The sequence below is a fragment of the Lolium perenne genome, chromosome 1, assembly GCF_019359855.2.
Source record: "Lolium perenne isolate Kyuss_39 chromosome 1, Kyuss_2.0, whole genome shotgun sequence".
Classification (NCBI taxonomy): domain Eukaryota; kingdom Viridiplantae; phylum Streptophyta; class Magnoliopsida; order Poales; family Poaceae; genus Lolium; species Lolium perenne.
Genome location: NC_067244.2, coordinates 229,596,977 through 229,669,065, shown reverse-complemented (window position 1 = coordinate 229,669,065; position 72,089 = coordinate 229,596,977). Strand labels below are relative to the sequence as shown.

The 72,089-nt window shown below is 43.5% G+C and overlaps 1 protein-coding gene and 1 pseudogene across 2 annotated transcripts; one reads left to right on the top strand and one right to left on the bottom strand.

Annotated features, from left to right (window-relative positions):
- Positions 1-13,240: 13,240 nt before the first annotated feature.
- LOC127338129 (probable LRR receptor-like serine/threonine-protein kinase At4g29180) lies at positions 13,241-35,250 on the top strand (annotated as a pseudogene).
- LOC127326750 (uncharacterized) lies at positions 31,149-34,255 on the bottom strand. 2 transcript variants are annotated; one of them, XM_071824885.1, is made up of 8 exons: positions 32,758-34,255; positions 32,569-32,673; positions 32,371-32,503; positions 31,958-32,299; positions 31,804-31,887; positions 31,623-31,724; positions 31,443-31,554; positions 31,149-31,361 (listed from the first exon to the last, which is right to left on the bottom strand). In XM_071824885.1, exons 1-8 carry the CDS (start codon positions 32,982-32,984, stop codon positions 31,231-31,233), a joined length of 1,236 nt encoding a protein of 411 aa, XP_071680986.1. In that variant the 5' UTR covers positions 32,985-34,255; the 3' UTR covers positions 31,149-31,230. The 2 variants fall into 2 exon arrangements, with proteins under 2 accessions (XP_071680986.1, XP_051209500.2); XM_051353540.2 differs by having other exon boundaries at positions 31,149-31,554.
- Positions 35,251-72,089: the final 36,839 nt, after the last annotated feature.

Below are 72,089 nucleotides of genomic sequence, written 5' to 3'. Positions count from 1 at the left end.
TTGACAACGAGGAAAAGTTAGAAATTCAGTAGTCCAGCGACAGGGTAGGTTAACTTAACATTGTTGTTTCGGACGGCCAGACGTCGTTGAAGTATATTTGAGCGAACTGTTGCAGGTAGTGCGAGCCGTGCATCAGAATTCGGAACAACAAGATGCCCAATAGCAGGATGAACTGATTTTGTTCGCCTAGGTTGAAAAGACAGGACTCGGAAGGGTACTGGAGGCTCCTCGTTCTGATTTTTTTCTACATGTAGAAAAGAGGCTACCATATACATATATGTATATAGGAGGTTAAATATGGCAAATCTTTGGCAAAAATTATTGGGTATGTATTGCATACCCTTGAATTAGTCTAGCTTTGCCCATGACCCAAAGTTTACGAAACCACATACGTTAAGGGATCGGCAGGATCAAAGTTGATGAATGCCGGATGACTTGGCCGGCAGTTTCATTGGTGTCGTGGAGGGCTTGCATGTTAAGAGAAATCATGTAGTATGATCTCCTATTTAGATATAGACATTAGTAGGGAAAACCCTATAGTGGAGACGTTCATTGGCAGCAGCGTACTCGGCTAAATGCATGCGACTGCTATTAGTAGCCGCATGCCAAAAACATGCACACAACTGGTGTTGTACTGGTAGCGTAGGGGAGAATAGTGCATGCGGCTACTAGGTGAGCTCTGGATGCAATCAGATCCAAGAAATACCCGCTGCGAGCGTCAATGGAGGCACACGACTGGTATGTCCATACCAGTCGCGTGTCCATTCCCTATTGGAAGCATAGGGAAGAATACTGCACGCGAGTACTAGGTGAGCCCTGGATGCAATTGGGTCCAGGAAGTACCCGCTACGAGCGCCAACGGAGGCACATGACGGGTATGTCCATACCGGTCGCGTGTCCATTTACTAGCCCGCTTCCATTATATTTGGCTGACTGGCGCGGTTGAGCCGTAATATTGATAGCCTACCCTATTTTGGCATGCTACTTCCATTTAGGCACCCTACTACTAACCCTTACTAGTACCGACTTGCAGGATTTGCCCCCCCCCCCCATCGATATCACCTTTTTAGTTTGAAAAAATAAAATAAAATGATCATAAAATAAAATCTTTTCAGATGCCCATGTGTTATGTCATCTAGTTTTAAGGAAAGTTAACAAACATGAATTTCGAGTTATTTTGCAAAATGATGCCATGTTTTGGTAAAATGACTTCAGATTTTACATACGACTTCTTATGAAAAAGTTTTTTATATAAAAATGTATGAAAATCTTACATCCGATTTCAACATCCTATGGCTGTTCACCCATTTTTTTTAGAATCAGAAAAATTTAATAGGAAAACAGTGTTCAGAGGTTTAAGAGTTCAGCCAAAAAATCAAATCTGAAAAATTCTAAGAAAAAATTCCCTTCGTATCATTTCAAACTTTCCCCGCCTCTTGTACCCATTCTCCACCTTATGTCCTCTTCCTCTTCCACTTCTCCACCTTCCCTCCTACTCTTGCACTTGTCCACCTTCCCCCTCCTCCTCTTCCACTTTTCCCCAAACTTGGTTAGGCTCCAAAACTGAAGATGTTCTTTGGATGTTGGAACTTGTTTGTTATATTACCCCACCGGGGATGTATCAGGTGAAAATGGTCTAACTTCTGCAAATCTGAAAATGGCAGCATGAACCGTCAGATATTGTACGGACGCGCAGATTTGCCTAGCTCAACCCACAGCGACTGTTTTAGAAAACGAACCCTGAAATCATATCGCCCTCCCATTCTCACATATTGCTCTGAGTTCTCTCTCACTCTTCCCCATCCTCAACACTCCCCAGCTGAATCCATCCCGGCAGTTCAAAAAATGGAGGTGGCGTGAATACCAAAACCAGCAGCGGGGGAAGACAACATAGCAGGATCTACTTCCTTCTTCTCTCCCATTGCTGCCTGATTTGGAGCAGACTAGAACACATGGCTCAGTTCGTTCGTTGCCATTTTCCCTCGAGTTGTAACAGATCTAATGGAATCATCGCGGATTTGGAAGAAATTTTGTTTTGCTTTATCTGGAGAAAAGTGAACTCTATTCCAGATCCGAAATGTTCATTTGGACAGTGAATTTTTTGCTTCTATTCCAGATCGGAATGTTCCTAAAATATTTTTTATTATGTCGATTCAGATTCGAAATTTCTTTCAAAGCCGGAACAAAAAATTTGCGTGAAATCTTCAGGCTTTGATCAGATCGGATTTGTTCTTCAACCGTGAGTTTTTTTTACATGAACCGTGAGTTTCTTGGTAGCCAATTTCATGGTCGCTACCAAATACAGGAACCTCCAAAGTTCAAACCGACTCGTGTAATGATTTGCTGGAACATGAAATCTGTTAGTTCTAGGGGGTTATGTGAAAAAAGTGCTTCACATCTGGTGCTGGTACAAAGATTAAAATCTCACCCTTGGTACAGGATCGAAGGGCTAGCAGTAGAAATTTTCAGATTTTTAGAACTTGGGCATTTGCACCTGATATGTCCCCCCACCCCACCTGTCTAGTAAAGTTTCTATTTTACCCCAAAAAATACTATCATAAGATTAAACTACAAACTGAAACTTTCCCAATTCGCAACTGAACTTTCTACAATTAATTAGAAATTAGAGGGGCACTGCAACGGCTTCAGCCAAAAGTCCCACTCGGCATACAAGTTGACATGTTTAACGTCAACTAATTCTCTTCTCGTGTTATATGTTATATGGTTATGTTCTGTATTTAGGACGATCTGAAGATTCCACCATTGCCAATGGGCGCCAAAATGAGATGGCCAGCTAAGGTTTGAAATCACAGACCCGGTCGTTGACGTACCGGGCTGTGCAAGTTGTGTACTCTATTTGTACTGACGTGCAGCGAAGGTTTCTCAGTATGGTTTTGATGTGGTCTTACCGTGTTTATCAACACCCGGATTTTTAAGTCCAGATGCCTATTATGCCATAAATCGTAATCCCAGGAATATTGTTGTTGCGAGACATAATAGTTGAATATCATAAGTCATCATTCATTACATCCATAGTCGTCTTATAAATAGAGATCACATGATCCAATATTACACAAATAGTTGATCTAATGATCAACGAACATATTACATGGCGGAAGCGTAACGGAAGTGGACTATCTAATACACAGGCCAGCGTCTGACGTCCGAAGATTCCCTAGTTGTCGTAGGTGTCCTGCTGGTCGTCATCTTCATACTGCTGTTCGGCTTCATAGTCTGGCCATTTGAATAGCCAGGGACAAAGCCGTGAGTACTTTCAAGTACTCGCAAACTAATACTAATGTAAGTACTAATATTGCTATTGAGAGTGTTCTAAGCTCTAGGGTTGTTTGCATAAACCCAATTTTAGTTTATAAACATTTTAGTAAACAACTCCCCATGTGCTAACTAACTCAAGTGGGAACATTAGTGTCATTCCCACAACTCTGTTGTGATTCAAAGTCAAAGTCACCTTTCAAATTCAATTCACAAGTCAACATTCATATTTTTAGAAAAATTCTGATGACGTAACAGTATGGCCTTCCCAACTGTCCATGACCGCGGACGCGGCTATCCGAATAGGTTAAATTCTGCAGAGGTTGTACACTTGTGCCACAACAATTGCAATAGTTCGTCAGGGGTAACTGGCCCTGATTTATCGTACGCAGTACGCGAACTACCAATCCTAACCTTTCATTTACATACCCTAGTATAGGCACCTCTCCCCATGAGCTTGGCCTCCCAGTGAAGACAGACAGTCAGCCTGGGAACTGCACAGGGCTTGGGTAGGATATTCACCTCATTTCACGTCAATTCACTTTAAATGGAGGCAGCCTCAGCATAACCCCTATGACGCTTGTTCAGAGGGAACCCATACTAACATACATAAGTTTCCAGCTAAGCCTTACCCAATTTCAGGTATTGTGGGGGTACTTGTAAAATTGGAATGGTATCGCATCCGAACCCAACCATCAGTTTTTGTGAAGTTCACCATGTCACTCACAGGTCATATTCACCTTCAAAATCTTTCAATAGAATGATTCATCATTCCAAGGTTTTCAAAGTCATTTCACACACACATGTTCCCATCTAGAGTAGTCATTTTTAATTTAGCACTAGCATCTAAGTATGAGGGGTGCTAAGTAATTTGCTTTGCTTCTAGGCTAACCTTGATACTTTTGTACTAACCCAAAACTAACCAAGTGAAATCATAAATCAAAAAGTACTTTGAGAAAACAAAAGTAATAAAGCTTGTAAAGTAAAACTTGGAAAATAGGATCATGAACATATAATAAAAGGGGTGATGCCTTGCTCATGGTGAGCTTTGCACTTTGCAAGAGTATTATCTTGCCTTGGTTGGGGAATTGGTCAAAGTGGTCCTCTTCTCCTTGGAAGTAGACCTCCTCCTCCTCTTGATACTCCTGGGTACTAGCGTCTAAAATACGAATACAAGGTATACCATCATCATACCAAACTTAAGTACTAAACTAAGCACACACATGAGTCACACAACTTAAGCTAGCATCACACACTACTTATTAAGTTGGTGGACTTGTTTTCTTATTTAAGAAAAATAATTTCCTCTCATACTAATTAAGGTGTTACTTTTAATTCCTTAGAGAAATAATTTCCTCTCATTATCTTATTACAATTTAATTTTCTTTATGAAGAATATATGACCTAGGTTGACCAAAGTCAACCTCTTCATACTCATCATTTAAGAAAATGATTTAAATGAGGTGAAGCACCTCATACAATTTAATCCTAACATAGTAATGATTTAATATCATCAAACCAATTCATATGATACCTAATAGACCAGGGTCTCTACCTCATTGTGAAATGTTTGTGACAAGATTTAAATGAGAGAAAAGCTCCCATGTGATTTCTAGATAGTTTTGGACAATATCATTGACTAGAAATAGCCATATAGTCCTCTAATTAAACTAGGCCATGATCACTCAAGGTAACCATGCCATATTTTTGCAGAAACAATTAGTGTAAGTGAAATGTGATTTATAGGAGTTGGAATCAACTCAAAAGGATTTTTGGTTGATTTTTAATAATTGCTTGAAGTCACAAAAGTCCCTGCCTTGTTTATTTTTCTACTTTAGTTCTACAACAGATCTAGTTTTCAAACCAGTGTAGTTGGATAGAGCTTTTGATAAGCTTTCCAAATATATAAAATTTGTAAAATTTGGCCAAGTGGATTTGAAACTATGCAGTTTTGAAGTTGGCACCAGTTTGCAGTTTGAATTAAAACTAGAAATCGAAGTTTGAATGACTTGGGCTGGCGGGAAACTAGGTGGGCTGCACAGCGGGAGAGAGAGTGGGCCGGCCCAGCAGCACAGCGGGCTGCCTGACAGTGGTCCTCGCTTGTCAGCGGGTCATAGCCAGCGAAACGATACGCATCGCCGCGGGCCGTAGGATTAGAACTGGATCAGACGGTGCACAACCGTCGTCATCTCCGGCGAGCGGCGAGGCGGCTGGAGGCGCAGGTAGGGGGTCGACGGCTTACTGGCGGCGCGGCGACGGTCGGCGATGTGCGGCGACGACGTTCTCAAGGAAGGGGAAGCAGATGGTGCAGACGGCGGCTCCGATGGTGGCCGAAATCGGCGGCTTGCTTGGTGGCGGTGCTGCGGGACTTCAGCTTGCAATTGGGTAGCTGTCTGCGACAATGTGGTTGGGAGAGGGGCGGTGGAGGATCAGAGAGAGGAGAGGAGTCGAATGGTGTGAGAATTCCTTCGCGGAGTGGTCTCCTTTTATAGGGTCTAGAGGGTGGCCGTGGTAGAGCTGGCAGGTCGTCGATGGCGTCGTCGTTCCAGGGCGGCGAAGGGGCAAGGGATGGGCGCGGAGTGTTGGCGATGTCCAGGCGAGGCTGACGCGCGTCGTGGCGCGGCAGGGGTCGTCACCGTCATCCGGTACCCGTGTACTGCGGCGGATGGTCGCCGTCCGTGTCGTCGTCTACAGGGCTGGTGCGTCCAAGTGGAGTTGTCCAGTCGGTAGCTGACATCGAGGTGAGCGTGCACGCGCCAGGGGAGAGGGAGGGGAGTGCTGGGTCGACGGGGCGAGGTGATGTACTGGCGCGCTCCGGGGCGTCACCATGCGCGTCCTGGCGTGCGTGGGCGTCTCTGGGCACGTCGCAGTGCGCGCCGTCGTCTCCTGGGGTCAGCGTGTGTATGGTCGTGATCAGCAAGGTGAGGACAAGCTAGGGGACATGCTGAGGTAGTCTAGATGGGAGAGGAGAGGAGGTGAGCATGTGGGTGTCATGGTGGCCGGCATGGTCTTGACATGGCTCATTTCTTGGCTTTGACTAAGGTTCAAGTGGATGGTGAGGTAGAGGAGAGGTGCAAGGAGGCAGAGGTGGTCAGGTTAGACTTGGTCCAACTCAAAAATCCAGCATGGGCATCATATTCTACCCTCCCTGCAAGGTGCTTGTGATAATGGCCGCAAGAACATTTTGTTTGAAATTTGGAAATCTTTTTGGTGGATCTCATTCATATAAATAGATGAGTAGAATGGTGGTGGTGGTGGTCAATTTGGTGCAGGTTTGCAAGTTTTCGAAATGGGGGTTGATCTTCTCTTTGTTTCAATGTCTCCTCTTGTCAATTCATTTCTGGTCAACCTGGTCAGAGTCAACACTGGTGGTCAACAGCAAAGTGGTTCATCTTGACATGGTCTTGGATGAGGTGGCAAGTGTTGATCAAGGTTGGTTTAAGAAAAGTCAAAACCAGGGGTGCAAAGTGGTGAAGATGTTAAAAAATGGCCAAATGACCATTATCATATGTAGATGGGATTTACATTTTTCTTTGATTTGATTCTGGTTTCTTTGATTCAAAAGGGTGTGTTATTGATATACAAGTGTTTTACAAACAATGGCACAAGCCATGGTGGGCTTGGTTGAAGATTTGAAAAGTGGGCCAAGTGTATGTGAGTGAAAATGGAATTTTCTCACTATTTCATTTCTCTCCATTTGGTTTGATTTTTCTTGACTTAAAAGTGATTCTTATTAGTTTAGGAACATTTCCAAACCATTGAAACCATTCCAAAAGGTCTAGCTCAAAGATTTGCAAAAATGGCCATAACACATAAGAGGGGATATTCCAATTTTTTCTTATTTTCCTCTTTTGTTTATCTTGCTTTCTTGGGCATAGGTTAGGGTCCATTTAGTGTGAGATTAGGTTTAGAGATGGTTTCACACCATTTGGGTAAGGTATAAGTGCATAGAACAAGATTTGGTGAAGTGGCTATGTGCCACATATGCCTCTATGCATATGTTGCATTTGATTTTTAATTTGACTTGGCTTGACCCAATTGATGTTGTTGAGTGTTGAAATGGTATAGAGGAGTGATCCAACCATTCACAACAAGTCCTAGGGTCAAGATCCTCAAATTCCCAAATTTGCTATTTGCTCTCATATGCCTCAATGGAATTTTTAGTTTCTTTTTATTTTCTTTGGTTTCACTTTGGATTTGGTTTGATAAGTACTAGGTAAGGTTTATGAAGGTTTTCCAATCCTCAAAACAAAGTAGAAAGGCCTAGGGTAAAGTTTCACAAAAATAGCCATAGGCACATAGGCCTTTTCTTATTTAAATTCCTTTTTATTTTATTTTAACTTGGATGGTAAAAAGGGGTGTGAGGTTTAGGGTTTAAGATTATTTCAAATACTAATAAAACAAGCAATCATGGCAATAGCACAAGAATTAAACAAGATCACTATGTATCAAACTTAATTTAATAAAAGTTTTTGTTGGTTCCAAAATTTGGAAAAAGGGAAAATCATTTGTTTTGTTTTTGAAATTTTTGGGGATGTTACAAACCCTTCCCCCTTAAACAAATCTCGTCCCGAGATTTTAAGAAAAGTTAGGTTCCTAAGAAAGATTGAGCAGTGAGATTAATAGGGGAACATACTTGGCATGGCCTGAGGGGCTTCCTGAGCTTCAGTGGCAGTCATGTGGTAGAAACGGCCGTTGTTGTTGTTGTTCTGGTTCCTTCTTCCTGCAAAGCGGCGCTATTGCTGAGCAGGTGCTGCGGTATTGGCGGCAATCTTGGCAAGCTTCTTGGGGCACTCGTTGGAGTAGTGACCCACAACTCCACATTCATAGTAGTTTACCGTTGATTTGTCTTTGGGAGTGACGGGAATGGCATTGCTTCCAGTCCTCGGGCCATTATTGGGGTTGTTATTGTTACCAGTCTAGTTGTTGTTGCTGATGTTGTTGTTGGGGTGGTTGTTGTGGCCTCCGGGCCTCGGGGGTCCTCCGTTGTTTTTGGTGTAGTTGGGGCGATAAGTCTGGGTAGTTGGCTTGTTGTTTCTTGGGGTAAATCCTCCAGAGGAGTTGTTGCGGTACTTCTGGGTATGGTGGGGTCCATTCTGGTTCATCATTCTTCTCTTGCGGTTCTCGTTGGCTTGATGCAGCTTCCCTTCCATTTGGATGGCTGAATCCACCAGGGCTTCCAAGTCAGCGAACGGAATGTTCACTAACACTGTTTGCATCTCGTCGTGCAGTCTGTTCAGAAATCTCTCCTTCCTTTTCTCATTGGTGTCGGTCTCATCTGGGGCGTACCTTGACAGAGTAAGAAACCTATCGCGGTATTCCACCACGGACATTCTCCCTTGTTTGAGTTCGCGGAACTCGTCTCTCATCTTCTTGATCAGTCCTTGGGGCACATGGTACTTGCTAAACTTCAACTTGAAGTCTTCCCAGGTCATCATCTGTCCTGCATTCATGGCACGGGTGCTGGTCCACCAAGCTCTTGCTGGTCCTGCTAAGTAGTGCGTGGCAAACAACACTTACTCTGTGGCTTCAACTCCCGCAACTTCGAGGTTGTTCTCCATTGTCTGGATCCAGTCATCAGCATCTAGGGGTTCTTCAGTCTTGTTGAATATTGGAGGGTTGGTGTTCTGGAAGTTTTTAAGCTTAGATCCTGGGTGATCATGATGGCCCTGATTGTTGTTGGCAAGGTGTTGAAGTGCTGCAAGGTTGGCTTGGCGTTCAGCTCGTTCAACTTCCCTATCTTCCAGCATGGTTTGCAACATCTGCATCATGGCATCATCTTGATTTGTGCTACGAGTTGGAGGGGCCATCTGAATAGTGAGGTAGATGATAAGATAAGAGGGAAATTTCTATGGTTTGTTTTGTTAAAGTTAAAAAAGGTTCACAACTTGAAAATTTTGAGTAGTGTTGCGGGGGTAAAACCAACAACACTTTTTCATTCATACCAAACATCACACATTACAAATCTAACACACCGTTGGTTTGAAGAACCATTCATTCGCTCTACGATACAAGGGGAATCCTGATACAACTCACACCTACGAAAGTGCTTTAAAGATACTACTCTTCAGGGGGGGATTCTTCGTCTTCACGGGTAATGTGCTTGGAGAAAGGCAAGGGCGTTGTCCAACTCCTTGCGGGTCTTGTACAACATGAAGTCCAGGTGTGCTACATAATGGTTCATCTCCGGGTGCGGGGGCATGGTTATTGGTCTTCCCAGGGGATCATGTCTTGGGTAGTAAATGAAGCGGGTATTCTTGAGCTTGTTCATATTCTGTCCGCACAGACGGGCAATTGCTTCTTGCATAGCTCTGACTAGTCCTTCTTTCCAGGTGTTTCCCGTTACAGAAAACCATATGGTTTCCCATATTGGGGCTCCAAGATTTCTTCGTAGATCTGCCGAAACTTCCCACCGAGGTGGTCCTCCCAACTGATTTTTGAGCGGTGTTCCGAAGAACTCGGGATACGGGCGTCCTAGATATTCCACTAGTTGCTTCAAATCCTTTTCGAACATCAGTTCTCCTTCGTGACCAAGCTGATAGCACTCCCATTTGTACTCCATCTATGAACAAGGAGGAGGAGCAAGTTAGAGAAGTAGTCCAGTGTGCAAAATTTTATGTAGGATGGCAAGAAAAAGTAGGGCATGAATTTCTCATTTTGAAAAAGATCTCAAGGATAAGATTGAGAATAAGTTTTTCACAAATATTCACTTCTTTGGTTTTGAAACTAAGTTTTGCAGACGTCCATTCTAACTAGGGTCTCCTAAGGTCAAACAATGGCTCTGATACCAACTTGTCAACACCCGGATTTTTAAGTCCAGATGCCTATTATGCCATACATCGCAATCCCAGGAATATTGTTGTTGCGAGACATAATAGTTGAATATCATAAGTCATCATTCATTACATCCATAGTCGTCTTACAAATAGAGATCACATGATCCAATATTACACAAATAGTTGATCTAATGATCAAAGAACATATTACATGGCGGAAGCGTAACGGAAGTGGACTATCTAATCCACAAGCCAACGTCTGACGTCAGAAGATTCCCTAGTTGTCGTAGGCGTCCTGCTGTTCGGCTTCATAGTCTGGCCATTTGAATAGCCAGGGACAAAGCCGTGAGTACTTTCAAGTACTCGCAAACTAATACTAATGTAAGTACTAATATTGCTATTGAGAGTGTTCTAAGCTCTAGGGTTGTTTGCATAAAGCCAATTTTAGTTTATAAACATTTTAGTAAACAACTCCCCATGTGCTAACTAACTCAAGTGGGGACATTAGTGTCATTCCCACAACTATGTTGTGATTCAAAGTCAAAGTCACCTTTCAAATTCAATTCACAAGTCAACATTCATATTTTTAGAAAAATTCTGATGACGGAACAGTATGGCCTTCCCAACTGTCCATGACCGCGGACGCGGCTATCCGAATAGGTTAAACTCTGCAGAGGTTGTACACTTGTGCCACAACAATTGCAATAGTTCATCAGGGGTAACTGGCCCTGATTTATCGTACGCAGTACGCGAACTACCAATCATAACCTTTCATTTACATACCCTAGTATAGGCACCTCTCCCCATGAGCTTGGCCTCCCAAAGGAAGACATCGGCACTGGAACTGCACAGGGCTTGGGTAGGACATTCACCTCATTTCACGTCAATTCATTTTAAATGGAGGCAGCCTCAGCATAACCCCTATGACGCTTGTTCAGAGGGAACTCATACTAACATACATAAGTTTCCAGCTAAGCCTTACCTAATTTCAGGTATTGTGGGAGTACTTGTAAAATTGGAATGGTATCGCATCCGAACCCAACCATCAGTTTTTGTGAAGTTCACCATGTCACTCACAGGTCATATTCACCTTCAATATCTTTCAATAGAATGATTCATCATTCCAAGGTTTTCAAAGTCATTTCACACACACACATGTTCCCATCTAGAGTAGTCATTTTTAATTTAGCACTAGCATCTAAGTATGAGGGGTGCTAAGTAATTTGCTTTGCTTCTAGGCTAACCTTGATACTCTTGTACTAACCCAAAACTAACCAAGTGAAATCATAAATCAAAAAGTACTTTGAGAAAACAAAAGTAATAAAGCTTGTAAAGTAAAACTTGGAAAATAGGATCATGAACATATAATAAACGGGGTGATGCCTTGCTCATGGTGAGCTTTGCACTTTGCAAGAGTATTATCTTGCCTTGGTTGGGGAATTGGTCAAAGTGGTCCTCTTCTCCTTGGAAGTAGACCTCCTCCTCATCTTGATACTCCTGGGTACTAGCGTCTAAAATACGAATACGAGGTATACCATCATCATACCAAACTTAAGTACTAAACTAAGCACACACATGAGTCACACAACTTAAGCTAGCATCACACACTACTTATTAAGTTGGTGGACTTGTTTTCTTATTTAAGAAAAATAATTTCCTCTCATACTAATTAAGGTGTTACTTTTAATTCCTTAGAGAAATAATTTCCTCTCATTATCTTATTACAATTTAATTTCCTTTATGAAGAATATATGACCTAGGTTGACCAAAGTCAACCTCTTCATACTCATCATTTAAGAAAATGATTTAAATGAGGTGAAGCACCTCATACAATTTAATCCTAACATAGTAATGATTTAATATCATCAAACCAATTCATATGAGACCTAATAGACCAGGGTCTCTACCTCATTGTGAAATGTTTGTGACAAGATTTAAATGAGAGAAAAGCTCCCATGTGATTTCTAGATAGTTTTGGACAATATCATTGACTAGAAATAGCCATATAGTCCTCTAATTAAACTAGGCCATGATCACTCAAGGTAACCATGCCATATTTTTGCAGAAACAATTAGTGTAAGTGAAATGTGATTTATAGGATTTGGAATCAACTCAAAAGCATTTTTGGTTGATTTTTAATAATTGCTTGAAGTCACAAAAGTCCCTACCTTGTTTATTTTGCTACTTTAGTTCTACAACAGATCTAGTTTTCAAACCAGTGTAGTTGGATAGACCTTTCGATAAGCTTTCCAAATATATAAAATTTGTAAAATTTCGCCAAGTGGATTTGAAACTATGCAGTTTTGAAGTTGGCACCAGTTTGCAATTTGAATTAAAACTAGAAATCGAAGTTTGAATGACCTGGGCTGGCGGGAAACTAGGTGGCTGCATAGCGGGAGAGAGAGTGGGCCGGCCCAGCAGCGCAGCGGGCTCCCTGACAGTGGCCCCCGCTTGTCAGCGGGTCATAGCCAGCGAAACGGTACGCATCGCTGCGGGCCGTAGGATTAGAACTGGATCAGACGGTGCACAGCCGTCGTCATCTCCGGCGAGCGGCGAAGCGGCTGGAGGCGTAGGTAGGGGGTCGACGGCTTACTGGCGGCGCGGCGAGGGTCGGCGATGTGCGGCGACGATGTTGTCGAGGAAGGGGAAGCAGATGGTGCAGACGGCGGCTCCGATGGTGGCCGAAATCGGCGGCTTGCTTGGTGGCGGTGCTGCGGGACTTCAGCTTGCAATTGGGCGGCTGCCGGCGACATTGTGGTTGGGAGAGGGGCGGTGGAAGATCGGAGAGAGGAGAGGAGTCGAATGGTGTGAGAATTCCTTCGCGGAGTGGTCTCCTTTTATAGGGTCGAGAGGGTGGCCGTGGCGGAGCTGGCAGGTCGTCGATGGCGTCGTCGTTCTAGGGCGGAGAAGGGGCAAGGGATGGGCGCGGAGTGTTGGCGATGTCCAGGCGAGGCTGACGCGCGTCGTGGCGCAGCAGGGGAAGAACGGTCGCGTCATCACCGTCATCAGGTACCCGTGTACTGCGGCGGATGGTCGCCGTCCGTGTCGTCGTCTATAGGGCTGGTGCGTCCAAGTGGAGTTGTCCAGTCGGTAGCTGACGTCGAGGTGAGCGTGCACGCGCCAGGGGAGAGGGAGGGGAGTGCTGGGTCGACGGGGCGAGGTGATGTCCTGGCGCGCTCCGGGGCGTCACCATGCGCGTCCTGGCGTGCGTGGGCGTCTCTGGGCACGTCTGGTACTGGCCAGTGCCAGCGTCTCCTGGGGTCAGCGTGTGTATGGTCGTGATCAGCAAGGTGAGGACAAGCTAGGGGACATGCTGAGGTAGTCTAGATGGGAGAGGAGAGGAAGTGAGCATGTGGGTGTCATGGTGGCCGGCATGGTCTTGACATGGCTCATTTCTTGGCTTTGACTAAGGTTCAAGTGGATGGTGAGGTAGAGGAGAGGTGCAGGGAGGCAGAGGTGGTCAGGTTAGACTTGGTCCAACTCAAAAATCCAGCATGGGCATCATATTCTACCCTGCCTGCAAGGTGCTTGTGATAATGGCCGCAAGAACATTTTGTTTGAAATTTGGAAATCTTTTTGGTGGATCTCATTTATATAAATAGATGAGTAGAATGGTGGTGGTGGTGGTCAATTTGGTGCAGGTTTGCAAGTTTTCGAAATGGGGGTTGATCTTCTCTTTGTTTCAATGTCTCCTCTTGTCAATTCATTTCTGGTCAACCTGGTCAGAGTCAACACTGGTGGTCAACAGCAAAGTGGTTCATCTTGACATGGTCTTGGATGAGGTTGCAAGTGTTGACCAAGGTTGGTTTAAGAAAAGTCAAAACCAGGGGTGCAAAGTGGTGAAGATGTTAAAAAAATGGCCAAATGACCATTATCATATGTGGATGGGATTTGCATTTTTCTTTGATTTGATTCTGGTTTCTTTGATTCAAAAGGGTGTGTTATTGATATACAAGTGTTTTACAAACAATGGCACAAGCCATGGTGGGCTTGGTTGAAGATTTGAAAAGTGGGCCAAGTGTATGTGAGTGAAAATGGAATTTTCTCACTATTTCATTTCTCTCCATTTGGTTTGATTTTTCTTGACTTAAAAGTGATTCTTATTAGTTTAGGAACATTTCCAAACCATTGAAACCATTCCAAAAGGTCTAGCTCAAAGATTTGCAAAAATGGCCATAACACATAAGAGGGGATATTCCAATTTTTTCTTATTTTCCTCTTTTGTTTATCTTGCTTTCTTGGGCATAGGTTAGGGTCCATTTAGTGTGAGATTAGGTTTAGAGATGGTTTCACACCATTTGGGTAAGGTATAAGTGCATAGAACAAGATTTGGTGAAGTGGATATGTGCCACATATGCCTCTATGCATATGTTGCATTTGATTTTTAATTTGACTTGGCTTGACCCAATTGATGTTGTTGAGTGTTGAAATGGTATAGAGGAGTGATCCAACCATTCACAACAAGTCCTAGGGTCAAGATCCTCAAATTCCCAAATTTGCTATTTGCTCTCATATGCCTCAATGGCATTTTTAGTTTCTTTTTATTTTCTTTGGTTTCACTTTGAATTTGGTTTGATAAGTACTAGGTAAGGTTTATGAAGGTTTTCCGATCCTCAAAACGAAAGGCCTAGGGTAAAGTTTCACAAAAATAGCCATAGGCACATAGGCCTTTTCTTATTTAAATTCCTTTTTATTTTATTTTAACTTGGATGGTAAAAAGGGGTGTGAGGTTTAGGGTTTAAGATTATTTCAAATACTAATAAAACAAGCAATCATGGAAATAGCACAATAATTAAACAAGATCACTATGTATAAAACTTAATTTAATAAAAGTTTTTGTTGGTTCCAAAATTTGAAAAAGGGAAAATCATTTGTTTTGTTTTTCAAATTTTTGGGGATGTTACAAACCCTTCCCCCTTAAACAAATCTCGTCCCGAGATTTTAAGAAAAGTTAGGTTCCTAAGAAAGATTGTGCAGTGAGATTAACAGGGGAACATACTTGGCATGGCCTGAGGGGCTTCCTGAGCTTCAGTGGCAGTCATGTGGTAGAAACGGCCGTTGTTGTTGTTGTTCTGGTTCCTTCTTCCTGCAAAGCGGCGCTATTGCTGAGCAGGTGCTGCGGTATTGGCGGCAATCTTGGCAAGCTTCTTGGGGCACTCGTTGGAGTAGTGACCCACAACTCCACATTCATAGCAGTTTACCGTTGATTTGTCTTTGGGAGTGACGGGAATGGCATTGCTTCCAGTCCTCGGGCCAGTATTGGGGTTGTTATTGTTACCAGTCTGGTTGTTGTTGCTGATGTTGTTGTTGGGGTGGTTGTTGTGGCCTCTGGGCTTCGGGGGTCCTCCGTTGTTGTTGGTGTAGTTGGGGCGATAAGTCTGGGTAGTTGGCTTGTTGTTTCTTGGGGTAAATCCTCCAGAGGAGTTGTTGCGGTACTTCTGGGTATGGTGGGGTCCATTCTGGTTCATCATTCTTCTCTTGCGGTTCTCGTTGGCTTGATGCAGCTTCCCTTCCATTTGGATGGCTGAATCCACCAGGGCTTCCAAGTCAGCGAACGGAATGTTCACTAACACTGTTTGCATCTCGTCGTGCAGTCTGTTCAGAAATCTCTCCTTCCTTTTCTCATTGGTGTCGGTCTCATCTGGGGCGTACCTTGACAGAGTAAGAAACCTATCGCGGTATTCCACCACGGACATTTTCCCTTGTTTGAGTTCGCGGAACTCGTCTCTCATCTTCTTGATCAGTCCTTGGGGCACATGGTACTTGCTAAACTTCAACTTGAAGTCTTCCCAGGTCATCATCTGTCCTGCATTCATGGCACGGGTGCTGGTCCACCAAGCTCTTGATGGTCCTGCTAAGTAGTGCGTGGCAAACAGCACTTTCTCTGCGGCTTCAACTCCCGCAACTTCGAGGTTGTTCTCCATTGTCTGGAGCCAGTCATCAGCATCTAGGGGTTCTTCAGTCTTGTTGAATATTGGAGGGTTGGTGTTCTGGAAGTTTTTAAGCTTAGATCCTGGGTGATCATGATGGCCCTGATTGTTGTTGGCAAGGTGTTGAAGTGTTGCAAGGTTGGCTGGGCGTTCAGCTCGTTCAACTTCCCTATCTTCCAGCATGGTTTGCAACATCTGCATCATGGCATCATCTTGATTTGTGCTACGAGTTGGAGGGGCCATCTGAACAGTGAGGTAGATGATAAGATAAGAGGGAAATTTCTATGGTTTGTTTTGTTAAAGTTTAAAAAAGTTCACAACTTGAAAATTTTGAGTAGTGTTGCGGGGGTAAAACCAACAACACTTTTTCATTCATACCAAACATCACACATTACAAATCTAACACACCGTTGGTTTGAAGAACCATTCATTCGCTCTACGATACAAGGGGAATCCTGATACAACTCACACCTACGAAAGTGCTTTAAAGATACTACTCTTCAGGGGGGGATTCTTCATCTTCACGGGTAATGTGCTTGGAGAAAGGCAAGGGCGTTGTCCAACTCCTTGCGGGTCTTGTACAACATGAAGTCCAGGTGTGCTACATAATGGTTCATCTCTGGGTGCGGGGGCATGGTTATTGGTCTTCGCAGGGGATCATGTCTTGGGTAGTAAATGAAGCGGGTATTCTTGAGCTTGTTCATATTCTGTCCGCACAGACGGGCAATTGCTTCTTGCATAGCTCTGACTAGTCCTTCTTTCCAGGTGTTTCCCGTTACAGAAAACCATATGGTTTCCCATATTGGGGCTCCAAGATTTCTTCGTAGATCTGCCGAAACTTCCCACCGAGGTGGTCCTCCCAACTGATTTTTGAGCGGTGTTCCGAAGAACTCAGGATACGGGCGTCCTAGATATTCCACTAGTTGCTTCAAATCCTTTTCGAACATCAGTTCTCCTCCGTGACCAAGCTGATAGCACTCCCATTTGTACTCCATCTATGAACAAGGAGGAGGAGCAAGTTAGAGAAGTAGTCCAGTGTGCAAAATTTTATGTAAGATGGCAAGAAAAAGTAGGGCATGAATTTCTCATTTTGAAAAAGATCTCAAGGATAAGAGTGAGAATAAGTTTTTCACAAATATTCACTTCTTTGGTTTTGAAACTAAGTTTTGCAGACGTCCATTCTAACTAGGGTCTCCTAAGGTCAAACAATGGCTCTGATACCAACTTGTCAACACCCGGATTTTTAAGTCCAGATGCCTATTATGCCATACATCGCAATCCCAGGAATATTGTTGTTGCGAGACATAATAGTTGAATATCATAAGTCATCATTCATTACATCCATAGTCATCTTACAAATAGAGATCACATGATCCAATATTACACAAATAGTTGATCTAATGATCAACGAACATATTACATGGCGGAAGCGTAACGGAAGTGGACTATCTAATCCACAAGCCAACGTCTGACGTCAGAAGATTCCCTAGTTGTCGTAGGCGTCCTGCTGTTCGGCTTCATAGTCTGGCCATTTGAATAGCCAGGGACAAAGCCGTGAGTACTTTCAAGTACTCGCAAACTAATACTAATGTAAGTACTAATATTGATATTGAGAGTGTTCTAAGCTCTAGGGTTGTTTGCATAAAGCCAATTTTAGTTTATAAACATTTTAGTAAACAACTCCCCATGTGCTAACTAACTCAAGTGGGAACATTAGTGTCATTCCCACAACTCTGTTGTGATTCAAAGTCAAAGTCACCTTTCAAATTCAATTCACAAGTCAACATTCATATTTTTAGAAAAATTCTGATGACGGAACAGTATGGCCTTCCCAACTGTCCATGACCGCGGACGCGGCTATCCGAATAGGTTAAACTCTGCAGAGGTTGTACACTTGTGCCACAATAATTGCAATAGTTCGTCAGGGGTAACTGGCCCTGATTTATCGTACGCAGTACGCGAACTACCAATCCTAACCTTTCATTTACATACCCTAGTATAGGCACCTCTCCCCATGAGCTTGGCCTCCCAGTGAAGACAGACAGTCAGCCTGGGAACTGCACAGGGCTTGGGTAGGACATTCACCTCATTTCACGTCAATTCACTTTAAATGGAGGCGGCCTCAGCATAACCCCTATGACGCTTGTTCAGAGGGAACCCATACTAACATACATAAGTTTCCAGCTAAGCCTTACCCAATTTCAGGTATTGTGGGGGTACTTGTAAAATTGGAATGGTATCGCATCCGAACCCAACCATCAGTTTTTGTGAAGTTCACCATGTCACTCACAGGTCATATTCACCTTCAAAATCTTTCAATAGAATGATTCATCATTCCAAGGTTTTCAAAGTCATTTCACACACACATGTTCCCATCTAGAGTAGTCATTTTTAATTTAGCACTAGCATCTAAGTATGAGGGGTGCTAAGTAATTTGCTTTGCTTCTAGGCTAACCTTGATACTCTTGTACTAACCCAAAACTAACCAAGTGAAATCATAAATCAAAAAGTACTTTGAAAAAACAAAAGTAATAAAGCTTGTAAAGTAAAACTTGGAAAATAGGATCATGAACATATAATAAAAGGGGTGATGCCTTGCTCATGGTGAGCTTTGCACTTTGCAAGAATATTATCTTTCCTTGGTTGGGGAATTGGTCAAAGTGGTCCTCTTCTCCTTGGAAGTAGACCTCCTCCTCCTCTTGATACTCCTGGGTACTAGCGTCTAAAATATGAATACGAGGTATACCATCATCATGCCAAACTTAAGTACTAAACTAAGCACACACATGAGTCACACAACTTAAGCTAGCATCACACACTACTTATTAAGTTGGTGGACTTGTTTTCTTATTTAAGAAAAATAATTTCCTCTCGTACTAATTAAGGTGTTACTTTTAATTCCTTAGAGAAATAATTTCCTCTCATTATCTTATTACAATTTAATTTCCTTTATGAAGAATATATGACCTAGGTTGACCAAAGTCAACCTATTCATACTCATCATTTAAGAAAATGATTTAAATGAGGTGAAGCACCTCATACAATTTAATCCTAACATAGTAATGATTTAATATCATCAAACCAATTCATATGAGACCTAATAGACCAGGGTCTCTACCTCATTGTGAAATGTTTGTGACAAGATTTAAATGAGAGAAAAGCTCCCATGTGATTTCTAGATAGTTTTGGACAATATCATTGACTAGAAATAGCCATATAGTCCTCTAATTAAACTAGGCCATGATCACTCAAGGTAACCATGCCATATTTTTGCAGAAACAATTAGTGTAAGTGAAATGTGATTTATAGGATTTGGAATCAACTCAAAAGCATTTTTGGTTGATTTTTAATAATTTCTTGAAGTCACAAAAGTCCCTACCTTGTTTATTTTGCTACTTTAGTTCTACAACAGATCTAGTTTTCAAACCAGTGTAGTTGGATAGACCTTTCGATAAGCTTTCCAAATATATAAAATTTGTAAAATTTCGCCAAGTGGATTTGAAACTATGCAGTTTTGAAGTTGGCACCAGTTTGCAATTTGAATTAAAACTAGAAATCGAAGTTTGAATGACCTGGGCTGGCGGGAAACTAGGTGGCTGCATAGCGGGAGAGAGAGTGGGCCGGCCCAGCAGCGCAGCGGGCTCCCTGACAGTGGCCCCCGCTTGTCAGCGGGTCATAGCCAGCGAAACGGTACGCATCGCTGCGGGCCGTAGGATTAGAACTGGATCAGACGGTGCACAGCCGTCGTCATCTCCGGCGAGCGGCGAAGCGGCTGGAGGCGCAGGTAGGGGGTCGACGGCTTACTGGCGGCGCGGCGAGGGTCGGCGATGTGCGGCGACGATGTTGTCGAGGAAGGGGAAGCAGATGGTGCAGACGGCGGCTCCGATGGTGGCCGAAATCGGCGGCTTGCTTGGTGGCGGTGCTGCGGGACTTCAGCTTGCAATTGGGCGGCTGCAGGCGACATTGTGGTTGGGAGAGGGGCGGTGGAAGATCGGAGAGAGGAGAGGAGTCGAATGGTGTGAGAATTCCTTCGCGGAGTGGTCTCCTTTTATAGGGTCGAGAGGGTGGCCGTGGCGGAGCTGGCAGGTCGTCGATGGCGTCGTCGTTCTAGGGCGGCGAAGGGGCAAGGGATGGGCGCGGAGTGTTGGCGACGTCCAGGCGAGGCTGACGCGCGTCGTGGCGCGGCAGGGGAGGAACGGTCGCGTCGTCACCGTCATCGGGTACCCATGTAGTGCGGCGGATGGTCGCCGTCCGTGTCGTCGTCTACAGGGCTGGTGCGTCCAAGTGGAGTTGTCCAGTCGGTAGCTGACGTCGAGGTGAGCATGCACGCGCCAGGGGAGAGGGAGGGGAGTGCTGGGTCGACGGGGCGAGGTGATGTCCTGGCGCGCTCCGGGTCATCACCATGCGCGTCCTGGCGTGTGTGGGCGTCTCTGGGCGCGTCTGGTACTGGCCAGTGCCAGCGTCTCCTGGGGTCAGCGTGTGTATGGTCGTGATCAGCAAGGTGAGGACAAGCTAGGGGACATGCTGAGGTAGTCTAGATGGGAGAGGAGAGGAGGTGAGCATGTGGGTGTCATGGTGGCCGGCATGATCTTGACATGGCTCATTTCTTGGCTTTGACTAAGGTGCAAATGGATGGTGAGGTAGAGGAGAGGTGCAGGGAGGCAGAGGTGGTCAGGTTAGACTTGGTCCAACTCAAAAATCCAGCATGGGCATCATATTCTACCCTGCCTGCAAGGTGCTTGTGATAATGGCCGCAAGAACATTTTGTTTGAAATTTGGAAATCTTTTTGGTGGATCTCATTTATATAAATAGAGGAGTCGAATGGTGGTGGTCAATTTGGTGCAGGTTTGCAAGTTTTCGAAATGGGGGTTGATCTTCTCTTTGTTTCAATGTCTCCTCTTGTCAATTCATTTCTGGTCAACCTGGTCAGAGTCAACACTGGTGGTCAACAGCAAAGTGGTTCATCTTGACATGGTCTTGGATGAGGTGGCAAGTGTTGACCTTGGTTGGTTTAAGAAAAGTCAAAACCAGGGGTGCAAAGTGGTGAAGATGTTAAAAAATGGCCAAATGACCATTATCATATGTAGATGGGATTTGCATTTTTCCTTGATTTGATTCTGGTTTATTTGATTCAAAAGGGTGTGTTATTGATATACAAGTGTTTTACAAACAATGGCACAAGCCATGGTGGCCTTGGTTGAAGATTTGAAAAGTGGGCCAAGTGTATGTGAGTGAAAATGGAATTTTCTCACTATTTCATTTCTCTCCATTTGGTTTGATTTTTCTTGACTTAAAAGTGATTCTTATTAGTTTAGGAACATTTCCAAACCATTGAAACCATTCCAAAAGGTCTAGCTCAAAGATTTGCAAAAATGGTCATAACACATAAGAGGGGATATTCCAATTTTTTCTTATTTTCCTCTTTTGTTTATCTTGCTTTCTTGGGCATAGGTTAGGGTCCATTTAGTGTGAGATTAGGTTTAGAGATGGTTTCACACCATTTGGGTAAGGTATAAGTGCATAGAACAAGATTTGGTGAAGTGGCTATGTGCCACATATGCCTCTATGCATATGTTGCATTTGATTTTTAATTTGACTTGGCTTGACCCAATTGATGTTGTTGAGTGTTGAAATGGTATAGAGGAGTGATCCAACCATTCACAACAAGTCCTAGGGTCAAGATCCTCAAATTCCCAAATTTGCTATTTGCTCTCATATGCCTCAATGGCATTTTTAGTTTCTTTTTATTTTCTTTGGTTTCACTTTGGATTTGGTTTGATAAGTACTAGGTAAGGTTTATGAAGGTTTTTCAATCCTCAAAACAAAGTAGAAAGGCCTAGGGTAAAGTTTCACAAAAATAGCCATAGGCACATAGGCCTTTTCTTATTTAAATTCCTTTTTATTTTATTTTAAATTGGATGGTAAAAAGGGGTGTGAGGTTTAGGGTTTAAGATTATTTCAAATACTAATAAAACAAGCAATCATGGCAATAGCACAAGAATTAAACAAGATCACTATGTATCAAACTTAATTTAATAAAAGTTTTTGTTGGTTCCAAAATTTGGAAAAAGGGAAAATCATTTGTTTTGTTTTTGAAATTTTTGGGTATGTTACAGTGTTAATGCTAGATAATGAGTTTCTTACTTGTTCAATATCTGGCAGATTCATAAAGGGTTTCATCCCGCTCAACGGTGATGTCGTCAGTATGTTCCGTCTTCGATGGCCTTGGGGCCTTAGAGGTGCGGCCGGAGTGTTTTTGTTCTTTGTTTATTTTGTTTTTAGTGACTTTTCGGGTGGTGAGGCGGCGGCTAAGGTTCTCCCTGCCGTTTCCTTGATTCGGTAGTGCGTCTAGCGTCGACGGAGAGTATGTGGAGTCGTGTGTCTGGCAAATCTTTTGCGATCTAGTTGGTTAATTTCCGTGATTGTTGATTTGGTTTTTGGTTTGTTTCTTCTGACCTACAATTGTCATTATTGGTGATGGTTGTTTCTCTGGTGCAATGATCTTTTGGTACCTTAGCACGACGATTTTATATGTGTACTATAATAAGCTCTACTACAACAAACTTTATGCAGCTCCAATGATAAAGGGGCGAGGATGGTGGTGCGCATTCGACTCGTGCTAGTACTTGTAGTCGTTGTTAGGTGGTTCAAGTACCTATTTTCAATCGGTGGAATTCTTGCAAAAAAATAATTATCTGGCTGATTCAAAACAGGTCGAATTCATGCATCCACCAAATACAATTACAATTAAGTTAAAAGTCAAGTCATTTTCCCATGTTTATCCGTTTGATGGCCGGCTAGTTGCCATATTTAAGATATATTCACAATCTGTGACAATGAGCACCACAAATATGTGAGCAGCTAATGTTTGATCGGGGTCAACACGTGCGCCGATGACTTAAAATGAGTGCACACCTTCCAACTACACGACTTTGATTATGCATGTGCAGAAAGCACAATGTAGCAACCCTAACATGAAACCAATAGACCCGCACAAAAAAAAAAAAAAAACATGAAACCAATAGATCGGGGTCAACACGTCAGTGACGCCGTATTCGTTTCATGAAGAGCCCCCGGCGCCGTTGACGTACGGCACAGTGCAAATTGTGTACTCTAATCGTACTGACGTGCAGCGAAATGGTAATGACGGCGTAGCCGGTGTTGATGTGGTCGTCAGAAAGCTAATCAATGAGAGAATTTGTTAGTTCTCTTACTTGTTCAATGTCTAGCACAACGATAGGATGGCTATATACATGGAGCCGCGCCCAGTGCTAAGACATATTGTGCTCCATTAGCTGCTTGCGCGTGCAATCAGTGGAGATCGAAATCAGTAGCAAGAAAAATGTCGGCCAGGCCATTGTTTCTGCTTCTCTGCCTCGCCGTTGCTGCCGCCGGCGTACTTCGGGGTCGTTCAGAGCCTGACAGCAATGGTACGCTCGATTTATCTGGGAATACCACTTTCCTAGTTCGTAGCGCAGTAGGTGCCTTTTTTGTATCTACTAGTTAAATGCACGTGCTTTGCCACGGGTTCTTAATTTTCAGAAGTTAAAGTACATAAGTATGATATTCCATTGGAAATATCTCCATAGTATTTTTTTTCAAAATTAAATATCTCCATGGTGAGATTGCAGACATGATCAACCATAGTATGTTTAAAAAAATGGATGCACATAATTATGATATCCCATAGGAAATATCACTTTTCTGAATTTGATGCTTCACACCATGAAATACATAGAATAAAGAATGTTAATAATGTTGCATATGTATTTTGTGAATGAACACCACCAACAGAAAAGAATATATAGTTTATCCAAAGTAAGAGAAATCATTAAGCTATTTACTCGAATTAACATCACCAATAGGTAATAGCAAATAGTTGCAATGCCGTACAAATTGTGAAATAAATCTATCAATACAGGTTGAAATACCAACAATTCATAATGAGGCATTTGATTAATTAATCCCATTTCAGTAGAAATAGGAATTTAAAAATAGCAATATTTCGGTAAATACAAATACATTGTTACAACATCATTCAATCACCACATGTGTGTCTCTTTCTGTTTCTCTATGGGCTCACTATTTTCTCTTTACCGGTAAAACAAAATCTTGGACACCTCGTAATTCTCGTAAAAACTGTGACAGACATGCTAAATAATAAGTTGCTAATGCACGGGTGGATGAAAAACGTTTGGCAAGCGTTAGCAAGCGAGGAGTCTCATCAGCTATTAGAAAGCAAACAGATATGTCAGCTATGAACAAACACGCTTCACAAACAAATAAGAAAAAATCCAGCCACAAGATTGCAAATTGTAGGTTCTAAACTGATTTGACCATAGATCGCAGACTTGATCAAAGTCTAACAAAACTGGCATTCCCTGTCTATTAGGTTCTACAAGTGAGAAAAAACAATTTGTTTTTCCATTAATTTCATGAACTTGAAATACCATATTTCTTCATTTTGGTGCCAGTTCACCGAGATGTGTATATCTCAACATCAAATATTTATAACCTAATCATCAAGAACATGATAAATGTGTATGATTTGGAATATTTGGTAGATGCTTGAGATGTGTAATACTGGGACTTTTCTACACTAATGATCACAAGTACAAAGTGGGCAAATAACATTAACAAAAGAAGATAAACAAAGCTGTAGTTTTTTTAGCAAAAGAGAAGCCCTAGTGTTATTGCAAGTTCAGCAAAGATTAGAATATGAAAACATAACAGGCAATGAGGCTATGCGGAATAGAAGATTGTTAGGTTCTACAAGGGAGAAAAAAAACTATTTGTTTAGCCATTAATTTCATGATCTTTAAATACCATATTTCTTCATTTCGGTGCCAGTTCACCGAGATGTGTATATCACAACAGAAAATTATTTATAATATAATAATCACCAAGAACATAATAAATGAGCACGATTCGAAATATTCAGAAGAGGCTTGAGATGTGTAATACTGGGACTTTCTACACTAATGATTAGAAGTAAGCGGGAAAATATCATTAACAAAAGAACCTAAACAAAGATGTAGTTCTTTTAGAAGAAAAAGAAGCCCTGGTGTTATTGCTAGTTCAGCAAGGATTTGAATACGAAAACATAACAGACAATGAGGCTATCGGAATAGAAGGTTAAATATTCAGTGTCATCAGCAAGGCTTTCTAAAATAATTTTCTTCTAATGCAGGCAAAGAAAACACCAACCAAATTACATTTTATATATGATTAATCAAGGCACATGGTTAATCAAACACTTTTAATGCAGGCAAAGAAAACACCAACCAAAATCAAAGGTATACGATAAGATTTGAGCTTAATACTATAGTGTATTATTGTTAGGATAAAAGGCTTCATACACTGAGCGTTTTGTATACCAAAATTATGGATCATGTGTTTCAAAGGCAACTGAATTTGACGAAGGTAGCCTCTCAAAACAAATGCTACTGACATCAGTTACATGAATTAAAAGTATGAAGTTCTATTGGGCCTTTTGCCCATTGGAACCAATGATTTGCTTAATTCAGTACGCTTCAGATTATCCCCGTTATTATTTTTGGCAGAGAATTGTATAAGGTATATAAAAAGCGGTTTCGGTGAAGACGATGAAGAGTTCGTTTTGTTCAGTTGCAAAGCCGTAGACAGGCTGCAAAGAGTATTGCATAGTATCCGACTGCAAAATAGTGCTTCTAACACAATAGAGTATAGATATTGCAGATACCGTTTCGTCCTGGGCTCCCGCGAGTCCCAGGGCGAAACCCTAGTCCGCCGCCGCCGCCAGCCCCGTCCTCCTCTCCCCCGCCTCGCCGCCGCCAGGAGGCGCCACCGGGCGAAGCTCGGTCGGCGTCGGCGGCGGCGGGGCGCCTTCTCTCCTCCTCGCGGTGATGGCGGCGCGGGCGGCATCGGTGAGGGAGGCGCGGCGCTGGGCAGGGGCGTGGCGGCGCGGCTGTTCGACGGCGGCGCGGCGGCTCTGCAGGATGTGCGTGCTCGGGGCGGCGGCGGCTTCCGCGGAAGCTTCTGCCACGGCGGACGGCGCGAGCTCGGCCCGATGCGGTCCGATGGAGGCGGGCGGCGCGGCGCGAGGGTGGGCGTCCACGACGCCCGGCGGTCGGGCGGCGGCGCTACGACCTTGTGAGTGGAGCCGGACGGGCAGCGCGGCCAGGGCGGCCGCCTCGCGCGCGGGCCGGGGCAGGGGCCCCGGGCCCGGCCGAGCCCACCAAGTCCCCAGATCTAGTGCCACAGGCAGCCATGGGGCTGCAGGTGCTGGTCTGGCCACTTCCAGGTCCGTGGTGGTGCTGCTGGCCGACGAGCGCTCTTGGAGGCGGATCCCTTGCTATGTGGTCCTCCGGGCTCCCTCGGAGCTGCGGCGGGCGGAGTTTGGACGCCGGGGCGGCGGCCCTGGATGGTGGGTGGCGACGTCGACCGGAAGGCGGGTGGCGTTCGCGGGTGCTGGCCGATCTCCTTGGCCGTGTGGACGGTGAGGAGTCGGTGGGTGGCTGGGTGCGGCGTGGTCGTGCTCCGGCGCGTTCTTCGTCTGTTCGTTGGCGTCTCCACTTTCCGGTCTCTCTGCGCCAGATACGGCATGGTTGGTCCTCGGACTGCCCGTTCTGCGTCCGTGCGAGTTTGGTGGGGAGCTGCCGGGGGAAACTCTTGGCTGGCTCGGTGCCAGCCACATCGGCAGCGACGATTCTATCGCCGTTCTCCTTCTTGAAGGGCTGGTGAGGTAACCCTCCCCTATTCCTCTTCTTCCCGGGTGAAAACTCAGGCTACGGCCGGGCGACGATGGCGCAATGCGTCGTTCTCCTCCTTGGAGGCGCCGCTTTGGGTTGAGGGGACAGAGGGCTATCGGTGTGGTGACAATGACGGTGGTGCGGTTTGGGTGTGTCTTTGGTGAGGCCTTTGGCGGCAGTCAGCAAGTTCAAGGCTTTTTTGGGCGCTCAACCACCTCTATGTTCTGTGTTGGCCGATGAGATGGGAAGGGTCCCTCCTTCGGCGGCAGCAAGGCGAGGCGGTCTCGGAGCCGGATCTTCATCTCCTTGATGCTGGTGCTTCTCCTCTTCGCTTGGCACGTCTCTTTCCGTCCGCGGCAGTTCTCCGTAGCTTGTTCTTGTGGGCTCTTTGGTGGCGCTGCCGAGTGGAATTCTCTATAGTTCCTCTAGGGCTTTGCCTCTTTCTTTTACCTTGTTCAAGTTTGTGTAATCAGCACCGTTGTATCCTAGCCGGTTGATGGCTTTATTAATTTAAAGCTGGGCTCTCGAGCCTTATGTTTAAAAAGTATAGATATTGTGGTCAACGGGAAGGCTGATAGCACCTTATAGATTTATTGTCCTTCTCTGTTCCACTTAGAATAGGCGGCATCGATGAACATCTTCCCCAATTGCATTTCTTTTGAGCATCTGCATGAGACAGTTAATCACAAAGGGAATATGTTTAATGCAAACAGTAGATACACATCCATCATGAACTGGAGCACTATGTAGATAAACTGGACTATCAAATTTAGTGTACCCGGTGGATGTTTCTGTGAGTATAGGACTCATCAGGCTAATCGTCTCATGCATATGCTCCTAGTTTGGACTAAAGAGAGCAAGAGTAAACACGATGTAAAGGCCCAAAAAAAAAATACGAGTGTGAGATGAAGAAAGAATGCACATACTGATTGGGATAATCTGCTGCGGCATGTGCACTCGCGTGATGACTATCATGGTACTGGCTCCGGCGTAGAAATCTCAGGCCACACCTAGCTGGAGGAGAAAGTCGTGCTCGGGCTGGACCTCGAGATGGACTGAATCCTTTGCCGTACGTGTCTCCTTCCTGCCTAGTCCAGGACTCCTAATGAAGAGGTGATCCGGCATGGGTAGCTGATCCCTGGTTCCCGGCTGTGATGAGTACAGCGTTGTTGAAGTGTGGCCGGTCGCGTGAGTGCAGGCGTGCGAGCGAGGGGAAGGGCTAGCGGGAGTGCGTGGGCCGGTGCGGGCGAGGGTTGAGGCCACCCTGGTCGTCCGTGCAGGCTGAATCGTCAGGTCAGAGTGGCACCGCGCCGCCGCAGACCTCGAGATGGTCCGAGCCATGGTGGGCGCGCGCGGCGGGAGATGCCATGGCGGAAACTGCGGTAGACGAAGCTGTTGAAGATGATCAATGGGCCTGGGCGCCAGAGCATAATGGAATTTATACTGTTAGATCAGCTTATAATTTGTTATCTCGGGAGGCACAAAATAAGAAAGATAAGACTGAATCATCCAATGCAGTCCGAGGTGATCCTTGGAAATCAATTTGGAAATTACATGCTCCACCAAAGATTCAATCATTTTGGTGGCGTGTAATCCATGATTTTGTACCGGTTCGAAACAATTTGAAAAAACGTCATGTTGAAAAGTTGAGTCAATGTGTTGACTGTGGAGCTGAGAGGGAAACAACTTATCATACTTTGGTGGAGTGCACTTTTGCTCGTTGCTTCTGGAAAGAGATGAAAACATTGACAGGTATTAAACTCCCTCCTCTACACCCTGTAACATGGGCTAGAGATATACTGGATGCTGCCATATGCCCTTCTGATCATATTAGTGTAATCTTGTGTGGGATGTGGGCTGTCTGGTGTGAAAGAAATAATCGACGACATGGCGAGGAACCTAGAACCTGGAGAGCTGCCTGTAGGTGGGCGATTGATACTGCTCTTGATCTGGCACAAGAGGCAAAGCCAAAGGCAAAAGTGAATACGGGGGTACGCGTTACTAGAGGATGGACTAGGCCAGAAACTGGTGTGCTCAAATTGAACTGTGATGGAGCTTTCAATGGAAATGACCATACGAGATCAACGGGCTGCATTATTAGAGATTCAGACGGAAGGGCACTTCGAGCGAGAGCCCGGTGGTACGAGGCACTGTCAGATGCACTGCACGGAGAGGCTTTGGCGGTGAGAGACGGTGTTACTTTCTGCGAACGTTGGCGCACTTGCAATTTAAGAGTGGAGACAGACTCTCAATTGCTAGTGAACCTGTGGAGAAAAAGGAAGAATCATAGGGCAGAGATCACACCAATTCTCCATGAGATCGAGGAGATTAGTAAGGTTTTCAATTCTTTTGAAATCTCCTACATTTCTAGAAATGCTAATTTGGCAGCGCATTATTGTGCCAAGGAAGCATCACCGCGTAACCCCGAATGTATGTGGATTGGCCGAGGGCCAACATCTGTAGAATTGGTGATGCAGCTAGAATGTAATCCTACATGATATTTAATAAAGCCTTTGTTTTCTCAAAAAAAAAAAGCTGTAGATGAGGTAGCCGGAGCCGCGGGCGACGTGCAGATGGGAGGAGGTAGCGTCCGTGTCTTGTGGGTAGGTTGACCGTGGGACAGTTTTGATTACGTGTTTTTCGCGAGACACAGTTTGCGGACGGATCGACGAAGGCAGTCGGACGAAGCCGAGCGACGTACCACCTGACGACGGAACACTCTCGTATTTTTTAGGTAGTAGAGATGATGCATGACTAATGTGCACGAGAACATTACAGGTTTCGTAAGCATAGACTGCGGTCTCCCAGGGCCGGCGAGCAGCGTGGACGGAGACACCGAGCTACCGTACTCTCCGGACACTGGCTTCACCGACGTCGGCTCGAACCACGACGTCTCGGTTGAGTACACTTACAGTCGTCTATGGAAGCTATACTACAACGTGCGGAGCTTCCCCGACCGCGAGCGCAACTGCTACACGCTCCGCTCCCTCGTGCCCGGGATCAAGGAAATTTTGACAAAACGGACCACCCTCCCCAATTCATTGATAAAAAGGACCACATGTTAATCGAATTGGCAAAACAGACCCCCTCTGGCGTGGCGGCAGCGCCCCCTGCCGACACGTGACCACATGCCGCCGGAGGGCGTGGCGGCAGGGCATGCCGGCGAAGAGCGTGGCGGCACGTTAGCCGGCCGAGTCGTCCGTCCGTCGCCGTTATGCGGAGCGGGCCATGCCGACCCATGGCCTGGCGGCAGGATGACATGGAGGTTGCCTCCGCTTCCGGTGGAGGCAGGGCCCGGCGATCGACGACACTAATTACCACGCGACTGAAAGTTTGCTTTCCGTGCGACGAGACGTGTAGTTGTCAGAGATTCCCGCTCGATACAGGAAATTGATCACCGAAAGCGGCCTATATGCGTAGGAATTTTGTGCTGATACAGCAATTAGAGCACCGACAGGCGATACCAATAATTCTGCACTAACTTTTTGGTACAGCTAACACTAATTGAAGGCTATATAAGTCGGCTTCCCCGCATACAAATCAAAGCAGCAGGATCGAGTTTGCCTTCTCCGCGTCTCTGTTTCGTGCGCAAAATATTGGAGTGAGTATGAGTGTGCCTGCTCGGACCAGGATTTTAGGCCGATGAAGGGGAAGAATGCAAGCTTGCCACCGGGGGTGAGAGCAGAGAGGTGTTGCTGCGGCCGCCTTGCGAAGGTGAAGGAGGTGGTTGATTTTTCTGATAAGTTCGGCATGAAATATTTCATGTGCGCGAGCTATGATCATGATCCACCCAGACAATCAAGTTCATCGTCCTCGAGGCCTGCGGTATGTTCTAACAGCATGATTAAAAATTTAATTGTATGTCATTAATTTTTGTTTATCAACCGTATTATTTGTGTTGTAGTCTCCCCCGTCCCTTTGCATGTGGTTTCATTGGATAGACCAGGAGCAGCCGGATTGGACACGCCGTGAGGTGGAGGAAAAACAGCGGCGTGTATGGGCAATGTTCCATGAGAAAGAGCATAGGGAAAAGGCTGTTGCTAATGCTAAAGCAGAGAGAGACAGATAAAAAAATTAAGGACGGAGCAAGCTCGAAATCGTGAGGTGAATCAGAAGAGGATGGATGATGAGGCTGCACGTAGGTATGCAGAGAAAGAGGTGCGCAGAGAGGCCCGTGAAGCGGAGAGGAAGAGATTAAGGAAAAGAGCTGCCGAGGCGCAAGCAGCAGAAGAACGCGGCGACAAGTCCGGAAGATGGCCACGGTGAACACATGGCAAATAGAGTGATCTGTTGTACTAGCTATGTATGTTAATTTCAATTTTACTTCCGCGTTGTATCTTAAAATTCGTTGCAGTTATTATGTTGTATCTTAAACGTTTTTTACTTATGTTGTATCTTCATTATTGGAGTTAATTTAGAAATTAAACTTATTGGAACTAATATTAATATGTCTCCGAGATACATAGAAAAATGTCTCATACATAGATTAAATGGCTATCACGCGCATAGATAAATGTGTATCATTCCTCTCGACGATGACGATGGTGCTGCCGTGGCCTTGGACCGGAAGGCGACAACCGGGGACGAGGGGGATGAGGTGGACGCAAACCTCGGCCGTACTGATTTTCCTCATCCTCTGTACGTGTCTCATCTGCTGGTGATGGAATATGAAATACGTATGGAGATTCCTGATTTGGGTGAATCAAACTGGCATCTGAGCTGAAAATAGCACCTCCGAAGAATTCTTCAACTATCCCGGTAACATCATCGCGAGGTTGTTGGGAAGTGCTGCCGTAGTATTGTGGTTGCTGCGTCATATCAGGCCATGTCGGGACTAAAGATTCCTGCGTATTGAACGGCTCCGTCAGAAACAAGCACACAATAATCATGTTGGTAATTAACATGCATTAACCTGAGTTGGGTATTGCGATTGCATGTGATCACGACCCCGCAGTGGGGGCATATTGTGGCCTAAACCAGCTCCCATGTTGGACCACGTAGGGTCAACAGATTCCTGCAAACGTCAACGACAAGTCATTAGTAGGCATGTAAGTAATCACATGTCGGTAGGTAATTATTAAATATGAGCATACCTGAGTGTTGAATCTTTGCGAATATTCGCCTTCTGTGTAGGAGAATCGTTGTCCAGATGGATATGACGGAAAATGATCGTCCTCCTAATACAATTGGAAAAAAATGTGTCATTGTTGTAAGTTCAGGAGGAATGTATGTACGCAAGTTGATTACCTGTGTGGCGCCATGGCGTTGAGATATGTGTGCGGACTTAGATCGGTCAAGTAAAGATGAGTCGCGTCGTGGATTAGATGTATGCGAGGTAGAGGGAACTGGTACGGTCGGTGTGGCGAATGGCTGGCTCACACGTACCATACTCGGTCTGTTCGACGGTGCCTCTGGCATGTCGAATGCTCGGCTGACAACATCATCATGGCTGCTGCAACCAAGACGCCTAAGCCCTTTAATGGCAGTATTAAAAATACGTTTTACCATGGATTTTTCCTCCGTACTATCCATGTTGCGCAAGTTCAAAGTGTTCTGTGCGTCCTGTGCGATCTTCCTGAACTCGTCAATCTGAATGAAATAAAAAAATTAATATTGGCTATAAACACATATTTTCTTAATTACATTTATATAACAAGTACCGAAGTGTCACGGTGGTAAGCTGAGGCCCATGTGAGGTGTGTCGGACTCGATGGTGGGGGACCGGTGAGCAGAGTCCATGTGCTAGCGCGATACCATTCATTATATGTTGGCAGTATCTCACCGTTGTACCGTCTGCATCAGTGATAAATTACATTAGAAGGTACATGATGATAAGATGAATTAAAATATATAATTACCTATTTTTGCGTACTCCATCGGACTCTGCTTCATCAATCCATTTCGTAATCCATGTTTGATTACGGTGACTCCGGTCGAAACAACTCATGCCTTTATTGTCTTGTCTACAATCCAATAAATTTTATTAAATAATGAAATCAATTAATTGAAGTGCAATTCATTGTTTCTATTAGAGTGACCGAACTTACGTATGAACATCAGCAACAAGGCGTCTTGGTGATGGTGGGGGAATATCCTGATGCAGACCAAACTGCCGCATGACACGCTCTGGGTTGTATGGCTCAACCATCCAAATAAAGAGTAGGTTGCATCGTGTGAACCACAACCGTAGGTCTCGCAGCATATCTGGTGGTGGTTTAACAAGACCCCAGACAATGTACACATCATGTGCCGTATATGGGTCCCATTTGACCATGATCTCCTGCAGCTCCTCAAACTGTTGGTGGTATTCAGGTTAGCAACCGTGTGCCACATTATTTGACCACCGTTTTTTAGCATGTACCCATCGACTTCCAAAAGTAAGAGGGGCATATTGTTCGGTCTCACTGCCGTAGGGGTGAATTGGTTTCAGGATGTGGGGACGCCCAACTGGTAGGTACTCCCACGACCATAACTGAAGAAACTCTGCGCTTATAGCAAGTATATGTCCCTTTGAAGATGCATTGGTTTTCTTTGTTGCATCACATAACCCCCTATAGGTATACGCGAGCATTGCAGAACCAAAGTTGTATATAGGGCTGGATGGTGGGGGCGAATCTACTATGTTCTCGGCTATCTTAATAAGACCCGGGAGAACAATACCACCATGGGACGAAGGAAATATTATACCAAGTAGGTACAGTAAATACGCAAAAAGATGTCGCCTCATGATCGCATCATCTACTTCAGCTGGTAACTCTTGAAAATTATTGACCAACCAGCTTAGAGGGACCCCCCTAGGACGTGACCCTCCGCGGCTCGTAGCAGGCATTGCCACGCCAAGACGGTCCTGTACCTCATTCGTAACAATTTTAAATAATCGATCTAAAATACACGTTCAACATATTTACTTAGACCATTAATTTTTCAGCGTCATATTTCTAATTACAAGTTCATCATTCGTACGTGATATATTTCTACGAACATAAAATCGTAGCATATATGTTACGCATGTTGCATAAATGAAACATAACTACACAGACTCAATAATACCTATGCATGCATGCAACTACAGAACATGCATTAACTAAACTAATTACATACATGCAATTACATAAACTAATTACACTACAGACTCAATAATACCTATGCAATTACATAAACTATAGACTCAATAATACCTATGCATGCATGCATGCAACTACAGAACATGCATTAGCTAAACTAATTACATGCATGCAATTACATTAACTAATTACACTACAGACTCAATAATACCTATGCAATTACATAAACTATAGACTCATATGCATGCATGCAACTACATAAACTAATTACACTATACAACTAATTATGCTTGCTTCTTCAAATCCTTACCTTGATATCACAGATTGAGCAAACACTTAATCAGCCAACAAATCTTCAGCTGCGAGCAGGAGACATCAACTACGTGAGGAAATACTAAGTACCCGAAGAGATGTGAGAGTGAGATGTTGTGAGAGTGCACAGAGTGAGAGTGAGAGTGCGGAGAGTGAGAGTGAGAGTGCACGGACAGTGATAGCCTTTAAATAGACTCAGCTCATCTCGACGAAATCAACAATTAGCAAGCCGAAAGCTGGCTAATTTACAACAGTTTGAGCACCACCGAAAGCAGGCCAATTTGCAACAGTATAGCCTAAAAATCAGTGCGATGTTGTCGGTCTGTCCGGACAGATTCTCTCGCGCGGGAACTGCTGCATACACTGAGCACTTAAAGAGCATTAAAATCAGTGCAATTAGCAAAGTCAGTGTGATGGACCTGTCGGCTGATTCCCGCTCAATTAGCAAAGTCGAGGCCTGCCTCCATCAGCATCAAAATCAGTGCAATTAGCAAAGTCATGTGATGGGACCTGTCGGCTGATTCCCGCTCAATTAGCAAAGTCGAGGCCTGCCTCCATCTGGTGTGGCGGCAAGTGTCACGTCAGCTTGCCGCCCCATGCACCGGCGGCATGGCCCACCGGATCAAACGGCAAGTGACGGCGAGCCGGAGCAGCTAACGTGTCGCCACGCCGGTCGGTGGCGGGTCCCTGCCGCCACAGCAGCCGGCAGCAAGCTCCACGTGTCGGCTGGGGGCCTACCGCCACGTAAGAGGTGGTCTTTTTTGCCAATTTAATTCAGAGGTGGTCTTTTTTGTCAATGAATTGGGGCAGGTGGTCTGTTTTGACAAAAATTCGGAATCAAGTACCTGATCCGCGCCTTCTTCATGTACGGCAACTACGATGGCCTCAACAGTCTGCCCATCTTCGACCTCTACGTCGGCGCCAACTTCTGGACGACGGTGAGCATCACGACTCTGGACAGGGCGAAGATCGTCGAAGCCATCGTCGTCGTGCCAGACGACTCCGTGCGTGTCTGCTTGGTGAACACCGGCGCCGGGACGCCCTTCATCTCTGGGCTGGACCTGAGGCCGCTCAAGAGCGAGCTCTACCCTCAGGTGAGCGCGACCCAGGGGCCTGGTGCTCGACAAGAGGTTCAACTTCGGCCTTACTGATCCTTCTCGCTAGGTGGGTGAAATGTATTTTTTGCACTCTAATTCGAATTCTCGGGTAACTGGGAATTGGCAATCTGGTATTACGAATTTACGATATGGCAATATGGCATACGAAATTGATCTGGGTTCTCGATCGATCAGGTACCCTCAAGATTCACGCGACCGAATATGGGTATCTGCGGTTAACCGGACAGAATTGGACACGATATCGACGTCGAACAAGGTGCAGAGCTCGAGCGACGACTTGTTCGAGGTGCCTACGGCGGTGATGCAGAGGGCCGCCATGCCACGGAAAGTCACCGAGAACAAGATAGAGATCACCTGGGACTCCCAGCCGCTGCCCAACGACCCGTTGCCCGGCTACTTCGTGGTGCTGCACTTCGCCGAGCTGCGCCTCCTCCGCGGCACAGCCCTGCGCCAGTTCTACGTCCGCTTCAACGGCGACCTGCTGTATCCAGAAGCTTACACGCCGGGCTACCTTTTTAGATAAAAGGCACGAGGTGCCCGACTTTAAATTAATAAAGCCCAGCAAGGTCAGCAAGGTTCATTACATGCTGCGGCATACAGCTTAGCCAAGATAACACACATAGCAAGTAAACTGGGGTCGGCCTCCCCTAACAGACCGAGAACCAGCGAACAGAGACGAGTCGACATCCTCCCCCTGGAATGACGAAGACACGGAGCAGCCTCAGGAGTCGTCCGGCCTATGAAGAGCGTGCACCCGTCTGAGCTCGGAAATCAGCCACCTAAGCCAGGGACGGTCCAGAGGTTTCGCCAGGATGAGCCACTGCTGCAAACAAAACAGGGTTTTAAAAATAATGTCAGCCGGGTATCGAATGAGTTTAGATTCCATGGTCAATTTATTCCTGATAAGCCAAAGCGCCCAGGATTGTGCAAGAAACAGGCTCCAAATCGTTCTACGTGCCCGGCCCGCGAAATTAGATACAATCGCAAAAAACTGCGGGAAGGAGGCGGGGCACCAGCTGCATTGAAGAATCTGCCTAAGTACGCTCCAGGCAAACATAGCCAAAGGGCAGGTGAAGAAAATGTGGTCCGCCGTCTCTCTTTCCCCGCAAAGAGAGCAGTTACCGTTGCCTGGGCCATGCCTGGATTGAATGTTGGCACTAGAGGGAAGACGATCGAGAACTAGTTGCCATGAGAAGATACGAATCTTAAGCGGAACTTTCGCTGCCCACACATCCTTGAAATGCGCCACCGTCGCCCCTTGTGCCAGTCGCGCATACATGGATTTAACTGAGAACCTCCCGTCACTCTCGAAGCGCCAGGACACCTTATCCGGGCCTTCCACGAGCACGGTAGAGACGATCACAGCTTGTAACTCTTCGAGGGCTCTGGTAGACATCTGATCCAACTGTCTTCGGAATCTCAGCGGCTCATTGGAACCACAAACCTGGGCCACGGAATCCATTTGTGAATATGCGATACTGAACAACCCTGGGAACCTGTCTTTAAGAGGTGCATCCCCCACCCACCGATCCATCCAGAACCTAGTGCGACGTCCGTTCCTTATGGAGTGTTTAGCGCCTAACTTGAACAGATGCTTAATCTTGTGCAAACTGCGCCAGAACTGGGAGCCCCGCTGGCCGGAGGCCGTGAAGATATCATCCGTGCTGGGGTATTTAGCATTGATCAGTTGTCTCCACAGTTGGTTTCCATCCTGGTATAACTTCCAAACCCATTTTAGAAGGAGGGCCACGTTCATAAGCCTGGAGTTGACAATCCCCAGACCCCCACAGTCCTTAGGTCTGCAAACTGCCGGCCAGTTGACTAGGTGAAATTTTCTCTTAGGGCCCACCCCTTCCCAGTAAAACCTTGCTCTGTGTGAGTCAAATTTGGCGTGGATGCCGTCTTGCAGCAGGAAAAGGCCCATCGTTCCCGTGCGGAGCAACGAATTCAGCGTCTCCATCGAAGCCACACCAGAATCAACTCGACCGCCACTCCTCAATTGCCATGGAGATCTTCACTGTCATGTCCACCACCAAAGCGGATATTCCGTAGCGGGTGAAGTATTTTGCTCACGGGTAGTTCACAAATAGCTCATTTAAAACAGTCAAAACGAACATGTATAGTATATGATGCATTTTCTTAATTATTTAGGCATAAATGATACACAACAATTATTAGAAATATGGCACCACAAAATACAACGGATAAACTGGAACAATCAATAATTATATCAGAAGAATAATATTAGCTAGTCAATAGACAATGCCATAAACCATCTTTACAAGAAACATAGCAAAAGAGGACTTGGTGGCAAGACTTAGGCACTTAGCCATTTAGGTTGGATTAGCTTCTTTGACCGGATTGTACAGTCTAATGTTAATTTTTAGCGAGCTAAACTAGCTACTCATGAGTAGGTGAACTCGGCTCGTTTAGATTGAACTCGTTTAACGACAAAAGTTGAAACTCGGCTCGACTCTTTATACACTGAGTTCGAGTCGAGGCGAGTCGCGAGTTACTCGTTTAACTCGCGAGTTTCGAGTTTTAGTTCCTGGCCTAGCTTCCCGCAGGTTCACACGATCGACGAGGAACCATCCAAACTTGTCTGGGAGTCTCTTTCTGCCAAAAGGTCCTCGGTGATGTGGACAACAAACTTGAAGGACATGTCTTTCAGCCACTCCGAGTCCGCAGGGGAGGGCGAGCAGGCGGCACCGAGCATGCAGGTGCAGAAGATCTAGCATGGCTGCCTCTGCTCTTGCCCCGGCCATGGTGGCCGCGTCCGTGGCCTCGCCCCCTAGGACCCGCCATGGAGCATGTGCGGAGAAGGTGGATGGAGGTGCTGGGGTTGGAGATTGGGGAGGTAGCTAGGGTTATGTCACAAACTGGATGCGCCAACGCCCCTTTTTATACGACGAAGGAAGTCGAGGGGATGGTGGCCCGCATTAAGGCGGGAACCCATTGCTAGGCATGAGAAACATGCATCGCTGCCTAGCCATTAATTCACTTGGTAGGATGCGGAAGAAACACCAGCCCATCAATACTGCCGCGCTGAGTGATACGTCTCCAACGTATCGATAATTTTTTATGTTCCATGCTTGTTTTATGACAATACCTACATGTTTTGTTCACACTTTATGATGATTTTATGCGTTTTCCGGAACTAACCTATTGACGAGATGCCAAAGTGCCAGTCCCTGTTTTCTGCTGTTTTTGGTTTTAGAAATCCTAGTAAGGAAATATTCTCGGAATTGGACGAAATCAACGCCCAGCATCTTATAATTCCACGAAGCTTCCAGAACACCGGAGAGGGGCCAGAGGAGGGCCACAGGCCCCCCACACGTGTGGGCGGCGCGGCCCAGGGGGCGCGCCCCCCTGTTGTCTGGCGGCCCCAGACCCCCTCCGACTCCAACTCTCCGCCTATAAGAAGCTCCCTGACCTAAAACATCGACACGGATTGACGAAACACCAGAAAACCTTCCAGAGCCACCGCCATCGCGAAGCCAAGATCTGGGGGACAGAAGTTTCTGTTCCGGCACGCCGCCGGGACGGGGAATTGCCCCCGGAAGGCATCTCCACCGCCATCTTCACCGCCATCGCTGTCTCCATGATGAGGAGGGAGTAATTCACCCCCGAGGCTGAGGGCTCTACCGTAGCTATGTGGTTCATCTCTCTCTTTGTGATCTAGTTGAATATCATCTATGTGCTACTCTAGTGATGTTATTAAAGTAGTCTATTCCTCCTCCATGATGTAATGTTGACAGTGTCTGCATCATGTAGTACTTGGCATAGGTTATGATTGTGATCTCTTGTAGATTATGAAGTTAACTATTACTATGATGGTATTGATGTGATCTATTCCCCCTTTCATAGCCTGTCGGTGACGGTTGATGACCCACAAGTATAGGGGGTGTATCGTAGTATTTTCGATAAGTAAGAATGTCGATCCCAACGAGGAGCAGAAGGTGTTGACAAGCAGTTTCGATGAAGGATTCCCTGTAAATGCTCACAGACAAGTATTCAGGGGTTTTTGATGTAACAGTTGAATAAAGTACGAGTAAGTAAAGTGCGAGAGTAACAATTGCAGCGAGTGGCCCAATCCTTTTTAGCACAAAGGACAAGCCGGTTTGTTTACTTATAATGACCAAACGTTCTCGAGGACACACGGGATTTTAGTCTAGTGCTTTCGCTACATACGGCTAAATAATCTTCATTGTTATGATAAGTGTTGTGTGGGTGAACCTATGCTAATGTACCGCCCTGCCTAGGACTAATACATACTTGTGATTATACCCCTTGCAAGCATCCGCAACTACAAGAAAGTAATTAAGAATAAATCTAACCACAGCCTTAAACTCTGAGATCCTGCTATCCCTCCTGCATCGATATACCAACGGGGGTTTAGGTTTCTGTCACTCCGGCAACCCCGCAATTGGCAAACGAGTACAAGATGCATTCCCCTAGGCCCATAAAGGTGAAGTGTCATGTAGTCGACGTTCACATGACACCACTAGAAGAATAACACCACAACTTAAATATCATAACATTGAATATTACTCAACCATAGTTCACTACTAACATTTAGACTTCACCCATGTCCTCAAGAACTAAACGAACTACTCACGAGACATCATATGGAACATGATCAGAGGTGATATGATGATGAATAACAATCTGAACATAAACCTTGGTCCAATGGTTTCACTCAATAGCATCAACAACAAGTAGAAATCGATACCGGGAGAGTTTCCCCTATCAAACAATCAAGATCAAACCCAAATTGCTACGGCGGTGACGGTGTCCAGCGGTGGAGACGGCGGTGATGATGGTGGAGATGATGATGATGGTGATGGAGATGATGTCCAGCTCGATGACGGTGACGATGGCGTCGATTTCCCTCCCGAGGGAATTTCCCCGGCGGATCTCAGCCCGCCGGAGAGCTCTTTTCTCTCTGGTGTTCTCCGCCCCGCAGAGGCGGCTGTAACTCTTCGTGAGGTACCCTCTGTGGCTTAGGTCTTCTGGACGAAGGGTTTCGCGAAGAAAAGGAGGCGAAAGGGGCTGTGGGGCCCCCACACCACAAGGTGGCGCGGCCAGGCCATGGGCCGCGCCGGCCTGTGGTCTGGCCCCACCTTGGGCCTTCTCAGCTCCCCCTTCTGGCTTCCTTCGTCATCTGGAAAAATAGGATTTTCGGTATAATTTCCTTCCACAGTTGATCTTCCGAAATATTGCGTTCTGACGGTGCTTTTTCCAGCAGAATCCTGGCTCCGGTGCTCGATCCTCCAATAATGATGAAACATGCAAAATAGATGAAATAACATAAGTATTGTGTCCAAATATGAAATATATCAATGAATAACAGCAAATTATGATACAAAATAGTGATGCAAATTGGACGTATCAACTCCCCCCAAGCTTAGACTTCGCTTGTCCCCAAGCGAAATCAACTCGAGAACAGACCACATGTTTATGGAGTGAAGAGTCGATAAATAAAATACGGACAAGAAGCATCATATTCATTCACACAAGACATTCTAGTAAACAACTTCCTCATATAACTCAACTTGAAACAAGTATAAAGTAATCACAAATAAAGGTGCATAAGAAATCATAGTTGGTGATGGCAAACTTCGTTCTTGGTCAGAGAACAATTAACAGATTATATTTATCTCATTGAGCAGCGCTCTCATGTTAAAGTTTATATGGCACAACTTGCATACTCAATCATAATGGTCTCCTCATGATCATTGATAACTTGCAAAGCTATATTCATTCAGATAAAACTTGTACTAAACAAGGAAGAATAAAAGACATGATGAAGCAAATCACAATATAATGGTTTGATCACAACTACTCAAATGCTTGCTTGAGATGGAGGGAAATAGGTTTACTGACTCAACATAAAGTAAAAGACAGGCCCTTCGCAGAGGGAAGCAGTGATTAAATCATGTGCTAGAGCTTTTTCAGTTTGGAAATCATATAGAGATAATAAAAGTAACATTTTGAGAGGTGTTTGTTGTTGTCAACGACTGGTAGCGGGTACTCTAACCCCCTTGCTAGACAACCTTCAAAGAGCGGCTCCCATTTTATTTTCATTTTGTGTGGCACTCCTTCCAACCTTTCTTTCACAAACCATGGCTAACCGAATCCTCGGGTGCCTGCCAACAATCTCATACCATGAAGGAGTGCCTTTTTATTTTGGTTTTATTATGATGACACTCCCCCCAACCTTTGCTTACACAAGCCATGGCTAACCGAATCCTTCGGGTGCCGTCCATCAATCACATACCATGGAGGAGTGTCTATTTAGTTTAATTAATTTGGGACTGGGAATCCCATTGCCAGCTCTTTTTGCAAAATTATTGGATAAGCGGATGAAGCCACTAGTCCATTGGTGAAAGTTGCCCAACAAGATTGAAAGATAAAACACCACATACTTCCTCATGAGCTATAAAACATTGACACAAATAAGAGATAGTATATTTTGAATTGTTTAAAGGTAGCACACGAAGTATTTACTTGGAATGGCAGGAAATACCATGTAGTAGGTAGGTATGGTGGACACAAATGGCATAGGTTTGGGCTAAGGTTTGGATGCACGAGAAGTATTCCCTCTCAGTACAGGTCTTTGGTTAGCAAGGTTAATTAGCAAGCATAAGAGTCGAGGGAAACAAACAAATATACATGTGATAGAAACAATCATGCATCTTCCTTGTAAGCACAAACAATTTTAACTTCAGAATAATAAGCTATGAGCTAATCAAGAAAGAAAGACAATGAAACAACTACATGTATTTCTCTTTTCTACTTAAACCTCAAAGTGTTGCTGCTATTGACCAATGCTAAGTTTGCCAAAACCAAATAGATTTATTCAATGCTCCCAAAGTGATACCAATACTAACAACAAGGTAAATCATATAATAGAGATTGCAAACTAAAATAAGATGTGCAATATGTAAATGATAAGACTTCTCATTAATATTCCATAACGATAACTCACACCAAGGGATACATAGACAACCAACTAAAGGAGAGATACTTCCAAACTGCAACCCATCTTATATGATAACTTCCCTACTCATGATATGACACTACTTGACAATAAAAAGTAAAAGGTAGTGATGATGTGATACCGCGGCACACCCCTAAGCTTGGAACAAACTAAGGGGATGCCAATACCGATGATGAATTACTCCTGCGGCGATGGTGGTGATGAACTCCTCCCGCGCTTCTTACAGATCTCCTTCAGCTTCAGTTTCTCAGCTTGACAATTCTGCACTAAGACTCGAAGAGATTCATTGTTATCTGAAGTTGGCGATGATGACCTTGTGATGTGAATCGAGTGGTATTCCAGCATTCTACGGAGACGGCAATTCTCCTCCTGGAGTATCTCCACTTCTCTTCTTAGAGCCCGATATTGATCACAAAACTCATCGGTAGTCCGTAGAGCTTCTTCCAACAAAGGGAAGGAGTCGAGGCTAAGAGCGGGTGGTAAGGGTCCCTGCAAGTTATGAGAAAAAGAACGTCGAGTGTCAACAGATCCCACCAAGATTTGCTTGCTCCCAACGGCTCGCTGCTCTTGTTTTGATGGCACCCTCTTCACTTCTTCCTCCGAAAGCCCCTTGCCCTTGTTGTTGGAGGCCATGGTGCTTCTAGACCGAAAACTGATCCTGGCAGAAACAGCTCGAAACAAAACACGTCGAGAAAACGATATACGGACCTCCAGGGGTCCGGGGGATTATATAGCAAAAAATTTCACGACATAAGGAAAGTACCAGATCGAACCAGAGTCGGAAAGGGGCGACGAGGCGGCCAGACCATAGGGTGGCGCGGGCCCAAGCCAGGCCGCGCCGGCCTATGGTGGCACGCCCTCGTGCGTCTTTTCCACTCCGTTTCGATCTCGTAATTTTTCATATTTTCCAAAAACAGCAAAAATATTGTTCGGAAAGTAAATTGTGAACTTTTCATTACCAGTACTGTTACCTATTCAAAGTCGAGTTCTGGCGGACTGTCAATTTGCCCTTTGATGAAAGCCTCCGGTGTTTCCACTCGAATAATATCAACATCAATATTATAGGAATCACCTGAGATATAATGCTTGAGTCTTTGTCCATTCACCACTTGTGTGGCATTGCCTTGGAGAGAGCTAATTTTGATTGCTCCTGAACGATACACCTCCTCGACAACATATGGTCCTTCCCATTTCGAGAGTAATTTCCCTGCAAAGAATCTGAGACGAGACCGATACAATAGGACTTTATCCCCAATATTAAATTCTCTTTTGATAATCCTTCTATCATGCCATTTTTTAACTTTTTCTTTAAAGAGTTTAGCATTTTCATAAGCTTCACTTCTCCATTCATCTAGAGAACTCAATTGCAACAACCTCTTATTACCAGCAAGTTTAGGATCTTTATTTAATTCTCTAACAGCCCAATAAGCTTTGTGCTCTAGTTCTAAAGGTAAATGACAAGCTTTCCCATAAACCATTTTATAAGGTGACATTCCCATGGGATTTTTATAAGCAGTTCTATAAGCCCAAAGTGCATCCTTCAATTTACTAGCCCAATTCTTTCTAGTTTTATTAACAGTCTTTTGCAAGATAGATTTAATCTCTCTATTTGATAATTCTACTTGCCCACTAGTTTGAGGATGATAAGCGGAAGCAATTCTATGATTAATACCATATCTAGCAAGAGTTTTTCTAAAACCACCATGAATAAAATGAGAACCTCCATCAGTTATAATATATCTAGGAACTCCAAATCTAGGAAAAATAATATCTAAAAGCATTCTTAAAGAGGTCTCACCATCAGCACTTTTTGTAGGTATGGCTTCCACCCATTTAGTAACATAATCAAAAGCAACAAGTATATGAGTGTTACCTTCTGAAGAGGGAAAAGGTCCCATGAAGTCAAATCCCCAACAATCAAACGGTTCAATAACAAGAGTATAATTCATAGGCATTTCATTGCGTCTAGAGATATTACCAACCCTTTGGCATTCATCACAAGATAAAATAAACTTCCTTGCATCTTTGAAGAGAGTTGGCCAATAAAAACCTGATTGTAGAACCTTTTGCGCGGTTCTTTCTCCGGCGTGATGTCCTCCATAAGCACTACCATGGCATTTACTCAATATCTCCTGTTGTTTATGTTCGGGAACACATCTTCGCATAATACCATCCACTCCTTCTTTATATAAGTGTGGGTCATCCCAGAAATAATGCCTCAAGTCATAAAAAATTTCCTCCATTGCTGAGCTGAAAAGGTTGGAGGCAAGTACTTGGAAACAATAAAGTTAGCATAATCAGCATACCAAGGACTGTCTCGCGAACTCACCTTTATTGCAGCCAATTGTTCATTTGGAAAACTATCATTAACAGGAACAGGATCATAAGCAATATTTTCCAATCTAGACAGATTATCAGCAACAGGATTATCAGCACCTTTCCTATCTACAATATGTAAATCAAATTCTTGCAACAGAAGTACCCATCTAATAAGCCTAGGCTTAGCATCTTTCTTTTGCATAAGGTATCTGATTGCAGCATGATCAGTATGAATAGTAACTTTTGAATCAACAATATAGGATCTAAACTTATCACAAGCAAAAACTACAGCTAACAATTCCTTTTCAGTAGTAGCATAATTTCTTTGAGCAGCATCAAGAGTTTTACTAGGATAATGAATAACATTCAGTTTTTTATTTACCCGCTGTCCAAGAACAGCGCCTACAGCAAAATCACTAGCATCACACATAATTTCAAATGGTAAGTTCCAATCAGGAGGTTCAACTATAGGAGCAGTTGTTAAGGCTTTCTTTAGAGTTTCAAAAGCTTCCTTACAATCATCATCAAAAACAAAAGGTACATCTTTTTGAAGAAGATTAGTAAGAGGCTTTGAAATCTTGGAGAAATCTTTAATAAACCTCCTATAAAACCCAGCATGACCAAGAATACTACGAATACCTTTAACATCCCTAGGATAGGGCATCTTCTCAATTGCTTCAACTTTAGCTCTATCAACTTCAATACCTCTCTCGAAAATTTTATGTCCCAATACAATTCCTTCATTAACCATAAAGTGGCATTTCTCCCAATTAAGAACAAGGTTAGTTTCTTCACATCTCTGCAAAACTTTATCGAGGTTTCGCAAGCAATTATCAAAAGAATTCCCATAGACAGAAAAATCATCCATGAATACCTCTACAATACTCTCGCAAAAACCATGAAAAATAGCAGACATGCATCTTTGAAAAGTAGCAGGAGCATTACATAAACCAAAAGGCATACGTCTATAAGCATAAGTTTCATAGGGACAAGTGAAAGTGGTTTTCTCTTGATCTTTAGTTTTAACAGCAATTTGTGAAAACCCAGAATAGCCATCAAGAAAACAAAAATGAGTATTTTTAGATAACCTTTCTAACATTTGATCAATAAAAGGCAAAGGGTAATGATCTTTCTTAGTAACTTTATTTACTTTTCGATAATCAATGCACATTCTATATCCTACAACTACTCTTTGAGGTATGAGCTCATCATTATCATTAGGCACAACAGTCATTCCTCCTTTCTTAGGAACACAATGCACAGGACTAACCCATCTACTATCAGCAATAGGATATATAATACCAGCTTCAAGAAGCCTTAATACCTCATTTCTTACCACATCCTTCATCTTGGGAATTAGACGACGCTGAGGTTCAACAACAGGCTTTGCGTCATCTTCCATATTGATGGCGTGTTGGCATATAGAGGGAGAAATCCCCTTCAAATCATCAAGAGTGTAGCCAATAGCGCCTCGGTGTTTCTTCAATATTTCCAATAGCCTTTCTTCTTCAAACTCTGTAAGCTTAGAACTAATAATAACAGGATATATTTTCTTATCATCAATATGAGCATATTTAAGATTATCAGGCAATGGTTTTAAATCAAAGACAGGATCTTCCTTTGGTGGCGGTGTTGTACCCAGATCTTCCACCGGTAAATCATGCTTAAGAATAGGTTGGCGAAGAAAAATTTCCTCAAGCTCATCTCTTTCTTTCCTAAAAACTTCACTCTCGCTATTCTCCAAATGTTGCTGCAAAGGATTATTAGGAACAAGAACAATAGATGCACACTGTTCCATTTTAAAATCATTATTAGGCAAATCAGCTTTATAAGGAGCTTTGGTAAATTTAGAGAAGTTAAACTCATATGATTCACCAGCAAATTTAGTCAAAATTTTCTCTTTCTTGCAATCTATAATAGCTCCACAAGTATTTAGAAAAGGTCTACCAAAAATAATAGGACAATAATCACTAGCAGCAGAACCAAGTACCAAAAAGTCAGCAGGATATTTAATCTTACCACATAGAACTTCCACATCTCGAACAATACCGATTGGGGAAATAGTTTCTCTATTAGCCAGCTGAATAACCACATCAATATCTTCAAGTTCACAAGAACCAATTTCGTGCATAATCTCCGTATAAAGCTCATAAGGAATAGCACTAATACTTGCACCAATATCACATAAACCATAATAGCAATGATCACCAATTCTAACGGATAGCATAGGAACACTAGCTTGCTTGGGTTTATTAGGATGTGAAACAATATTAGAAGCATCTTCACAGAAAATAATATGACCTTCTTCCAAATTTTCAGTCACAAGATCTTTAACTATTGCAACATCAGGTTCAACTTTTATTTGTTCTTCAGGTTCTATAGGTTTCTTTTCACTTTTATGAACCGCACTATTTATAACAGAGTACTCCTTCATTTTAGCAGGGAAAGGAGTTTTTTCAATATAAGCTTCAGGAATAACATGATCAATAGTTTCAACTACAACGCATTTATTAATAGATGAATCAATTTTATCTTTATACGGTTCATGATACTTATCAAAATTCTTCTTAGGCAATTCATAATGAGAGGCAAAAGCTTTATAAAGATTTGCAGCAACTTGAGAATTGATGGCGTGTAACTCACACGTTCGTTGGGAACCCCAAGAGGAAGGTATGATGCGCACAGCAGCAAGTTTTCCCTCAGAAAGAAACCAAGGTTTATCGAACCAGGAGGAGCCAAGAAGCACGTTGAAGGTTGATGGCGGCGGGATGTAGTGCGGCGCAACACCAGGGATTCCGGCGCCAACGTGGAACCTGCACAACACAACCAAAGTACTTTGCCCCAACGAAACAGTGAGGTTGTCAATCTCACCGGCTTGCTGTAACAAAGGATTAACCGTATTGTGTGGAAGATGATTGTTTGCAGAAAACAAGAGAACAAGATTGCAGTAGATTGTATTTCAAGATAGAGAATTGGACCGGGGTCCACGAGTTCACTAGAGGTGTCTCTCCCATAAGATAAACAGCATGTTGGGTGAACAAATTACAGTTGGGCAATTGACAAATAAAGAGGGCATGACCATGCACATACATATTATGATGAGTATAGTGAGATTTAATTGGGCATTACGACAAAGTACATAGACCGCCATCCAACTGCATCTATGCCTAAAAAGTCCACCTTCAGGTTATCATCCGAACCCCCTCCAGTATTAAGTTGCAAAGCAACAGACAATTGCATTAAGTATGGTGCGTAATGTAATCAACAACTACATCCTTAGACATAGCATCAATGTTTTATCCCTAGTGGCAACAGCACAACACAACCTTAGAACTTTCTCACTTTGTCCCGGTGTCAATGCAGGCATGAACCCACTATCAAGCATAAATACTCCCTCTTGGAGTTACAAGCATCTACTTGGCCAGAGCATCTACTAGTAACAGAGAGCATGCAAGATCATAAACAACACATAGACATAACTTTGATAATCAACATAACAAGTATTCTCTATTCATCGGATCCCAACAAACGCAACATATAGAATTACAGATAGATGATCTTGATCATGTTAGGCAGCTCACAAGATCCGACAATGAAGCACAATGGGGAGAAGACAACCATCTAGCTACTGCTATGGACCCATAGTCCAGGGGTAGACTACTCACACATCACTCCGGAGGCGACCATGGCGGCGTAGAGTCCCCCGGGAGATGATTCCCCTCTCCGGCAGGGTGCCGGAGGCGATCTCCTGGATCCCCCGAGATGGGATCGGCGGCGGCGGCGTCTCTGGAAGGTTTTCCGTATCGTGGCTCTCGGTCCGGGGGTTTCGCAACGGAGGCTTTAAGTAGGCGGAAGGGCAGGTCAGAGGCGGCACGAGGGCCCCACACCACGGGGCCGCGCGGCCAAGGGGGGCGCGCCGCCCTAGGGTGTGGCCCCTCGTGGCCCCTCTTCGTCTCCTCTTCGGACTTGGAAGCTTCGTGGCAAAATAGGACCGGGCGTTGATTTCGTCCAATTCCGAGAATATTTCGTTACTAGGATTTCTGAAACCAAAAACAGCAGAAAACAAGAATCGGCACTTCGGCATCTTGTTAATAGGTTAGTTCCAGAAAATGCACGAATATGACATAAAGTGTGCATAAAACATGTAGATAACATCAATAATGTGGCATGGAACCTAAGAAATTATCGATACGTCGGAGACGTATCAGCATCCCCAAGCTTAGTTCTGCTCGTCCCGAGCAGGTAAAACGATAACACAGATAATTTCTGGAGTGACATGCCATCATAACCTTGATCATACTATTTGTAAAGCATATGTAGTGAATGCAGCGATCAAAACAATGTATATGACATGAGTAAACAAGTGAATCATAAAGCAAAGACTTTTCATGAATAGCACTTCAAGACAAGCATCAATAAGTCTTGCATAAGAGTTAACTCATAAAGCAATAATTCAAAGTAAAAGCATTGAAGCAACACAAAGGAAGATTAAGTTTCAGCGGTTGCTTTCAACTTGTAACATGTATATCTCATGGATATTGTCAACATAGAGTAATATAATAAGTGCAATAAGCAAATATGTAGGAATCAATGCACAGTTCACACAAGTGTTCGCTTCTTGAGGTGGAGAGAAATAGGTGAACTGACTCAACAATAAAAGTAAAAGAATGGTCCTCCATAGAGGAAAAGCATCGATTGCTATATTTGTGCTAGAGCTTTGATTTTGAAAACATGAAACAATTTTGTCAACGGTAGTAATAAAGCATATGTATCATGTAAATTATATCTTACAAGTTGCAAGCCTCATGCATAGTGTACTAATAGTGCCCGCACCTTGTCCTAATTAGCTTGGACTACCTGGATCATCGCAATGCACATGTTTTAACCAAGTGTCACAAAGGGGTACCTCTATGCCGCCTGTACAAAGGTCTAAGGAGAAAGCTCGCATTGGATTTCTCGCTATTGATTATTCTCAACTTAGACATCCATACCGGGACAACATAGACAACAGATAATGGACTCCTCTTTTATGCATAAGCATGTAACAACAATTAATAATTTTCTCATATGAGATTGAGGATATTTGTCCAAAACTGAAACTTCCACCATGGATCATGGCTTTAGTTAGCGGCCCAATGTTCTTCTCTAACAATATGCATGCTTAACCATAAGGTGGTAGATCTCTCTTACTTCAGACAAGACGAACATGCATAGCAACTCACATGAAATTCAACAAAGAGTAGTTGATGGCGTCCCCAGAAACATGGTTATCGCACAACAAGCAACTTAATAAGAGATAAAGTGCATAATTACATATTCAATACCACAATAGTTTTTAAGCTATTTGTCCCATGAGCTATATATTGCAAAGGTGAATGATGGAATTTTAAAGGTAGCACTCAAGCAATTTACTTTGGAATGGCGGAAAATACCATGTAGTAGGTAGGTATGGTGGACACAAATGGCATAGTGGTTGGCTCAAGTATTTTGGATGCATGAGAAGTATTCCCTCTCGATACAAGGTTTAGGCTAGCAAGGCTTATTTGAAACAAACACAAGTATGAACCGGTGCAGCAAAACTCACATAAAAGACATATTGAAAACATTATAAGACTCTACACCGTCTTCCTTATTGTTCAAACTCAATACTAGAAATTATCTAGACCTTAGAGAAACCAAATATGCAAACCAAATTTTAGCATGCTCTATGTATTTCTTCATTAATGGGTGCAAAGCATATGATGCAAGAGCTTAAACATGAGCATAACAATTGCCAAGTATCACATTACCCAAGACATTTATAGCAATTACTACATGTATCATTTTCCAATTCCAACCATATAACAATTTAACGAAGAAGAAACTTCGCCATGAATACTATGAGTAGAAACTAAGGACATACTTGTCCATATGCTACAGCGGAGCGTGTCTCTCTCCCATAAAGTGAATGCTAGGATCCATTTTATTCAAACAAAACAAAAAAAAACAAAAACAAACCGACGCTCCAAGCAAAGCACATAAGATGTGATGGAATAAAAATATAGTTTCAGGGGAGGAACCTGATAATGTTGTCGATGAAGAAGGGGATGCCTTGGGCATCCCCAAGCTTAGACGCTTGAGTCTTCTTGATATATGCAGGGGTGAACCACCGGGGCATCCCCAAGCTTAGAGCTTTCACTCTCCTTGATCATGTTGCATCATACTCCTCTCTTGATCCTTGAAAACTTCCTCCACACCAAACTTAGAACAACTCATTAGAGGGTTAGTGACAATAAAAATTAACATGTTCAGAGGTGACACAATCATTCTTAACACTTCTGGACATTTCATAAAGCTACTGGACATTAATGGATCAAAGAAATTCATCCAACATAGCAAAAGAGGCAATGCGAAATAAAAGGCAGAATCTGTCAAAAACAGAACAGTTCGTATTGACGAATTTTATTAGGCCACCAGACTTGCTCAAATGAAAATGCTCAAATTGAATGAAAGTTGCGTACATATCTGAGGATCATGCACGTAAATTGGCTTAATTTTCTGAGCTACCTACAGGGAGGTAGACCCAGATTCGTGACAGCAAAGAAATCTGGAACTGCGCAGTAATCCAAATCTAGTATGAACTTTTCTATCAACGACTTTACTTGGCACAACAAAACACTAAACTAACATAAGGAGAGGTTGCTACAGTAGTAAACAACTTCCAAGACACAAAATAAAAACAAAGTACTGTAGGTAAAAACATGGGTTGTCTCCCATAAGCGCTTTTCTTTAACGCCTTTCAGCTAGGCGCAGAAAGTGTGTATCAAGTATTATCAAGAGATGAAGTGTCAACATCATAATTTGTTCTCATAATAGAATCTAAAGGTAACTTCATTCTCTTTCTAGGGAAGTGTTCCATACCTTTCTTGAGAGGAAATTGATATTTTATATTACCTTCCTTCATATCAATGATAGCACCAACAGTTCGAAGAAAAGGTCTTCCCAATATAATGGGACAAGATGCATTGCATTCAATATCCAAGACAACAAAATCAACGGGGACAAGGTTATTGTTAACGGTAATGCGAACATTATCAACTTTCCCCAAAGGTTTCTTTGTAGAATGATCAGCAAGATTAACATCCAAATAACAATTTTTCAGCGGTGGCAAGTCAAGCATATTATAAATTTTCTTAGGCATAACAGAAATACTTGCACCAAGATCACATAAAGCATTACAATCAAAATCTTTAACCTTCATCTTAATGATGGGCTCCCAACCATCCTCTAGCTTTCTAGGAATAGAGGCTTCGCGCTCTAGTTTCTCTTCTCTAGCTTTTATGAGAGCATTTGTAATATGTTGCGTGAAAGCCAAATTTATAGCACTAGCATTAGGACTTTTAGCAAGTTTTTGCAAGAAATTTATAACTTCAGAGATGTGGCAATCATCAAAATTCAAACCATTATAATCTAAAGCAATGGGATCATCATCCCCAATGTTGGAAAAAATTTCAGCAGTTTTATCACAAAGTTTAGTAGCTTTTAGCAGTTTCTCGCTTTGCATTAGAAGTGGAAACATTGCTAACACCAATTCTTTTATTATTAATAGTAGGAGGTGCAGCAACATGTGTAGCATTAGCATTACAAGTGGTGGTAATAGTCCAAACTTTAGCTACATTCTTCTCTTTAGCTAGTTTTTCATTTTCTTCTCTATCCCACCTAGCACGCAGTTCAGCCATTAATCTTATATTCTCATTAATTCTAACTTGGATGGCATTTGCTGCAGTAACAATTTTATTATGATGATTCTCATTAGGCATAACTTTCGATTTCAAAAGATCAACATCAGAGGCAAGACTATCGACTTTAGAAGCAAGTATATCAATTTTCCCAAGCTTTTCTTCAACAGATTTGTTAAAAGCAGTTTGTGTACTAATAAATTCTTTAAGCATGGCTTCAAGTCCAGGGGGTGAACTCCTATTATTGTTGTAAGAATTCCCATAAGAATTACCATAGCCATTGCCATTATTATAAGGATATGGCCTATAGTTGTTACTAGAATTATTCCGGTAAGCATTGTTGTTGAAATTATTATTTTTAATGAAGTTTACATCAACATGTTCTTCTTGTGCAACCAATGAAGCTAACGGAACATTATTAGGATCAATATTAGTCCTATCATTCACAAGCATAGACATAATAGCATCAATCTTAGCACTCAAGGAAGAGGTTTCTTCGACAGAATTTACCTTCTTACCTTGTGGAGCTCTTTCCGTGTGCCACTCAGAGTAGTTGATCATCATATTATCAAGAAGCTTTGTTGCTTCACCAAGAGTGATGGACATAAAGGTACCTCCAGCAGCTGAATCCAATAAATTCCGCGAAGAAAAATTTAGTCCTGCATAGAAGGTTTGGATGATCATCCAAGTAGTCAGTCCATGGGTTGGGCAATTTTTAACCAAAGATTTCATTCTTTCCCAAGCTTGAGCAACATGTTCAGTATCTAATTGTTTAAAATTCATTATGCTACTCCTCAAAGATATAATTTTAGCAGGGGGATAATATCTACCAATAAAAGCATCCTTGCATTTAGTCCATGAATCAATACTATTCTTAGGCAGAGATAGCAACCAATCTTTAGCTCTTCCTCTTAATGAGAAAGGGAACAATTTTAATTTTATAATGTCACCATCTACATCTTTATATTTTTGCATTTCACATAGTTCAACAAAATTATTAAGATGGGCAGCAGCATCATCAGAACTAACACCAGAAAATTGCTCTCGCATAACAAGATTCAAGAAAGCAGGTTTAATTTCAAAGAATTCTGTAGTAGCAGGTGGAGCAATAGGTGTGCATAAGAAATCATTATTATTTGTGGTTGTGAAGTCACACAACTTAGTATTTTCAGGGTTGGCCATTTTAGCAACAGTAAATAAAGCAAACTAGATAAAGTAAATGCAAGTAACTAATTTTTTTGTGTTTTTGATATAGCAAACAAGATAGCAAATAAAGTAAAACTAGCAACTAATTTTTTTGTATTTTGATTTAGTGCAGCAAACAAAGTAGTAAATAAAACTAAGCAAGACAAAAACAAAGTAAAGAGATTGAGAAGTGGAGACTCCCCTTGCAGCGTGTCTTGATCTCCCGGCAACGGCGCTTAAAAGAGCTTGATGGCGTGTAACTCACACGTTCGTTGGGAACCCCAAGAGGAAGGTATGATGCGCACAGCAGCAAGTTTTCCCTCGAGAAAGAAACCAAGGTTTATCGAACCAGGAGGAGCCAAGAAGCACGTTGAAGGTTGATGGCGGCGGGATGTAGTGCGGCGCAACACCGGGGATTAAGGCGCCAACGTGGAACCTGCACAACACAACCAAAGTACTTTGCCCCAACGAAACAGTGAGGTTGTCAATCTCACCGGCTTGCTGTAACAAAGGATTAACCGTATTGTGTGGAAGATGATTGTTTGCAGAAAACAGTAGAACAGTATTGCAGTAGATTGTATTTCGGTATAGAGAATTGGACCGGGGTCCACAGTTCACTAGAGGTGTCTCTCCCATAAGATAAACAGCATGTTGGGTGAACAAATTACAGTTGGGCAATTGACAAATAAAGAGGGCATGACCATGCACATACATATTATGATGAGTATAGTGAGATTTAATTGGGCATTACGACAAAGTACATAGACCGCCATCCAACTGCATCTCTGCCTAAAAAGTCCACCTTCAAGTTATCATCCGAACCCCTCCGGTATTAAGTTGCAAAGCAACAGACAATTTCATTAAGTATTGTGCGTAATGTAATCAACAACTACATCCTTAGACATAGAATAAAAGTTTTATAACTATTGGCAACAGCACAACACAACATTAGAAATTTCGGTCATCATCCTGTGTCAATGCAGGCATGAACCCACTATCGAGCATAAATACTCCCTCTTGGAGTTACAAGCATCTACTTGGCCAGAGCATCTACTAGTAACGGAGAGCATGCAAGATCATAAACAACACATAGACATAACTTTGATAATCAACATAACAAGTATTCTCTATTCATCGGATCCCAACAAACGCAACATATAGAATTACAGATAGATGATCTTGATCATGTTAGGCAGCTCACAAGATCCGACAATGAAGCACAATGGGGAGAAGACAACCATCTAGCTACTGCTATGGACCCATAGTCCAGGGGTAGACTACTCACACATCACTCCGGAGGCGACCATGGCGGCGTAGAGTCCTCCGGGAGATGATTCCCCTCTCCGGCAGGGTGCCGGAGGCGATCTCCTGGATCCCCCGAGATGGGATCGGCGGCGGCGGCGTCTCTGGAAGGTTTTCCGTATCGTGGCTCTCGGTACTGGGGGTTTCGCAACGGAGGCTTTAAGTAGGCGGAAGGGCAGGTCAGGAGGCGGCACGAGGGCCCCACACCCCAGGGCCGCGTGGCCAAGGGGGGGGCGCGCCGCCCTAGGGTGTGGCCCCCTCGTGGCCCCTCTTCGTCTCCTCTTCGGACTTCTGGAAGCTTCGTGGCAAAATAGGACCCTGGGCGTTGATTTCGTCCAATTCCGAGAATATTTCGTTACTAGGATTTCTGAAACCAAAAAGCAGAAACAAAGAATCGGCACTTCGGCATCTTGTTAATAGGTTAGTTCCAGAAAATGCACGAATATGACATAAAGTGTGCATAAAACATGTAGATAACATCAATAATGTGGCATGGAACATAAGAAATTATCGATACGTCGGAGACGTATCAAGAATCAAGACCATAAGTAGCACTCATATTACGAAATTTATCAGTATCCATAAAAGCTTCAATGCATTTATAATCATAATTTATACCTGATTCTCTACCTTTGTCGATCTCCCATCCTTCAGTATTTTCCTGGATCCGATTAAGAAGGTCCCTTTTAAACTCTTCCTTATTACGCGTGAATGATCCAGAACAAGAAGTATCCAGCAAGGTCTTGTCTTCAAAAGAAAGTCTTGCATAGAAATTATCAATAATAACATTACCAGGAAGCTCATGAATGGGGCATTTGAGCATTAAAGACTTCAATCTCCCCCAAGCTTGGGCAATACTCTCTCCATCACGAGGCCAAAAATTATGTATGCGATTCCGATCCTTGTGAATTTCACTTGGAGGATAGAACTTAGAATAAAACCGGGGCACAATATCATTCCATTCAAGAGAATCCCCATTATCCAGTAATTTATACCAATGCGCCGCTTTACCAGACAGCGATATAGAGAATAGTTTCTTCCTCACTTCATCCATAGCAATACCTGCACACTTGAATAAACCGCATAATTCATGTAAGAACAGTAAATGATCTCCAGGGTGGACAGTTCCATCCCCTGTATAACGGTTATTCACTACACGTTCAATAATTTTCATAGGTATTTTGTATGGTATCTCTTCTTTACCTGGCGCCTCATCCACTACCTTTGCAGTAGTAGCGGATTTCCCAAATAAACATTCGAGAGAAGATCTCTCCATAATGAATTATGGCAGCGAGTGCAGAAATAAAATCAGCACAAACAGTAGATATTTCCCTTACCAATTCCACTTACCAATAGCGCTTCACTCCCCGGCAACGGCGCCAGAAAATAGTCTTGATGACCCACAAGTATAGGGGGTGTATCGTAGTATTTTAGATAAGTAAGAATGTCGATCCCAACGAGGAGCAGAAGGTGTTGACAAGCAGTTTCGATGAAGGATTCCCTGTAAATGCTCACAGACAAGTATTCAGGGGTTTTTGATGTAACAGTTGAATAAAGTACGAGTAAGTAAAGTGCGAGAGTAACAATTGCAGCGAGTGGTCCAATCCTTTTTAGCACAAAGGACAAGCCGGTTTGTTTACTTATAATGACCAAACGTTCTCGAGGACACACGGGATTTTAGTCTAGTGCTTTCGCTACATACGGCTAAATAATCTTCATTGTTATGATAAGTGTTGTGTGGGTGAACCTATGCTAATGTACCGCCCTGCCTAGGACTAATACATACTTGTGATTATACCCCTTGCAAGCATCCGCAACTACAAGAAAGTAATTAAGAATAAATCTAACCACAGCCTTAAACTCTGAGATCCTGCTATCCCTCCTGCATCGATATACCAACGGGGGTTTAGGTTTCTGTCACTCCGGCAACCCCGCAATTGGCAAACGAGTACAAGATGCATTCCCCTAGGCCCATAAAGGTGAAGTGTCATGTAGTCGACGTTCACATGACACCACTAGAAGAATAACACCACAACTTAAATATCATAACATTGAATATTACTCAACCATAGTTCACTACTAACATTTAGACTTCACCCATGTCCTCAAGAACAAAACGAACTACTCACGAGACATCATATGAAACATGATCAGAGGTGATATGATGATGAATAACAATCTGAACATAAACCTTGGTCCAATGGTTTCACTCAATAGCATCAACAACAAGTAGAAATCGATACCGGGAGAGTTTCCCCTATCAAACAATCAAGATCAAACCCAAATTGCTACGGCGGTGACGGTGTCCAGCGGTGGAGACGGTGGTGATGATGGTGGAGATGATGATGATGGTGATGGAGATGATGTCCATCTCGATGACGGTGACGATGGCGTCGATTTCCCCCTCCCGGAGGGAATTTCCCCGGCGGATCTCAGCCCGCCGGAGAGCTCTTTTCTCTCTGGTGTTCTCCGCCCCGCAGAGGCGGCTGTAACTCTTCGTGAGGTACCCTCTGTGGCTTAGGTCTTCGGGACGAAGGGTTTCGCGAAGAAAAGGAGGCGAAAGGGGCTGTGGGGCCCCCACACCACAAGGTGGCGCGGCCAGGCCATGGGCCGCGCCGGCCTGTGGTCTGGCCCCACCTTGGGCCTTCTCAGCTCCCCCTTCTGGCTTCCTTCGTCATCTGGAAAAATAGGATTTTCGGTATAATTTCCTTCCACAGTTGATCTTCCGAAATATTGCGTTCTGACGGTGCTTTTTCCAGCAGAATCCTGGCTCCGGTGCTCGATCCTCCAATAATGATGAAACATGCAAAATAGATGAAATAACATAAGTATTGTGTCCAAATATGAAATATATCAATGAATAACAGCAAATTATGATACAAAATAGTGATGCAAATTGGACGTATCAACGGTGTGCATGCTATGTTAGTACTCGGTATAATTGCGTTGGTCTATCATGCACTCTAAGATTATTTAAATATGAACATCGAATGTTGTGGAGCTTGTTAACTCCGGCATTGAGGTGCTCTTGTAGCCCTACACAATTAATGGTGTTCATCATCCAACAAGAGAGTGTAGAGTGGTTTTATTATGTGATCAATGTTGATAGTGTCCACTAGTGAAAGTATGATCCCTAGGCCTTGTTTCCAAATACTGCAGTCATCGCTTATTTACTATTCTACTGCATCTTTACTTCCTGCAATATTACCACCATCAACTGCATGCCAGCAAGCTATTTTCTGGCGCCATTACTACTGCTCATATTCATTCATACTACTTGTATTTCACTATCTCTTCGCTGAACTAGTGCACCTATACATCTGATAAGTGTATTGGGTGTGTTGGGGACACAAGAGACTTCTTGTATCGTGATTGCAGGGTTGCTTGAGAGGGATATCTTTCACCTCTTCCTCCCTGAGTTCGATAAACCTTGGGTGATTCACTTAAGGGAAACTTGCTTCTGTTCTACAAACCTCTGCTCTTGGAGGCCCAACACTGTCTAAAGGAATAAAAGCGTGCGTAGACATCAAGCTATTTTCTGGCGCCGTTGCCGGGGAGGAATCAAGACACTCCATCAAGCCCCGTTGACACGCGTACAGCACGCGACCGTTGGGAACCCCAAGTGGAAGTTGTGATGCGTACAGCAGTAAGTTTCCCTCAGTTAGAAACCAAGGTTTATCGAACCAGTAGGAGTCAAGAAGCACGTTGAAGGTTGATGGCGGCGAGATGTAGTGCGGCGCAACACCAGGGATTCCGGCGCCAACGTGGAACCTGCACAACACAAACCAAGTACTTTGCCCCAACGAAACAGCGAGGTTGTCAATCTCACCGGCTTGCTGTAACAAAGGATTAGATGTATAGTGTGGATGATGATTGTTTGCAGAAAACAGTAGAACAGTATTGCAGTAGATTGTATTTCAGTATAGAGAATTGGACCGGGGTCCACAGTTCATTAGAGGTGTCTCTCCCATAAGATAAACAGCATGTTGGGTGAATAAATTACAGTTGGGCAATTGACAAATAAAGAGGGCATGACCATGCACATACATATTATGATGAGTATTGTGAGATTTAATTGGGCATTACGACAAAGTACATAGACCGCTATCCAGCATGCATCTATGCCTAAAAAGTCCACCTTCAGGTTATCATCCGAACCCCTCCGTATTAAGTTGCTAACAACAGACAATTGCATTAAGTATTGCGCGTAATGTAATCGGTAACTACATCCTCGAACATAGCACCAATGTTTTATCCCTAGTGGCAACAAGACATCCATAATCTTAGAGGTTTCGTCACTCCCCGCATTCACGGAGAAATGAACACACTATCGAGCATAAATACTCCCTCTTGGAGTTACAAGCATCTACTTGGCCAGAGCATCTACTAGTAACGGAGAGCATGCAAGATCATAAACAACACATAGATATAAATTGATAATCAACATAACAAGTATTCTCTATTCATCGGATCCCAACAAACACAACATATAGAATTACAGATAGATGATCTTGATCATGTTCGGCAGCTCACAAGACCCGACAATTAAGCACAATGGGGAGAAGACAACCATCTAGCTACTGCTATGGACCCATAGTCCAGGGGTAGACTACTCACACATCACTCCGGAGGCGACCATGGCGGCGTAGAGTCCCAGGAGATGATTCCCCTCTCCGGCAGGTGCCGGAGGCGATCTCCTGAATCCCCCGAGATGGGATTGGCGGCGGCGGCGTCTCTCGGAAGGTTTTCCGTATCGTGGCTCTCGCATCGGGGTTTCGCGACGAAGGCTATTTGTAGGCGGAAGGGCAGGTCAAGGGGCGTCACGAGGGGCCCACACCCTAGGTCGGCGCGGCCAGGGCTTGGGCTGCGCCGCCCTAGGGTGTGGCCACCTCGTGGCCCCACTTCGTCTCCTCTTCGGTCTTCTGGAAGCTTCGTGGCAAAATAGGACCCTGGGCGTTGATTTCGTCCAATTCCGAGAATATTTCCTTACTAGGATCTCGAAACCAAAAACAGCAGAAAACAAGAATCGGCACTTCGGCATCTTGTTAATAGGTTAGTTCCGAGAAAATGCACGAATATGACATAAAGTGTGCATAAAACATGTAGATATCATCAATAATGTGGCATGGAACATAAGAAATTATCGATACGTCGAGACGTATCAGCATCCCCAAGCTTAGTTTCTGCTCGTCCGAGCGGTGTAAACGATAAACAAAGATAATTTCTGGAGTGACATGCCATCATAACCTTGATCATACTATTTGTAAAGCATATGTAGTGAATGCAGCGATAAAAACAATGTAAATGACATGAGTAAACAACTGAATCATATAGCAAAGACTTTTCATGAATAGTACTTCAAGACAAGCATCAATAAGTCTTGCATAAGAGTTAACTCATAAAGCAATAATTCATAGTAGAAGCATTGAAGCAACACAAAGGAAGATTAAGTTTCAGCGGTTGCTTTCAACTTATAACATGTATATCTCATGGATATTGTCAACATAGAGTAATATAATAAGTGCAATATGCAAATATGTAGGAATCAATGCACAGTTCACACAAGTGTTTGCTTCTTGAGGTGGAGAGAAATAGGTGAACTGACTCAACAATAAAAGTAAAAGAATGGTCCTTCAAAGAGGAAAGCATCGATTGCTATATTTGTGCTAGAGCTTTGATTTTGAAAACAAGAAACAATTTTGTCAACGGTAGTAATAAAGCATATGTATCATGTAAATTATATCTTACAAGTTGCAAGCCTCATGCATAGTATACTAATAGTGCCCGCACCTTGTCCTAATTAGCTTGGACTACCGGGATTATCGCAATGCACATGTTTTAACCAAGTGTCACAAAGGGGTACCTCTATGCCGCCTGTACAAAGGTCTAAGGACAAAGCTCGCATCGGATTTCTCGCTATTGATTATTCTCAACTTAGACATCCATACCGGGACAACATAGACAACAGATAATGGACTCCTATTTTATGCATAAGCATGTAGCAACAATTAATTTTCTCATTTGAGATTGAGGATATATGTCCAAAACTGAAACTTCCACCATGGATCATGGCTTTAGCTAGCGGCCCAATGTTCTTCTCTAACAATATGCATGCTCTAACCATAAGGTGGTAGATCGCTCTTACTTCAGACAAGACGAACATGCATAGCAACTCACATGAAATTCAACAAAGAGTAGTTGATGGCGTCCCCAGTGAACATGGTTATCGCACAACAAGCAACTTAATAAGAGATAAAGTGCATAAGTACATATTCAATACCACAATAGTTTTTAAGCTATTTGTCCCATGAGCTATATATTGTAAAGGTGAAGAATGGAAATTTAAAGGTAGCACTCAAGCAATTTACTTTGGAATGGCGGAGAAATACCATGTAGTAGGTAGGTATGGTGGACACAAATGGCATAGTGGTTGGCTCAAGGATTTTGGATGCATGAGAAGTATTCCCTCTCGATACAAGGTTTAGGCTAGCAAGGCTATTTGAAACAAACACAAGGATGAACCGGTGCAGCAAAACTCACATAAAAGACATATTGAAAACATTATAAGACTCTACACCGTCTTCCTTGTTGTTCAAACTCAATACTAGAAATTATCTAGACCTTAGAGAGACCAAATATGCAAACCAAATTTTAGCATGCTCTATGTATTTCTTCATTAATGGGTGCAAAGTATATGATGCAAGAGCTTAAACATGAGCACAACAATTGCCAAGTATCACATTATCCAAGACATTTTAGCAATTACTACATGTATCATTTTCCAATTCCAACCATATAACAATTTAACGAAGAAGAAACTTCACCATGAATACTATGAGTAGAACCTAAGGACATACTTGTCCATATGCTACAGCGGAGCGTGTCTCTCTCCCACAAAGTGAATGCTAGGATCCATTTTATTCAAACAAAACAAAAAACAAAAACAAACCGACGCTCCAAGCAAAGCACATAAGATGTGATGGAATAAAAATATAGTTTCAGGGGAGGAACCTGATAATGTTGTCGATGAAGAAGGGGATGCCTTGGGCATCCCCAAGCTTAGACGCTTGAGTCTTATTGATATATGCAGGGGTGAACCACCGGGGCATCCCCAAGCTTAGAGCTTTCACTCTCCTTGATCATGTTGTATCATCTCCCTCTCTTGATCCTTGAAAACTTCCTCCACACCAAACTTAGAACAACTCATTAGAGGGTTAGTGCACAATCAAAATATACATGTTCAGAGGTGACATAATCATTCTTAACACTTCTGTACATTGCACAAAGCTACTGAAAGTCAATGGAATCAAAATATCCATCGAACATAACAAAACTGGCAATGCGAAATAAAAGGCAGAATCTGTCAAAACAGAACAGTTCGTATTGACGAATTTTATCGAGGCACCAGGCTTGCTCAAATGAAAATGCTCACATTGAATGAAAGTTGCGTACATATCTGGGGATCACTCACGTAAATTGGCATAATTTTCTGAGTTACCTACAGAGAATTTTGCCCAGATTCGTGACAGCAAAGAAATCTGTTTCTGCGCAGTAATCCAAATCTAGTATGAACTTTACTATCAACGACTTTACTTGGCACAACAAAACACTAAACTAAGATAAGGAGAGGTTGCTACAGTAGTAAACAACTTCCAAGACACAAAATAAAAACAAAGTACTGTAGTAAAAAAAACATGGGTTGTCTCCCATAAGCGCTTTTCTTTAACGCCTTTCAGCTAGGCGCAGAAAGTGTGTATCAAGTATTATCGGAGGATGGTGCATCGTTATCATGAGCTCCCCCATCCGTAGTGGTACTAAGGGCTTTGTCAATTTTAGGCCTATAATAATACTTCTTTGGTTTAGGCACTTTAGAGACATACATAAACTTTTGCTCCTTACCCACATAAGCTTTCTCCTTATATTTAAGAGAAGAAAATGTTGAACCCAAGGTTCCCATAGCTTTTTCAAGTTCGTCAATCCTATTGCTTTGATCATCATGGACAACACAAGTTCCTAGGACAATAATTCTTTCATCAATTCCTCCTAAGGATTTATCAAGTTCATCAGTTTTATCAAGTAACATTTCCAATTTAGCTTCAATACTTGGAAAATTTTTCTCTATGGTTTCCAATTTTTTCGTAACATCTTCAAGAGAGATTTCAATTTTAACTTCATCAACAGGGGGTATTCCAAATAGACTCTCAATAATGCAGCTAGCTTCTAATGCAGGATTACTTAGGAAGTTACCTTTCGCGAGACTATCAAGAACATACCTATTCCAGCTAGAGATACCAACATAAAAATTCCTGAGTAGGATAGTGGTGGAGTGTTTCTTAATGCACCTATTATGGGCATCACTAATTCTATACCAAGCATCTCTTAAACATTCTCCCCCTCGTTGCTTAAACGTACGAACTTCAACTTCAGGATTACTCATTTTAGCAGTAGTAAATAAAGCAAACTAGATAAAGTAAATGCAAGTATCTAATTTTTTGTGTTTTTGATATAGAGTGCAAGACAGTAAATAAAGTAAAACTAGCAACTAATTTTTTTGTATTTTGATTTAGTGCAGCAAACAAAGTAGTAAATAAAACTAAGCAAGACAAAAACAAAGTAAAGAGATTGGGATGTGGAGACTCCCCTTGCAGCGTGTCTTGATCTCCCCGGCAACGGCGCCAGAAATTTAGCTTGACACGCGTACAACACGCGACCGTTGGGAACCCCAAGTGGAAGGTGTGATGCGTACAGCAGTAAGTTTCCCTCAGTTAGAAACCAAGGTTTATCGAACCAGTAGGAGTCAAGAAGCACGTTGAAGGTTGATGGCGGCGAGATGTAGTGCGGCGCAACACCAGGGATTCCGGCGCCAACGTGGAACCTGCACAACACAACCAAAGTACTTTGCCCCAACGAAACAGTGAGGTTGTCAATCTCACCGGCTTGCTATAACAAAGGATTAACCGTATTGTGTGGAAGATGATTGTTTGCAGAAAACAGTAGAACAGTATTGCGATGGGATTGTATTTCAGTATAGAGAATTGGACCGGGGTCCACAGTTCACTAGAGGTGTCTCTCCCATAAGATAAACAGCATGTTGGGTGAACAAATTACAGTTGGGCAATTGACAAATAAAGAGGGCATGACCATGCACATACATATTATGATGAGTATTGTGAGATTTAATTGGGCATTACGACAAAGTACATAGACCGCTATCCAGCATGCATCTATGCCTAAAAAGTCCACCTGTTATCATCCGAACCCCCTCCAGTATTAAGTTGCTAACAACAGACAATTGCATTAAGTATTGCGCGTAATGTAATCAGTAACTACATCCTTGAACATAGCACCAATGTTTTATCCCTAGTGGCAACAGCACATCCATAATCTTAGAGGTTTCTGTCACTCCCCCAGATTCACGGAGACATGAACCCACTATCGAGCATAAATACTCCCTCTTGGAGTTACAAGCATTTACTTGGCCAGAGCATCTACTAGTAACGGAGAGCATGCAAGATCATAAACAACACATAGATATAAATTGATAATCAACATAACAAGTATTCTCTATTCATCGGATCCCAACAAACACAACATATAGAATTACAGATAGATGATCTTGATCATGTTCGGCAGCTCACAAGACCCGACAAATAAGCACAATGGGGAGAAGACAACCATCTAGCTACTGCTATGGACCCATAGTCCAGGGGTAGACTACTCACACATCACTCCGGAGGCGACCATGGCGGCGTAGAGTCCTCCGGGAGATGATTCCCCTCTCCGGCAGGGTGCCGGAGGCGATCTCCTGGATCCCCCGAGATGGGATCGGCGTTGGCGGCGTCTCTGGAAGGTTTTCCGTATCGTGGCTCTCGGTACTGGGGGTTTCGCGACGAAGGCTATTTGTAGGCGGAAGGGCAGGTCAAGGGGCGTCACGAGGGGCCCACACTATAGGTCGGCGCGGCCAAGACCTGGGCCGCGCCGCCCTATAGTCTGGCCACCTCGTGGCCCCACTTCGTCTCCTCTTCGGTCTTCTGGAAGCTTCGTGGCAAAATAGGACCCTGGTCGTTGACTTTGTCCAATTCCGAGAATATTTCCTTACTAGGATTTCTGAAACCAAAAACAGCAGAAAACAGCAACTGGCACTTCGGCATCTTGTTAATAGGTTAGTTCCAGAAAATACACGAATATGACATAAAGTGTGCATAAAACATGTAGATATCATCAATAATGTGGCATGGAACATAAGAAATTATCGATACGTCGGAGACGTATCACCCGTCAACCGCCATCAAAAGTATTTTCTGGCGCCGTTACCGGGGAGGTAAGGTAAAAGGCACTCACACTCTGGTCCCAGGTAACTAAGTTATTTTCTGGCGCCGTTGTAAGTGCTCGAAGCTATTTCCTTTAGATCCTGCAATTGCATCTTTTTTGTTTCTTGTTTTTCACTAGTTAGGCATAATGGAAAACAACTGTGAGCTTTTTAATCTATTTCTTGAGTTAAGACATGGATTGTTTGCTGCGAAAATTAAAAAACCTATGGAACCTTACTTGCATGCTAGTAGTAATGAAATTAGTATGAACGCTTTGAACACCATTGTTGCTAATACTATGGAAAATTCTAAGCTTGGGGAAGCTGGTTTTGATGAGCATGACATTTTTAGTCCCCCAAGCATTGAGGAGAAAGTTTACTTTGATGATACTTTGCCTCCCATTTATGATGATTATAATGATAATAGTCTTTTGGTGCCACCAACTATGGAGAGTAAATTTTATTATGATTATACTATGCCTCCTACACTTGATGAAAATAATAATGATAGCTATTTTGTTGAATTTGCTCCCACTACAACTAATAAAATTGCTTATGTGGAGAGTAATTATTTTATGCATGACACTCATGATAAGAATGTTTCATGTGATAGTTATATTGTTGAGTTTGTTCATGATGCTACTGAAAATCTTTATGAGAGAGGAAAATATGGTTGTAGAAATTTTCATGTTACTAAAACACCTCTCTATATGCTGAAAATCTTGAATTTGCACTTGTCTAGTTTTCCTATGCTATTCACTTTGCTCTTCATGAATTTGTTTATTTACAAGATTCCTTTTCATAGGAAGTGGGTTAGGCTTAATTTTTTTTTGAATTTGCTTTTTGATGCTCTCTTTGCTTCAACTCTTACTACTTGCGAGTGCATCATTAAAATTACTGAGCCCATCTTAATGGCCATAAAGAAAGCACTTCTTGGGAGATAACCCATGTGTTTATTTTACTACAGCGCTTTTGTTTTATATTTGAGTATTGGAAGTTGTTACTACTGTAGCAACCTCTCCTTATCTTTATTTTATTGCATTGTTGTGCCAAGTAAAGTCTTTGATGGTAAGGTTGATACTAGATTTGGATTACTGCGCAGAAACAGATTTCTGCCTGTCACGAATTTGGCCAGGGTTCTCTCTAGGTAACTCAGAAAAATCTGCCAATTTACGTGCGTGATCCTCAGATATGTACGCAACTTTCATTCAATTTGAGCATTTTCATCTGAGCAAGTCTGGTGCCTCTAGAAAATTCATCTTTACGAACTGTTCTGTTTTGACAGATTCTGCCTTTTATTTCGCATTGCCTCTTTTGCTGTGTTGAATGGATTTCTTTGTTCCATTAACTTTCAGAAGCTTTGGGCAATGTCCAGAAGTGTTAAGAATGATTGTGTCACCTCTGAATATGTGAATTTTTGATTATGCACTAACCCTCTAATGAGTTTGTTTCGAGTTTGGTGTGGAGGAAGTTTTCAAGGGTCAAGAGAGGAGGATGATATATGATCAAGAAGAGTGAAAGCTCAAAGCTTGGGGATGCCCCCATGGTTCATCCCTGCATATTTCAAGAAGACTTAAGTGTCTAAGCTTGGGGATGCCCAAGGCATCCCCTTCTTCATCAACAATTTATTAGGTTTCTTCTATTGAAACTATATTTTTATTCCGTCACATCTTATGCACTTTACTTGGAGCGTCTGTATGTTTTTGTTTTGTTTTTGTTTGAATAAATTGGATCCAGCATTCATTGTGTGGGAGAGAGACACGCTCCGCTGTTGCATATGAACACATATGTTTTTAGCTTTATTCTTAATGTTCATGGCGAAGGTTGAAACTGCTTCGTTAATTGTTATATGGTTGAAAACAAAAAATGCTACATGTGGTAATTGGTATAATGTCTTGAATAATTTGATACTTGACAGTTGTTGTGCTCATGTTTAAGCTCTTGCATCATATAATTTGCACCTATTAGTGAAGAAATACATAGAGCTTGCTAAAATTTGGTTTGCATGATTGGTCTCTCTAAGGTTTAGATATTTTCTGGTAAGGGTTTGAGCAACAAGGAAGACAGTGTAGAGTCTTATAATGCTTGCAATATGTTCTTATGTGAGTTTTGCTGTACCGGTTCATACTTGTGTTTGCTTCAAACAACCTTGCTAGCCTAAGCCTTGTATTGAGAGGGATTACTTCTCATGCATCCAAAATCCTTGAGCCAAAAACTATGCCATTTGTGTCCACCATACCTACCTATTATGTGGTATTTCTCTGCCATTCCAAAGTAAATTGCTTGAGTGCTACCTTTAAAATTCTATTCTTTGTCTTTGCAATATATAGCTCATGGGAAAAATAGCTTAAAACTATTGTGGTATTGAATATGTACTTATGTACCTTATTTCTTATTAAGTTGCTTGTTGAGCGATAACCATGTTTCTGGGGACGCCATCAACTATCCTTTGTTGAATATCATGTGAGTTGCCATGCATGTTCGTCTTGTCTGAAGTAAGGGTGATTTATCATGAGTTGAATGGTTTGAGCATGCATATTGTTAGAGAAGAACATTGGGCCGCTAACTAAAGCCATGATCCATGGTGGAAGTTTCAGTTTTGGACAACAATCCTCAATCTCTTATGAGAATATTATTTGTTGTTGAATGCTTATGCATTAAAGAGGAGTCCATTATCTGTTGTCTATGTTGTCCCGGTATGGATGTCTAAGTTGAGAATAATCAAAAGCGAGAAATCCAATGCGAGCTTTCTCCTTAGACCTTTGTACAGGCGGCATAGAGGTACCCTTTGTGATACTTGGTTAAAACATATGTTATGCGATGATAATCCATGTAAATCCGAGCTAATTAGGACAAGGTGCGGGCACTATTGACAATCTATGCATGAGGCTTACAACTTGTAGGATATCTTATACATAACACATATGCTTTATCACTACCGTTGACAAAATTGTTTCTTGTTTTCAAAATAAAAAGCTCTAGCATAAATATAGCAATCCATGCTTCCCTCTTCGAAGGGCCATTCTTCTACTTTTATGTTGAGTCAGTTTACCTACTTCCTTCTATCTTAGAAGCAAACACTTGTGTTAACTGTGCATTGATTCCTACATACTTGCATATTTGCATTCATCATATTACTTTATGTTGACAACTATCCATGAGATATACATGTTACAAGTTGAAAGCAACCGCTGAAACTTAAATCTTCCTTTGTGTTGCTTCAATGCCTTTACCTTGAATCTATTGCTTTATGAGTTAACTCTTATGCAAGACTTATTGATGCTTGTCTTGAAAAAACTATTCATGAAAAGTCTTTGCTATATGATTCAGTTGTTTAGTCATTGTCTTTACCATTGCTTTGAATCGCTGCATTCATCTCATATGCTTTACAATAGTATGATTAAGATCATGTTGGTAGCATGTCACTTCAGAAATTATCTTTGTTATCGTTTACCTACTCGAGGACGAGTAGGAACTAAGCTTGGGGATGCTGATACGTCTCCAACGTATCGATAATTTCTTATGTTCCATGCTATTTTTATGACAATACCTACATGTTTTGTTCACACTTTATGATGATTTTATGCGTTTTCCGGAACTAACCTATTGACGAGATGCCGAAGTGCCAGTTTTCTGCTGTTTTTGGTTTCAGAAATCCTAGTAAGGAAATATTCTCGGAATTGGACGAAATTAACGCCCAGCATCTTATAATTCCACGAAGCTTCCAGAAGACCGGAGAGGGGCCAGAGGAGGGCCACAGGCCCCCCACACGTGTGGGCGGCGCGGCCCAGGGGGGCGCGCCCCCCTGTTGTCTGGCGGCCCCAGACCCCCTCCGACTCCAACTCTCCGCCTATAAGAAGCTCCCTGACCTAAAACATCGACACGGATTGACGAAACACCAGAAAACCTTCCAGAGCCGCCGCCATCGCGAAGCCAAGATCTGGGGGACAGAAGTCTATGTTCCGGCACGCCGCCGGGATGGGGAATTGCCCCCGGAAGGCATCTCCACCGCCATCTTCACCGCCATCGCTGTCTCCATGATGAGGAGGGAGTAATTCACCCCCGAGGCTGAGGGCTCTACCGTAGCTATGTGGTTCATCTCTCTCTTTGTGATCTAGTTGAATATCATCTATGTGCTACTCTAGTGATGTTATTAAAGTAGTCTATTCCTCCTCCATGATGTAATGTTGACAGTGTGTGCATCATGTAGTACTTGGCATAGGTTATGATTGTGATATCTTGTAGATTATGAAGTTAACTATTACTATGATGGTATTGATGTGATCTATTCCCCCTTTCATAGCTTGTCGGTGACGGTGTGCATGCTATGTTAGTACTCGGTATAATTGCGTTGGTCTATCATGCACTCTAAGGTTATTTAAATATGAATATCGAATGTTGTGGAGCTTGTTAACTCCGGCATTGAGGTGCTCTTGTAGCCCTACACAATTAATGGTGTTCATCATCCAACAAGAGTGTGTAGAGTGGTTTTATTATGTGATCAATGTTGAGAGTGTCCACTAGTGAAAGTATGATCCCTAGGCCTTGTTTCCAAATACTGGAATCATCGCTTATTTACTGTTCTACTGCATCTTTACTTCCTGCAATATTACCACCATCAACTGCACGCCAGCAAGCTATTTTTTGGCGCCATTACTACTGCTCATATTCATTCATACTACTTGTATTTCACTATCTCTTCGCCGAACTAGCACATATACATCTGACAAGTGTATTGGGTGTGTTGGGGACACAAGAGACTTCTTGTATCGTGATTGCAGGGTTGCTTGAGAGGGATATCTTTAACCTCTTCCTCCCTGAGTTCGATAAACCTTGGGTGATTCACTTAAGGGAAACTTGCTGTTGTTCTACAAACCTCTGCTCTTGGAGGCCCAACACTGTCTACAGAATAGAAGCGTGCGTAGACATCACTGAGCAGAAGACGAAGCAGACATGGTCACTGCCAGGTGGGCCCGAGGCAAGGGGAGCGGTCAAGCTCTGCGTATGCACAGACACATTCGCAACACAAATTTTGGCTGCATTTTCATCTCGGCGGACAGCCCAATCAGTTTTCGTCGGGCCATCGGGTTGGGGTGCAGACCTATTTTGGTCGTGCGGACACAAACGGTCACGTTAAGTCCATTTGTGTCAGACCGTTGGAGATGCCCTTAAAACACTAATTTTGTTCAGATTTCACCCTCAAACTCTAAAAACAACCGAAATTACCCCTACTCCCAATGTAACCTGGTTTTTTCTTGCTTCGAGGATCTGCGGGTATTTCTTAATTCCAGAACATCCATTTAAAGTAGGAGCCCGTGACATTGAGTCGCTGATGTGTGACTCCTGCCATCATCGCCTCCATGCTCCTCTCTATCTAGCCGTCGCCTCCCCCTAACCTCCCGGGTCGCCCCCGCCTGGGCGATCCCGGAGGAACCGCGCCGCCGCCTCCAGTCCGCCCCTCGCCGGCCCTGCCTGGCCGCTGCCGCTGCCCTCGCCGGTGGTGGTGGCGGCACCCTTCTCGCCAAAGGCGGAGGGCAGGGGAGGGCACGTACGGCTTTGCATCTGGGCGGGGGCGCAAGGTGTCAGTGGGCTTGGGTGATCTGCAGAGGAGGGTTGCGTTGGGCAGTGCGGAGGTGTGGCGGTCGGCGATGGTCTACGGCGGCGGTGGGGTTCCGGTGGCAGCGGCGGCTTGATCTAAGCCGAGTCGGCTGCTTGGGCCGTTCCCACCAAGCCTGTAGCCGAGCAGGTTTCCTTCCTCGATCGCGGCACGTCGTCTCCTCCTCTGCTTCCGGCCGATGGCGTGGGGGCTGTTGGCGCGGCTGCTTTGAATAAAGGTGGTTGTTCTAGGGTTCCTCTTGCGCGAAGATGAAGATCTGCCTGAGTGTGTCGTTCTTTGATTTTGCCGGAGTGTTGAGTTTCGGAAGGCATCACCGGCGAATGTAACAGTGCATATATTGCCTGGAGTTTGCCGGGTGGTGGTATTCGGTCGTGCGCACCCATGCGTTTATTCCGACCGTTTGGTTTTGGAGGGAGCGTCACGAAGCTCTGTTCTTTCTTGCCATACAGTGACTTTGGTCCTGGGTGAAGTCAGAGGGGGAGAATATCATGATGGCCGGATTGGGAGGTCTAGCAATGGAGGTCAAAGTCTATGCGCTGGTGAAGAACTTGCTTGGTGTTCTGGGCTTGCAACAGCAGTATGAAAGTGGGGGCGGCAGCACAAGTGAAGTTCAGAGTCCTTCCATTCAGGATGAAAATCTAAGGTCTGGTCTTAATTGATTGTGCCTGGCAATGACCTTGTTGAAGGCATTGTTTTGAATGCGCGGACTATCTTCAGGGTGAAAACCTAAGATCTTTGATCGGGCGACGACGGCGTTGGTAACCGTTCCCTTCTTGGAGGCGTCGCTTTTGAAGAGTCTAGAGTTCAGGTGTTGTCATGGTAGTGGTTGTATTGTTGTTGCTAGGGCTGGAATGCTATGGCGGGACTTTTTTTCTTAGCTTCTTTTCTCTTTTTTGGCTGTGTGCATCCGTATTGTCATTAGGACGGTGCGTTGTTGCAGAGGCTAGGTGTAATTGGTATCTTCTGATATTAATATATTCCCTTTATCGAAAAAATGCTCCTCTCTATCTATCGTCATCCCACCCCTCCAAGACTACCCTTTGTCGGCTTGCACTCTACCCACCCACCCCTTCTCCGCTCTCATGTGAGCTCTCGAAGCCCTAACTTGTGCCGCCGCCTAGCACTGTCGTTCCAGGCCACCATGAGCCACTCTGAGCAGCTCCGTCGCACCTCCTCATCATCTGCATCTTCCATCGCAATCTTCCCTAGCGAAGTAATCAAAGCCACACGTCCCCAATCGATGTCGCCGTGCTCACCTTTTCGAAGTTCGGTCGTCATTGTGTCGTGCACCGCTGCTCAGCCTCGTCTTCAACGTGGCTCTCGCGACCATTAGTTAGGGGCGCCACTGCTATTAGGCATGCCTTGAGGATGCACATCTAACGTGACTAGTCTCGCGTCTTTGCGCGTCCTCCATCACTGCATGTGTACTCGA

What these genes read in the sequence shown, in the direction of transcription:
- LOC127326750 (XM_051353540.2), bottom strand. Translation starts at nt 32,984, where the DNA reads ATGGTCAAATGGGACCCATATACGGCACATGATGTGTACATTGTCTGG. An exon ending in CTTACCACCGTGACACTTCG is followed by an intron (nt 32,300 to 32,370) that starts GTACTTGTTATA and finishes TATTTCATTCAG; the next exon opens with ATTGACGAGTTCAGGAAGAT. An exon ending in CGCAAAGATTCAACACTCAG is followed by an intron (nt 31,725 to 31,803) that starts GTATGCTCATAT and finishes TGACGTTTGCAG; the next exon opens with GAATCTGTTGACCCTACGTG.